The following is a 60,426-nucleotide window of genomic DNA, read 5'->3' as shown; positions in this document are numbered from 1 at the left end:
GTAGAGCACTAGACTCTGCTCAAGCTCTTGACAAGCTCAGGGAATTGACTCACCCCTGGCAGGCGGGGGGAATGGGAAAGTGAGGATACAGATTCCCTGAGGTTGCCTCCTCTCTGGCAGGGTCCCTGGGGTCCCAGCATCCCTGTAGCGGAGACAGAGACAGTAGGACCACAGCGAGGGAAGCCGGTGGGCAGGGAGTCAGGGAGGGATAAATAATCGCATTTGGGCTCAGTCAAGCCCCCGGCTCAGCTGGTGTGGCTGCTTGGTGCAGCCCACACCTGGTCAGCTCCCACCTGTGGAGAAACTCCAAACTAGAGCCTCCTACTGGGATGAAGCAGAAGCAGATGCCTGGAGTCCCAGGTGAGTCACCTCCCCTCTCAGCCACCTGACCAGGAGAGACCTGGGGAACCAGCACCTGCCAGGGACTCCAAGAAACCACCTGTTTATATTACTCCTTTAGCAATGTGAGTCTACAGGGCAGTGGGTGACAGGCAGAGGCCACTCACCACGTCTTAGTCAGTGTGCTGTTTGCTTAGCAGGACTTACCTTCTTCTATTTTTTTTTTTTTTTTTTTGAGACGGAATCTCGCTCTGTAGCCCAGGCTGGAGTGCAGTGGCGCAATCTCGGCTCACTGCAACCTCCGCCTGCCAGGTTCAAGCGATTCTTCTCCCTCAGCCTCCTGAGTAGCTGGGACTACAGGTGCGTGCCACCATGCCTGGCTAATTTTTTGTATTTTTAGTAGAGACAGGGGTTTCACCATGCTGGACAGGCTGGTCTTGAACTCCTGATCTCGTGATCCACCCGCCTCGGCTTCCCAAAGTACTGGGATTACAGGCATGAGCCATCGTGCCCAGCCAGGACTTGCCTTCTTTAGAGCTCCTGCTGCCTCATGAGGTAGGTCCCTTGGATGGGGGAGGTAACAGGTGCAGAGAGAAGACAGCCAATGCTCAATGTGACCCAAGGTGATGGTTTGATTTTAACCTCTCTTCTCGGTCTGTCCAGGCAAGAAGTCTACGGAAAAAGGATTGGGAAGAGGCGGAGAAAAGAGAGAAAGAGGATTCAGGGTTCAGAAGCTCCAGCCACCACCCCAGGGTGTAAAGAATCAGGGTGGGCCGGGTGCAGTGGCTCATGCCTGCAATCCCAGCACTTTGGGAGGCCAAGGTGGGAGGATCACTTGAGTCCAAGAGTTTGAGGCCAGCCTGGGCAGCATAGTGAGACCCTGTCTGTACAAAAAAATACAAAAATTGGCCAGGAATGGCAGGCACCTGTAGCTACTCCAGAGATTGAGGTGGGAGGATTGCTTGAGCCCAGGAAGTTAAGGCTGCAGTGAGCTGTGATTGTGCCTCTGCACTCCAGCCTGGGTGACAGAGGGATACCCTGTCTCTCTCTCTCTCTCTCTCTCTCTCTCTCTCTCTCTCTCTCTCTCTCTCTCTCACACACACACACACACACACACACACACACACACAAGGGAGGCGTCAATGGGAGCAGGTGGTGAGGGAATGGTTAGGAGCTGGGGATGAGAAGATGGAGAGAAAAGAGAGGGAAGTGGTGGCTTAAGTGGAAGAGAGGGGAGGCCAGACAGCTTCACTAAGAAGAGAGAGCCAGGATGGGTGAGAGTTAAGGCCAGATGGGGTCTCAGAGACAAGACAGGCCTGGCCCATGGAGTGATGCTGTCACCCAGGAGACACGTGACAACGTATAAGGACATTTCTGATTGTCGTGACTGGGGAGTGCTGCTGGTATCTATCTGGTGGGTGGAGACCAAGAATGCTGCTCAGTCTCCTGCAGTGCACAGGACACCCCTCTGAGAGAGAATGATTCGCCCCTAGCGTCCCTAATGCTGAAGGCAGGAAACCCTGCTCTAGGGATGTCTGTGGCAGGACTTGTCCACAGCCACGCTTAGCCCTAGAGTCTCTGAGTGGAGAACTGGCCCCACCGGGTGTTCCTGTCAGTGCTAGACAGTGGGCTTGCTTGCTCTCTCTCTTTCTTCTCACCTTTTTCTTCTCTTTCCCCTCTGTCCTCTCTTTCTCCCTACCTCTCTTTCCTCTCTCTGTTTCTCTTCCCACCTCCCTCTCTCTCCACTTCTCTCTCTCTCCCCACCCTTCTCTCTGTCTCTCTCTCTCTTTCCCCAACCCTCTCTCTCCCCACCTCCCACACTCTCTGTGTCTCTCTCCCCACTTCTCTCTCCCCACCTCTCTCTGTGTCTTTCTCCCTGTCCTTCTCTCTCTCTCTCCCCCCACCTCCCACTCTCTATCTCCCCACTTCTCTCTCTCCCTCCATCTCTCTCTCTCTCTGTGTGTGCTCTTTCCCCACATCTCTCTGTGTCTCCACCTCTCTGTCTCTCTCTTTCTCTCTCCCCACCTCTCTTTCTTTCTCTCCCCACCTCTCTCTCTCTGTTTCTCCCTCGCCTCCTCTCTCTCTCTCTCTCTCTCTCTCTTCCCCTGCCTCTCTCTCTATCCCCATCTCTCTCTTTCTCTTCCTACCTTTCTCTCTCTCTGTTTTACCTACAGAGGAACCCACTGGATGTTCTGCTGGTGAATCAATGCCCAGAAGCTCTAAATCCTCCTCGCTGCTATCCTAGTCCCACATCCACCATGGGTTTGGTTTTGTTTTACTTTTTAAAATTAATAGACTTTATTTTAAGAGCAGTTTCAGATTTACAGAACATAGAGCAGATAGATACTGCAGAGAATCTCCATATACCCTCTCTCCGCCTGCACACAATTTCCCCTATAATTAGCAACTGGGATTTTTTTTTTTTTTTACCATTAATCTGTTACAACTGATGAACCAGTGTTGACACATTGTCATTGACTGAAATCCACAGTTACATTAGAGTTCACTCTTGGGGCTGTACATTCTCTGGGTTTTGACAAATGCACAATGTCCTGTATCTACCATGACAGTATCACACAACATAGTTACACTGTCTTAAAAACCCTCTGTGCCCCACCCATTCATCCCTCCCTCTCACCCACTGGTCCCCTGGAAGCCACTGATCTTTTGCTGTCTCCATGGTTTTGATTTTTCCAGAATGACTGGACTACCCTTTTAGCTGCATTCTGCATCCCATCATTCCAGACGGTGTTACATGCAGCCCTCAGCTACCTCCTACAGACGTGATCGGCTCCTGTCCTCTCAAGGTTTCTCCCTCCCTCCCTTCCTTCCTCCCTCCATTCCTCCCTCCCTCGTTTCTTCCTATCTCACTCTCCTTCTTTCCTCCCTCACTCTCCTTCCTTCCTTCCTGCCTCCCTCCCTCCCTTTCTTCCTTCCTTCCTCACTCTCCTTCTTTCCTCCCTCACTCTCCTTCCTTCCTGCCTCCCTCCCTCCTTTCTTCCTTCCTCACTCTCCTCCTTTCCTCCCTCACTCTCCTTCCTTCCTTCCTTCGTTCCTTCCTTCCTCCTTCCCTCCCTCCCTCCTTCCTTCCTCCTGCAGTCCCCATCCTTCCTTCCTTTTATCCTTCTTTCCTTCCTCCCTCCCTCCCTCTCTTTCTTCCTCCCTTTTTTCTTTCTTTTCCTCCTCCTCCTCCTCCTCCTTTTCTCTCTCTCTCTCTCCCCCCACCTTGTTCACTCACTCGCTGTCGATTCTTGTGATCTGAATTGATATGAACAAGAGTGTGTAGACGGTCAGTCATGGGGAAGCAGCATCTCCTAGTGGCCTTTGAAACAGCCACCAGCAACTGGTGAGTATAACAAGAGGTTAGGAAAAGACAGGCTTTGAGATCAATCAGACCTAAGCTCAGACCCTGGGCCCCCACTTCAGACTCAAGGCACCTAAGGCAAGTGATGTGTCGTGGGTTTCAGTTTCCCTGTCTGTAAAATAGGGATCAGAGCAGATGACTTCTAATGTGGGGGTAAATATTCAATAAGAATAGCATGAGTGATGTGAGTGCAGTGCCTGGTCTGTAGGACATATCCAGTAAAGGGCAGCTGCTCTCATCGGTGTTGTTGTTGAGTACACAGCACTGGTGCTGTAGACACAACAGTCCTTGGCTTCAGGGATTCACAATCAGGTTCCAGGGATAGACACAGCTCCAACATGACATATCACGGCAAACATCATAACAAAGTCATGAGCAAGGAGCTTTAAAGTTACTTGTAGGAGGCACAGAGCGAGAATTGAACCAATGCCTGCTGTTACCATTAACTGGGAATCATTATTTTGAAAGCACCCAGGAATGGGTGGCTTAATATGCCTTGGGAAGAAATATCCAGGAGGACTGCATGGAAGAGGTGACATCTAAGCTGAATCTTAACAACAAACAGGGGTTTGCCAGGTGAAGAAGTGGAGGAATGGGGATCCCAGCAGAGGGAGGGTGTGAAGGAGTTGCGGCTGCACTCTCTGGATCAGCGGTTCTCAACTGGGGGTGACTTTGAGCCCCATGGAGACATGGGTGTTTTCTGGAGACATTTTTTGGTTGTCATGACTGAGCAATGGCTGCTGGCATTGAGTTGACAGAGACCAGGGATGCTACTAAACATGTTATGAGACACAGAACAGCTCCCCACAGAAAGAATGACCTGGCCCTAAATATCAACAGTCCCAAGGTTGAGAAACCCTGCCTTAGGCACTGGGGAGCCACAGAGGGTTTGTGAGCACCACCCCAGGGCACCAATCTCGCCCATTTGGCCTCTTCTTGGAGGTTCTTGTTTCCAAGTCATTTACTCCTCTAAGATCTCAGAGTGGCGGGACATGGTGGTGCTGTGGGGGCCACTATTCTGTGGAGCTACGGGCAAGTACTGACCCAGAAGTGGGGCAAAACGAGAGTGATTCCAGGAAGAGAGACCAAGAAACTCTGGAGACCAACGATGTTTGGAGAATGCAGCCTCTGCTCACCAAAGGAGCTGGTTCTTCCTTCATCTCTCACTATAAATCTGCCAGGGCTTGACTGAGGACCTGAGCCCACTTAAAGGGAAGTGAACTACCCTTTCTAAAATGATCTTTTTATTGTAATAACATACATACAACCTGAAATTTACCTATTTATTTATTTATTTTCTTTTCTTTATTTTTATTTTATTTTATTTCTTTATTTTTATTTTATTTTATTTTTGAGAAAGCCCACTGCATTTGCCTTTTATTACTGGATTTCCACATAAACACTTAAAAGTATACAATTCAGTGGCATCAAGAACATTTATGCTGTTGCACTAACACCACCTTTGCCTAGTTCCAGACAAAGGTAATAATTTTTTATTAGCCCAAAAGGAAACACCGTATCTATTAGCAGTCACTCCCCATTCTCCCCTCACCCCAGCCCCTGGAAACCACTGATAGGTTCCAAATGCTACAAGCATTTTCATTGCAGCATTGTTCACGAAGGCCAACAGGTGGGGCACAACCCTCATGTCCATGAAAAGATGACGCATATTCATAAAATGGAAAATCGTTCAGCCATAAACAGGAATAAAGCTCAGACGCATGCTGTGGTGTTTTAATACTGTTACAATTGCATGCTACAATGCAAATGAACCCTAAAACATTATGTTCAGTGAAAGAAATGAGACACAAAAGGCCCCATCTCGTATGATTCCATTTATGTAAAATGTTCAGAACAGACACATCCGTAGAAACAGAAAGCAGAGTGGTAGTTTACTCCTTTTTTTTTTTTTTTTTTTGAGAAGGAGTCTTGCTCTGTCACCCAGCCTGGAGTGCAGTGGTGTGATCTTGGCTCACTGCAACCTCCATCTCCCAGATCAAGCGATTCTCCTAACTCAGCCTCTTGAGTAGCTGGGACCACAGGCCTGTGCCACCATGCCTGGCTAATTTTTGTATTTTTAGTAGAGGCAGGGTTTCACCATGTTGCCCAGGCTGGTCTCGAACTCCTGATCTCAAGTGATCTGCCCACCTTGGCCTCCCAAAGTGCTGGGATTATAGGCGTGAGCCACTGCACCTGGTCACACATTGCCAAATTTTTTAAAAAAGAGATTAACTAAGCATGGTGGTGCATGCCTGTAGTCCCAGCTATTTAAGGGGGCTGAGAAGGGAAGATCGCTTAAGCCCAGGAGCCGAAGGCTGCAGTGAGCTATGATAATTGTGCCACTGCACTCCAGCCTGGGTGACAGAGCCAGACCCTGTCTTTTGAAAAAAAAAAAATTGAATATATTTAATTGTTTCATAAAGACACATAGAAATCTCATGAAATTAAAGTTACTGAGCAAAGACCATGTACAGTCACTCATTTACTGTATTAATTATCATATGTAGCATCTACTGCATGCCAGGTCACTTAAGAAAAGCTCATTTCCTTCCCACAACAACCCTTTGAGGTAGGGAGGTACAGAGAGATAAAGGAATCTGCTCAACTTTACAAAATATTGGCCAGATGCAGTGGCTCACTTCTGTAATTCCAGCACTTTGGGAATCCCAGGCAGGAGGATGACTTGAGGGGTGGAGTTCCAGACCAGCCTGGGCAACATAGCAAGATGCCATCTCTATAATAAAAAATAAAACATTAGCTGGGTGAGGTGGTGTGTGCCTGTAGTCCCAGCTACTTGGGAGGCTGAGGTAGGAAGATTGCTTGAATCCAGGAGTTTGAGGTTGCAGTGAACTATGATTGCACCATTGCACTCCAGTCTGGGGAACAGAATGAAACTCTGTCTCTACAAAAATAAATAAATAAATACATAAATAAATAAATAAATAAATAATCATTACACAACAGCCAGAGGAGGGATTTGAACTGAGCCCTGCTGATTCCCACGCCCTTCTTTCTGTCTGATGGCTACATTTCATTGCCTCAGAACATAGAGGCATACCTCATGGGAGCTGGAAAACAACCAAAGCATGATTTCTGGCTCCTTCCTTAGAGCAACACAGTCTCCTGCCTCTGCTTTCCTACATGGATAACCCCAGAGGAAGTCTGGTTGGTTCAGATTTAGAGACGCGCCCTGTTCCAAGGAGTTGCAGCCATGGGTGGGAACGTCTCATGATACCTGGAGCTGGGGGATGAACGTGATTTATCAGAAGGGAGTAGGAGGGCAGAGAAGGAATGAATGGAAGTTCCAGCAAAGGAATATGTTTTTCTTCTTCTTCTTTTTATTTATTTATTTTTTTTTTTTTTGAGACAGAGACTCGCTCTGTCGCCAGGGTGGAGTCCAGTGGCGCCATCTCGGCTTACTGCAACCTCCGCCTCCCAGGTTCAAGAGATTCTCCTGTCTCTGCCTCCCGAAGAGCTGGGACTACAGGTGCGTGCCACCATGCCCGACTAATTTTTATATTTTTAGTAGAGATGGGGTTTCACCATTTTGGCCAGGCTGGCCTCCATCTCTTGACCTCGTGATCCGCCTGCCTCAGCCTCCCAAAGTGTTGGGATTATAGGCGTGAGCCACCGTGCCCGGCCATTTTCTTCTTTCTTTAAGAGATAGAGTCTAGCTCTGTCACCCAGGCTGGAGTACAGTGGTGCCATCATAGCTTGCTGCAACCTCAAACTCTTGGGCTCAAGCCGTCCTTCCCCCTTAGCCTCCAAAGTGCTGGGATTACAGATGTGAACCACCATGCCAGCCTGGAGCATTTTCGTTTGGGGGCAGGGGGCAACATAGAGAAATAGTGAAGGGTACAGGTTTTAGAGCCAGCCCAGCTATGGGTTCCAGTCTCTGATCTACCGTTTCAACAGCTTGGCCTTGAGCAAGCTCTACATTTCAATATTCTCAATGACTATGCTCAAGGTACTTCAAAAGGGGGTTGAAAAAATAGTACCGTTCTCACTAGGTTGACGAGAGTATTAAATTATAGGAGGTACAGAGTGGGAATGGAACCAAACCATTTATCAAGAGCAGTCCCTTGGGCAAATCCAGGTATGGGGAAGGCTGAGAACTTTTCTTCATGCAGTAACTGACATCTCCCTGTCACATCTCACCCCAGGCACAGCCTCCATGCAGAGAGCCAATCACTCCACAGTGACCCAATTCATCCTCGTCGGCTTCTCTGTCTTCCCCCACCTCCAGCTGATGCTCTTCCTGCTGTTCCTGCTGATGTACCTGTTCACGCTGCTGGGCAACCTGCTCATCATGGCCACCGTCTGGAGCGAGCGCAGCCTCCACACGCCCATGTACCTCTTCCTGTGCGCCCTCTCCGTCTCCGAGATCCTCTACACCGTGGCCATCATCCCGCGCATGCTGGCCGACCTGCTGTCCACCCAGCGCTCCATCGCCTTCCTGGCCTGTGCCAGTCAGATGTTCTTCTCCTTCAGCTTCGGCTTCACCCACTCCTTCCTGCTCACCGTCATGGGCTACGACCGCTACGTGGCCATCTGCCACCCCCTGCGCTACAACGTGCTCATGAGCCCGCGGGGCTGCGCCTGCCTGGTGGGCTGCTCCTGGGCTGGTGGCTTGGTCATGGGGATGGTGGTGACCTCGGCCATTTTCCACCTCGCCTTCTGTGGACACAAGGAGATCCACCATTTTGCTTGCCATGTGCCACCTCTGTTGAAGTTGGCCTGTGGAGACGATGTGCTGGTGGTGGCCAAAGGCGTGGGCTTGGTGTGTATCACGGCCCTGCTGGGCTGTTTTCTCCTCATCCTCCTCTCCTATGCCTTCATCGTGGCCGCCATCTTGAAGATCCCTTCTGCTGAAGGTCGGAACAAGGCCTTCTCCACCTGTGCCTCTCACCTCACTGTGGTGGTCGTGCACTATGGCTTTGCCTCCGTCATTTACCTGAAGCCCAAAAGTCCCCAGTCTCTGGAAGGAGACACCTTGATGGGCATCACCTACACGGTCCTCACACCCTTCCTCAGCCCCATCATCTTCAGCCTCAGGAACAAGGAGCTGAAGGTCGCCATGAAGAAGACCTTCTTCAGTAAACTCTACCCAGAAAAAAATGTAATGATGTAGGAGAAATTCACTGGGAACAACTAAATTGGATTACCGAAGGCTATTGTTAAAAATTACGTTCCGTGGTGACTCATGCCTGTAATCCCAGCACTTTGGGAGGCCGAGGCAGGCGGATCACCTGAGGTCAGGAGTTTGAGACCAGCATGGCTAACATGGCGAAACCCCATCTCTACTAAAAATACAAAAATTAGCCAGGCATGTTGGCACATGCCTGTAACCCTAGCTACTTGGGAGGCTGAGGCATAAGAATCGCTTGACCCGGTAGGTGGAGGTTGCAGTGAGCTGAGATCACACCACTGCACTCCAGCCTGGGCGACAGAGTGAGACTGTCTCAAAGAAGAAAGAAAGAAAGAAAAAAAGAAAATTACGTTCCAGCCAAGCACTGTGGCTCACACTTATAATTCCAGCACCTTGGGATGCCAAGGCAGGAGGATTGCTTGAGGCCAGGAGTTCAAGACTAGACTTGACAACATAGCAAGACTGCATATCTACAAAAACTTAGAAAAAAATAGCTTGGCATGGTGGTACATGCCTGTAGTCCCAGCTACCTGGGAGACTGAACTGGGATTACTGCCTAAGTCCAGAAGTTTGAGCTTACAGTGAACTATGACTGTGCCACTGCAGTCTAGCATGGATGACAGAGTGAGACCCTATCCCTTCCCCCCTAAAAGAAAGACAATCCATGAACATATAGTAACCTCTATTTGTCATGCTTTAAGGTTTACAAGGGACCTTGTAGACGACATACAATTATAAACACAAAGGTTAATCAGCATCAGGGATGTATTTGGAGTGGAAGTGTGTGTGAGATACTAACACAGAGAAAACCAGGTTTGATTATTTCTATCTGCTGCAAGAAACTGTGTCAGTTAGCACCAAACCTCCATCTAGACTCCTCTTGCCAAAAGCCAGGGTCATCTAATACCCCCAATAATGCAAACCAGCAATGCAAAGAGAGAGGGAAGATTTCATGCCCCACTCTCTATGAGTGCCGCACCAGGTAGCTACAACTCAGATTTTGTAAGGCTACTCCAGATTATAGCAGAGGAGAGAAAAGTACCCTAAATTTCAGCATTGCACAGATCTATGCAATAGAAGTTAGAAATAGCAATAAACAGACTCTCTTTAAACATCAAGGAAACCTTAGAATTTCAAGTGTGAGTCTTGAATAGTTGTGGAGAGACTGAGATGTCTTCATGGTTGGATCAAGGAAAAAAGTCACACTGTGAGATACCGAATGCTGTGTTAGAAGTTGACACGGCTCATGGGCCAGCCAGGAGCTCTCTGTTGAATCTGGACATTGAGTGTAGACCCCAGGATGAGTTTATCTCATGGCCAGGCGCAGTGGCTCATGCCTGTAATCCCAGCACTTTGGGAGGCCAAGGTGGGTGGATCCCCTGAGGTCAGGAGTTCAAGAGCAGCCTGGGCAAATGGCTGAAACCCCATCTCTACTAAAAATATAAAAATTAGCCAGGCGTGGTGGCAGGTGCCTGTAATCCCAGCTACTCAGGAGGCTGAGACAGGAGAATAGCTTGAACCATGGAGGCAGAGGTTGCAGTGAGCTGAGATCACACCACTGCACTCCAGCCTGGGTGACAGACTGAGACTCCATCTCAAAAAAAAAAAAAAAAAAAAAAAAGAAAGTTTACCTCATGGTCTCTTCCCAATGGGCAGGGATTTAAGATTGACCCTACTGTATAGTATTTATATATTTATTGACAATAGGTCTTCCTGTGTTTGAGCTATGCATCATTTTTTTCTAAAGTGTGAATTCTCCATCATTCAAGCAGTCAAAACAACCCACAGTCAAAACATCCCATATTACAAAAGCCAAAATTGACAAATGGGATCTAATTAAACTAAAGAGCTTCTGCACAGCAAAAGAAACTACCATCAGAGTGAACAGGCAACCTACAGAATGGGAGAAAATTTTTGCAATCTACTCATCTGACAAAGGGCTAATATCCAGAATCTACAATGAACTCAAACAAATTTACAAGAAAAAAACAAACAATCCCATCAAAAAGTGGGCAAAGGATATGAACAGACACTTCTCAAAAGAAGACATTTATGCAGCCAAAAAACATATGAAAAAATGCTCGTCATCACTGGCCATCAGAGAAATGCAAATGGAAACCACAATGAGATATCATCTCACACCAGTTAGAATGGCAATCACTAAAAAGTCAGGAAACAACAGGTGCTGGAGAGGATGTGGAGAAATAGGAACACTTTTACACTGTTGGTGGGACTGTAAACTAGTTCCCCATTGTGGGAGTCAGTGTGGCGATTCCTCAGGGATCTAGAACTAGAAATATCATTTGACCCAGCCATCCCATTACTGGGTATATACCCAAAGGATTATAAATCATGCTGCTATAAAGACACATGCACACATGTTTACTGCAGCACTATTCACAGTAGCAAAGACTTGGAACCAACCCAAATGTCCAACAATGATAGACTGGATTAAGAAAATGTGGCACATATACACCATGGAATACTATGCAGCCATAAAAAATGATGAGTTCATGTCCTTTGTAGGGACATGGATGAAGCTGGAAACCATCATTCTCAGCAAACTATCGCAAGGACAAAAAACCAAACACCACATGTTCTCACTCATAGGTGGGAATTGAACAATGAGAACACATGGACACAGGAAGGGGAACATCACACACCAGGGACTGTTGTGGGGTGGGGGAATGGGGGGAGGGACAGCTTTAGGAGATATACCTAATGCTAAATGATGACTTAATGGGTGCAGCACACCAACATGGCACATGTATACATATGTAACAAACTTGCACGTTGTGCACATGTACCCTAAAACTTAAAGTATAATAATGATAAAATTTAAAAAAAAATCCCACATTAGCATGAAAAGTGAGGATGTGGGAAACGATTTCAATCAAAACTTGGAAACTCAGAGAAGCTCCCTTTGCAGAATATGTGCTACAGTTCATGCATCTTGTTACCCACCAGGCATGTTGTATCATTAGCGCCTCACAAGGTGGGAGTGAGAGCAGATATAATCACAGTCCCTCTGTTTGATAGAGGGGGAAACTGAGGCACAAAACATGCATGGCTCATCAGAGACCAACCAACTTGGAAGAGCCAAGCTTCAATGTCAGTCTTTTCTGATTCCAAGTCTTCTCCATTCAACACTTCAAGCATTGCCTTTTTACAGTGGGATCCTAATTTCTGGAGGACTGGTCCTTCTTCAAATGAAACATCTCAGCATCTTTAGAGTCTTTTGTGGCACAGGAAGACAGTTGCAACCCTCTGCAAACCCTGAAGCGTGCATCCTTGGAACACAGATGGAATATTTCTACAAATTCAACAGTCCTTCATGATTTTAAAATAAGTTTTAGTCTTGTAGAAATTCTTGAGTAACTTCTATGCACTGAGCTAAGATGCTCCCCTCTCCTGACAACAGAGCCATCTGGGCGGGAACATAAGTCAGGTCTTTTCTCTTTTCTTTTCTTTTTTTTCTTTTCTTTTCCCTTCCCTTCACCTTCCTTTCTCCTTCGCCTCTCCTTCCCTCCCCCTTCCCTCCCCCTTCCCTTCTCCTTCCCTCCCCCTTCCCTCCCCCTTCTCCCTCCCTCCCCCTTTCCTTTCCCTCCTCTTTCCCTTCCCTTCTCCTTCCCTCCCCCTTCCCTTCCCTTCCATTCCTTTCTTTTCTCCTTTCCTTTCCGTTCCCTTCCCTCCCCTCCCTTCCCTTCCCTTCCCTTCTTTTCTCTCTTTTTTTTCTTTTTTTCTTTTCTTTTCTTTATAAAAGACCCCACTGGCCTCTGATCCTGCTGGTATCCAAATGGATAGAGACCCTGGAAAGAGGCTGGATATCCACTATGAGTTGGGCACTGGATGTCTTATGCTAACTTATTGTGATCCTTTAAGCTGCCAGCTGCATGTGGTCATGAGGTTTGATCATCTCGTACATTATCACATCCAGCATCAGCATGGCACTTGGACGATATATCAATTCTTAACAAATATTCCTAAAGTGGACTAATTTAATCCTACAACACTGAACAATCCAGAATGTTGACTTATGTATTTCCTGTGAGAAAGAAACCTCATTACCCCCCAGGGCAGTGGGTAAGTGTGTGTGGGGAGTCGTGTTTGAGTGAGAAGGACCTGGGTTGAAATCCTGCCTCCTAATTTCCACCAATTTGATTGACATCTTATAGACATTCCATGTCAGTGTAAACAAAAGGATGTTTAGAGCAGTGACATTTATGATTGAAAAAGCACTTTGGGAGGCTGAGGCAGGTGGATCACTTGAGGTCAGGAGTTCAAGACCAGCCTGGCCACCATAGTGAAACCCTGTTTCTACTAAAAATACAAAAGTTAGCCAGGCGTGGTGGCGTGTGCCTGTAATCCCAGCTACTCCGGAGGCTGAGGCCTGAGAATTGCTTGAGCCTAGGAGGTGTACATTGTATTATATCTCCTCTACTAAGAACCTTCCAATGACTCCGTCTCACTTACAGGGAAATCCGAAGTTTTGTTTTTTTTTTTTTTGAGACGGAGTCTCGCTCTGTTGCCCAGGCTGGAGTGCAGTGGCGGGATCTCGGCTCACTGCAAGCTCCGCCTCCCGGGTTCACGCCATTCTCCTGCCTCAGCCTCCCAAGTAGCTGGGACTACAGGCGCCCGCCACTACGCCCGGCTAATTTTTTGTATTTTTAGTAGAGACGGGGTTTCACCGTTTTAGCCAGGATGGTCTCGATCTCCTGACCTCGTGATCCGCCCGCCTCGGCCTCCCAAAGTGCTGGGACTACAGAAATCCGAAGTTTTTACAGTGCCAACAAAGCCCTACACATCTGGGCCCTGCTGCTGCTTCTCTGACCTCACCTCCCTTTTCTCCTTCCCTCAGTCACTCTGCTCTAGCCTCCCCACTGTCCCTCAAACACACCAAATATGCTCCTACCTCAGGACCTTTGCACATGCTGTGCCCACTACCAGGAATTCCCTTCTCCCCACAAGATGTCCACATGGCTTCTCTCTCACTGCCTAAAGGTTTCTGCTTGAATATCAGAAAGTCATTAGATATACCCATTAATAAAGGACAGGCTTGGTGGGTTTTTTGTTGTCATTTGTTTTTGTTTTGTTTCGTTTTTTTTGAGACAGGGTCTTGCTCTGTTGCCCAGGCTGGAGTGCAGTGGTGCAATCATGGCTCACTGCAACCTCAAGCAATTCTCCCACCTCAGCTTCTTGAGAATCTAGGACCACAGGCATGTGCCACCACAGCTGGCTAATTTTTGAAATTTTTTGTAGAGACAGGGTTTCACCATGTTGCCAAGGTTGGTCTTGAAATCCCCAGCTCAAGCAGTCTGCCTGCCTTGACCTCCAAAAGTGCTGGGATTACAGGCATGAGCCACCACGCCCAACCAATAAAGGACAGGCGTAAGCCACCATACCTGGGCTAAGATTAGTTTAATAATTATTTGTGGCCTTCTTTGTCTCCAGACTTGTGCTAATTTTGGGGATATAGACAAGCGTTTGTTTCTGTTCCCAGCTTTTGAGGCATTTGCATGTTACCTGGTGCAGTGATACACAGAGAAATATCAGGGCTGTGACCAAGATACGGATTGTATTAGTCAGGGCTCTTCATAGAAACAGAACCAATAAGATATAGACAGATAGATAGATGATAAATAGGTAACGAATAGGTAGATAGATAAGGTAGATGGATATATATATATTATAAGGGCCGGGTGCAGTGGCTCACGCCTGTAATCCCAGCACTTTGGGAGGCCAAAGTGGGTGGATCACTTGAGGTCAGGAGTTTCAGACCAGTCTGGCCAACATGGCGAAACCCCATCTCCACTTAAAATACAAAAATTAGCGGGGCGTGGTGGCGGGTGCCTGTAATCCCAGCTGCTCAGGAGGCTGAGGCAGGAGAATCACTTGAACCGGGGAGATGGAGGTTGCAGTGAGCCAAGAGTATGCCACTGCACTGCAGCCTGGGTGACAGAGTGAGACTCCATCTAAAAAAAAAATTATATATATATGTATATATATGGTATTGGCTCACATAATTATGGAGGCTGAAAAGTCTCATGATATGCCATGTGCAAGGTGAGAACCAGGAAAGACAGTGTTGACTCGGCCAATAGCTGAAAACGAATGGTGTAGAGTCCAACCTGGGTCTGAAGGCCTGAGAACCAGGAGCAGTAAGAGCAAGAAGATTGCCAGGCAAAGGGAATGTGAGTCCAACCTCCTCTGCTGTTTTCTTCTATTCGGACCCTCCACAGATTAGAGGATGCCCTCTCACACTGGGAAGGCCCACCTGTTTTACTCAGTTCACCAATCCAAATGTTCATCTCTTCCAGAAACACCTTCATAAACATACCCAGAAATAATATCCAATCAGATCTCTGAGCATCCCTTTGACCCAGTCAAGGTGACACATAAAACGAACCATCCCATGAGCAAAGTTCTAAGGGAGCCAAGAGGGGTAAGACGCAGCTGGAGCTCTATTAGCCCAGTCTCTGCATTCCCATGCTTCTCTGCCAATGGTGATTTTGCTCCCCTTCCCAGGGCACATTTGGAAATTTCTAGAGACAATTTTTGGTCTTTGAAACGAGGCAGAGGATATGTATGTTACAGCACCTAGTATGTCAAAGTCAGTGACGCTGCTCAACATCCTACAATGCACAGAACAGCCCCCACCACTGTCCCCAAATGTCAGCCGGGCGCAGAATGACAAACCCTGCTGTATTCACTCAAAAAGCATTTATTGAGCACCTACTGTGTACCAGGCATTTTTCTAGGCACCACTGGGAAGACAGGGTTGAACCAATTAGATAAGACATCCCGATCTCAATGTCTGCCCTAGAAAGAGGAAGACATAAATAAACAAATAATTGCACCAATTAATATATATGGGAACTTGTGATAAAAGCTCTGAGGGACCTAAGTGAGTTGCTATGAGGGCTTGTAATAGGGGTGGTGACCGAGTGTGGAGAAGTCAGGAAAGAGCTTTCTGAGGAGGTGACCCTCAGGAAGACCGAAGGGAGTGTGCGAGCAGGTGGGGGAAGGGTATTACAGGCAAAAGCAAGAGTAGATGCAAGGGGCCAGGCGTGGTGGCTCATGCCTGTAACCCCAGAACTTTGGGAGGCCAAGGTGGGCAGGTCACTTGAGGCCAGGAGTTTGAAACCATCCTGGGCAACATGGCGAAACCCTGTCTGTACTAAAAACACAAAAAAAATTTAGCCAGGCATGGTGGCACGCCTGTAATTCCAGGGAGTCTGACACAGGAGAATTGTTTGAACCTGGGAGGTGAAGGTTGCAGTGAGCTGAGATCATGCCACTGCACTCCAGCATGGGTGACAGAGTGAGATCTTATTTCTCTCTCTCTCTCTCTCTCAAAAAAAAAAAAAGACATTCAATGAACATATAGTAACCTCTATTTGTCATACTTTTAAGGTTTACCTTGTAGACAACATACAATTATATACATAACGTTTCATCAGCATCAGGGATGTATTTGGAGTGGAATTGTGTGTGAGATACTAACACAGAGAAAACACAGATGTGGCTGTGTTTTCACTGAACTTTTGGCACTTAATCCTGTTTTAAATTAATGATGGCTTCCATTTTTTAGTCTTTCGAGGGAAAAAATGCAAGAAAACTGATTATTTCTACCTGCCGCAAGATACTTTGTCAGTTAGCACCAAACCTGGAATCTAGACTCCTCTTGCCAAAAGCCAGTGTCTTCTAATACCCCCAATAATGCAAACCAGCAATGCAAAGAGGAATGGAAGATTTCATGCCCCAATCTCTGAAGAAAAAAAAAAGAGTAGATGCAAGGTTCCTGGGGTCCGGGTGTGCTTGGTTTACTGCCGGGACAGCAGGGAGCCCATTGGGCTATAGGGTCAAAGAATGAATTTGGGGATGAAGTATAGACCTGGCCACGCAGCCCTGATGATCACACTAGAGTCTATACTGTATCCTAAGAGAAACAGAAGGTTTAAGTAGAGGGATGATTTTTCAGAGTTTCCCTTTAGAAAGATCCTTCTGGCTGGATGTGGTGGCTCACACCTGTAATCCCGGCACCTTGGGAGGCCGAGGTGGTAGTATCACCTGAAATCAGGAGTCCGAGACCAGTCTGGCTAACATGGCGAAACCCCGTCTCTACTAAAAATACAAAAAATAGTTGGGTGTGGTGGCATGTGCCTGCAATCCCAGCTACTTGGGAAGCTGAGGCAGAAAAATCGCTTGAACCCGGGAGGCAGAGGCTGCAGTGAGCCGAGATAGCACCACTGCACTCCAGGCTGGGAGACAGAGCTAGATTCCATCTCAAAAAAAAAAAAAAAAAAAAAAAGCTCCTTCTAGCTGCTTGGCAGACAGAAACTGGAGGATTTTGGGGGTGAAACAAGAGGGACAACCTCCATGAGGAGGGGATTGAATTTTTATCCACATGCAAGGAGGTTAGGCCAGCACCGGGGAAGAAAAGAACAAAAGAAGTGAAGGACACAGATCACATCTTTCAAGCTGGCCTTGGTCTCTAGCAATTAGGACTACAACACTGGGCTCCAAGGAACTCAGGGAGCAGGTCCCTGAAGCCTGGGATCTCCTGCCCCTTAATCACCTCTCTGGGCTCTGGTCCTGCCTTGGGGATACCAATCACAGAGGGGACCATTATCAAGGCTTGGCAAACAGTGAGGAATGCAGGAGGTGTGAGACTTCAGAAAGTGAAGGCTGATTAATGGGGGGAGATGAGGACAGGGTCCCGGGGGAGGGGGCTGGCCAAAGCTAGCAGGCAGAGGGGGACTGTTTCCACACCTGGGGCATGGAGAGTTGACACCCCCAGACCTGCTGTGTTCTCACTGAACTTTTGGCACTTAATCCTATTTTAAATTAATGATGGCTTCTATTTTTTAGTCTTTTGAGGGAAAAATGCAAGCGTTTTGTTTTTCCTTTGTGGGGAGATAAGGCAGTCACTTTGAGCACCCAATGTAAGGGGCCATCAAAAAATTCAGCAATCAAGATAAATTACGTTTATGCTTTTTTTTTTTTTTTTTTTTTTTTAGATGGAGTGTCACTCTTGTCGCCCAGGCTGGAGTGCAGTGGCACGATCTTGACTCACTGCAACATCTGTCTCCCCGGTTAAAGCAATTATCCTGCCTCAGCCTCTCGAGTAGCTGGGACCACACACGCACACCACACCCAGCTAATTTTTGTATTTTTAGTAGACACAGGGTTTCACCATGTTGGCCAGGCTGGTGTCGAACTCCTGACTTCAAATGATCCACCTGCCTCGGCTTCCCAAAGTGCTGGGATTACAGGAGTGAGCCACCACACCCGGCCTAATGCAATATTTTAAAAAACCAAAATGAATGCAAAAAAAATCCACGGTGAACAAAATGTCAACATTTTAAATAATGTTTAAAGGAGGTGAGGTGTCTCCCTCACCTCACCCTGACCTGGCCCTCAGGGTCTAGAATATGCCATGTATAAAAACAACACTAAGCCCAACTTCTCCGGTTGTTTCAAATTTACACAATGACTACTACTAAATAAAGTGAAGGAGTAATCACAAAGCTTATTTTAATTTCAGAATGCATGGACATTGGTCAACCAAACTACAGCAAGCTGGCTCGCTTTTCTGATCACCACGGGGAACCACAATGACACATCTTGGATATAACCCAGAAGCCACCTTTCCTGCACTCTTTCAAACTCACACAGTCTGATTTTTACCTGTTTCCCAGCCTATTCCAAGGTATCTTCAGAATCATGATCAGCTAGAAAGCACTAGCTACACCCCAGGACACGTGGGGTATAAACAGGGTATAACATTCTCTTTTCCATGACAACTCGAGGTGATGGGGGTGGAAGTTTAACATTTGGGATCCCTTTACATTTTATAGGGGAGGCAAAGAATGCCCCCCCAGATATTAGTAGTTAAGTGCCCTAGAACTTCTTCTTCTTTTTTTTATTGTTTTTTTGAGACAGAGTCTCGCTCTGTCACCCAGGCTAGAGTGCCATGGCCCAATCTCGGCTCACTGCAACCTTCGCCTCCTGGATTCAAGCAATTCTCCTGCCTCAGCCTCCTGAGTAGCTGGGATTACAGGCATGTGCCACCACGCCCGGGTAATTTTTTGTATTTTTAGTAGAGACGGGGTTTCACTATGTTGGTCAGGCTGGTCTCAAACTCCTGACCTCGTGATCCACCCACCTCAGCCTCCCAAAGTGCTGGGATTATAGGCATGAGCCACTGCACCCGGCCGGAACTTCTAATATAACCCAGGAACCCGGATTTAATGGGTAGTTTTTTTTTTTTGCAAAGCGTTTAATTTAATTTAATTTAATTTTTTGGGACAAGGTCTCACTCTGTCACTCAGGCTGGAGGGCAGTGGCACAATTACTGCTCACTGCAGCCTCAACCTCCTGGGCTCAAGTGATCCTCCCACCTCAGCCTCTTGAGTAGCTGGTACTACAGGCACATGCAGCCATGTCTAGCTAATTTTTTAATTTTTTTGTAGAGATAAGGTTTCACTTTGTTGCCCAGGCTGGTCTTGAACTCCTGGACTCCAGTGATCCTCCTGTCACGGCCTCCCCAAATTTTGGAATTACAGGTGTGAGGCACTGTGCCTGGCCCAATTTAATATTTGAATGTGACACACTCTTTCGTATTAACACGTCTACTAAAAAACACAGAAATACTACAGCCAGTTTGGCCAAACTCATAAGGTGTATCCCTAATTCTCTGACACTGGGTGATTCCTCCTAAACCCATAGAGACAGCATATTTCTAGTTCTGGGCTCACTCCATTGGTGCTAGCTAGAATGTGTCTCTTGTTTTCAATCCAGCTCTTCCTCCCTTTCTGGAACAGACTGACTTCCCCTCTTCACAGGCCCTGAGAAATGTGTACTTCTTATCCCCAGCTCTAATTTAAAGAATAGGTTCAATTCTAGCTTTTCCATGTCAGTGACAAGACCTTTGGCTAATTAACTTAATCTCTTCATAACTTAGCTTCCTCATCTTCAGAATAGAACTTGGCCGGTGTCACGGCTCATGCCTGTAATCCCAGCATTTGGGGAGGCCGAGATGGCAGGATTGCTTGAGGCCAGGAGTTCAAGACTAGCCTGGGCAACATCGTGAGATCCTGTCGCTACAAAAAATACAAAGTTACCCTTGTGGTGGCATGCATCTGCAGTGCTAGCTTCTCTGGAGGCTGAGGTGGGAGAATTGCTTGAGCCCAGAAGTTGACGCTGCACTTAGCCATGATTGGACTACTGCACTCCAGCCTGGGCAACAGAGCAAGACCGTGTATAAAACCAACCAACTAACGAACAAACAAAATGGAGTTAGTAATCCTATCTTCCCTGTGAAGTAAAATAACTCACATGTGTTAAGCACCTAAAGCCTGTCATTAGTCATTGGGGAAATGCAAATCAAAACCCCAATAAGAAACCACTGGGATGTCTACAGTAAAAAAGTCAGGGCTGGGTGTGGTGACTCACGCCTGTGATCCCAGCACTTTGGGAGGCTGAGGTGGGCATAATGCCTGAGGTCAGGAGTTCGAGACCAGCCTGGCCAACATGGTGAAACCCCGTCTCTACTACAAATACAAAAATTAGCCAGGCATGGTGGTGTGTGCCTGTAATCCCAGCTAGTCGGGAGGCTGAGGCAGGAGAATCGCTTGAACCCAGGAGGTGGAGGTTGCAGTGAGCCGAGATTGTGCCAACGCACTCCAACCTGGGTGACAGAACGAGACTCAGTCAAAACAAAAACAAAAACAAAAACAAAAGAACAAGGAGGGAGAAAGAGAGTGACAGAGACAGAGAGGTATAGAAACAGAAAGAGACAGAGAGAAGGGAAAGAGGGAAGTAGGCAGAGAAGAAGGAAGGGGGAGGGAGGGAGGGAGGAAGGATGGAAGGAAGGCAAGGAGGAGGGGGGAGGGAGGGTGGACTGTAGGTCAGAGAAGGAGGGAGGAAAGGAGGGAGGGAGGAAGGAAAGAAGGAAGGAAGGGAGGGAGGGAGGAAAGGAGGGAGGGAGGAAAGGAAAAGAAATAAAGGAGGAAGACTAAAGTGTTCCCATTCGCTACATCTCTTGAGAGAAAGTCAGCCATTTCAGCAGTTCTGTGGAAAGAGTTTGGTGAAGCAAGTCTTCTTCATGGCGACCTTCAGCTCCTTGTTCCTGAGGCTGAAGATGATGGGGCTGAGGAAGGGTGTGAGGACCGTGTAGGTGATGCCCATCAAGGTGTCTCCTTCCGGAGACTGGGGACCTTTGGGCTTCAGGTAAATGACGGAGGCAAAGCCATAGTGCACGACCACCACAGTGAGGTGAGAGGCACAGGTGGAGAAGGCCTTGTTCCGACCTTCAGCAGAAGGGATCTTCAAGATGGCGGCCACGATGAAGGCATAGGAGAGGAGGATGAGGAGAAAACAGCCCAGCAGGGCCGTGATACACACCAAGCCCACGCCTTTGGCCACCACCAGCACATCATCTCCACAGGCCAACTTCAACAGAGGTGGCACGTGGCAGAAGAAATGGTGGATCTCCTTGTGTCCACAGAAGGCGAGGTGGAAAATGGCCGAGGTCACCACCATCCCCATGACCAAGCCACCAGCCCAGGAGCAGCCCACCCGGCAGGTGCAGCCCCGCAGGCTCATGAGCACGTTGTAACGCAGGGGGTGGCAGATGGCCACGTAGCGGTCGTAGCCCATGACAGTGAGCAGGAAGGAGTGGGTGAAGCCGAAGCTGAAGGAGAAGAACATCTGACTGGCACAGGCCAGGAAGGCGATGGAGCGCTGGGTGGACAGCAGGTCGGCCAGCATGCGCGGGATGATGGCCACGGTGTAGAGGATCTCGGTGATGGAGAGGGCACACAGGAAGAGGTACATGGGCATGTGGAGGCTGCGCTCGCTCCAGACAGTGGCCATGATGAGCAGGTTGCCCAGCAGCGTGAACAGGTACATCAGCAGGAACAGCAGGAAGAGCATCAGCTGGAGGTGGGGGAAGGCAGAGAAGCCAACGAGGATGAATTCAGACACGGAGGTGTGGTTTAGCCCCTGCATGGCGGCCACCCCTAGTTGGTGGAGAGAGGAAAGAAGACCCAGTGGTTAGGAGCACAGGGGTGTCTAGTGACTCCCACCTGGGAGGACATCTGAGAGCGCCTTCTTCATCTGTCCAAGCCATGGTTACTCCATGTGCAAAAATATGTTATTTATTTTTAGTTTTAGTTTTTGAGATGGGGTCTCGCTCTGTCACCCAGGCTGGAGTGCAGTGGTGTGATCTCAGCTCACTGCAACCTCTGCCTCCTGGGTTCAAGTGATTCTCCTGCCTCAGCCTCCAGAGTAGCTGGGATTACAGGCATGTGCTACCACGCCAGCTGATTTTTGTATTTTTAGTAGAGATGGGTTTCAGCATGTTGGCCAGGCTGGTCTCGAACTCCTGACCTCAGGTGATCCACCTTCCTCAGCCTTCCAAAGTGTTGGGATTACAGTCTTGAGCCACCACGCCTGGCCAAAAATATGTTAATAATAATGTGCTGAAGTTTAGCCTGGGAATGATGGCTCACACCTGTCATCTCAGCACTTTGGGAGGCGGAGGCAGAGGGGGGTCACCTGAGGCCAGGAGTTTGAGACCACCCTGAGTAACATAGTGAAACTCCATCTCTACAAAATAAAAATTTAAAAAAAAATTAGCCAGGCATGGTGGTGCATGCCTGTGGTCCCAGCTACGTCAGAGGCTGAAGCAGAAGGATCACTTGAGCCCAGGAGCTTGAGACCAGTCTGGGCAAAATAGCAAGACCCCCATGTCTACGAAGTATAAGAAAATGTGCCACACATTGTGGTGCATGTCTGTGGTCCTGGCTAGTTGAGAGGCTGAGGTGGGAGGATCGATTGAGCCTGGGAGGTCAAGGCTGCAGTGAGCTATGACTGAGCCACTGCACTTCAGCCTGGGTGATAGAGCGAGATGCTATCTCATAAAACAAAAACAAAAACAAAAACAAACTGTGTAAAGGTTTAAATAAGATCATGCATCTTACTTGCTTTGCACAAGTCTTGGCCCGTAGTAAGAACCTCACAAATAGTAATACTGATAAAAATAATAATTATTATTCCTATTTTTAAATCTCGGTGGTCTCTATTCAGCCACACCTGGGTTGGATCCCCACTTCAGAGCTAGGGGACCGTGGGTTGGTCCCTTGATTGTTGTGAGCCTTAGTTTTCTCATCCCTAAAAGAAATGGATAATAATCCCAAATTGACAGGGTTGTTATGAGGATTTAATAAGATTATGCTCATAATGTACCTGCCACAGGGCCTGGAATAAACACTTAAGAATTTAAGGTTAAGGGCCGGGCACAGTAGCTCACTCCTGTAATCCCAGCACTTTGGGAGGCCGAGGTGGGTGGATCACTTGAGGTCAGGAGTTCAAAACCAGCCTGGCCAACATGGTGAAACCCCGTCCCTACTAAAAGCACAAAAATTACCTGGGCATGGTGACATGCACCTGTAATCCCAGCTACCTGAGAGGCTGAGGTGGGAGAATTGCTTGAGCCAAGGAGAGAGAGGTTGCAGTGACCTGAGATCACGCCACTGCACTCCAGCCTGGGCGACACAGTGAGACCCTGTCTCAAAAATAAACAAACAAACAAAGAATTTAAGATTGAGGGCCGGCATGGATGGTCAGACTAAAGTTCTCTTAATTTGTAGCAAGTGCTAATAAAAGAAAGACCCAGGTTTTCTGAGCATTCTGAAATAAAATTGGAAATTACTAAGATGAGGACCCTTAAAACTACCTATATATTTAGAACATAAATATCAGGTTGAGTTACGTGATATTGCCACAGTAACATATCACATAATAATCTTTAGAATAAAAGGAAAATTAAAAAATGCGAATAAAAAAATGATAATGAAAAATAGAAATAACAACTAAATGAAATGAATTGTGCCCTAGAACATAAAGAGGGAATTAGCTGACAAACTGGCAAAATTCCAGTAAGATCTGCAGCACTGGTGGGTGAATATGGCTAATTGTAACTTATTGCATATTTTCAAAAAAGCTAAAAGAGAGGATTTTTTTTTTTTTGAGACCAAGTGTCACTCTGTCACCTAGGCTGGAGAATTTAATAATAATTCATGCACCTGTAATCCCAGCACTTTGGGAGGCTGAGACGGGCAGATCATGAAGTTAGGAGATCAAGACCATCCTGGCTAACATGGTGAAAACCCGTTTCTACTAAAAATACAAAAAAATTAGCTGGGCGTGGTGGCGGGGGCCTGTAGTCCCAGCTACTCGGGAGGCTGAGGCAGGAGAATGGCATGAACCCAGGAGGCAGAGCTTGCAGTGAGCCGAGATGGCGCCACTGCACTCCAGCCTGGGCCACAGAGCGAGACTCCGTCTCAAAAAAAAAAAAAAATAATAATAATTCATGCAAACAAAGGGATACACTTTGAACAAAATGGAACAGCTGTCTGTGGTGGGGGCAGGGAAGGGAAGTAGAAGTGAGACATGATGATAAATGGGAATAAATAAAATGAGATCACCCCTGTTGTTCATATCAATGATGATCAAATAAGGATGATAAAATATCACTGAGGAGTTGCGGAGTACATCTGTAGTTTAAGTCCAACAAAAATGTGTGTGTGTGTGTGTGTGTGTGTGTGTGTGTGTATGGTATCTATATAACTATATAGATATCTTTGATTAACTGAAGACTACTGTTTTTAAATTTTATTTGTATTTACTTATTTTTGTTTGTTTGTTTTGAGATGGAGTTTTGCTCTCATTGCCCAGGCTGGAGTGCAGTGGCATGATCTCGGCTCACTGCAACCTCTGCCTCCCGGGTTCAAGTGATTCTCCTGCCTCAGCCTCCCGAGTAGCTCGGATTACAGGTGCCCGCCACCACACCTGGCTAATTTTTGTATTTTTAGTAGAGACAGGGTTTTGCCATGTTGGCCAGGCTGGTCTCGAACTCCTGTCCTCAAGTGATCTGCCTGCCTCGGCCACCTGAATTGTTGGGATTACAGGCGTGAGTCACCATCCCTGGCCTCTATTTGTAATTTTGTATCTTTTAGCCAATTTCTCCCTATCTCTCCCTTCTGCCTACCCTTCCCAGCCTCTAGTATCCTCTGTCCTACTTTTTACTTCTATGAGAAAGCTACTGTTGTGATAGCACGTTTTCGAATACTTACCTGGGACCTGGTTCACCCCAATATTACACTTCCTCCTAGCCCTACCTAGAAGATTGTCACTAACTATCTCTCAGAGCCAAGGTTAGCCCAATGCTTGGAGGACTCAGAATACCACCTGGAAAATGGACAGTTTGGCTCAAGTTAGGAATGATCATTCCACACAGAAAAGTAGCATGTGTGGGCTGGAGGGGACCCAGCCAGCCAAGCCAACAACTGCAGCATAGCCTCAACTCCCTCCTCTTCTTCATCCCTCCTCTCCCTCATCTGTCATCTCTGAGCCTCACTCCCTCCCCCTCTATAGCAGGGACACAACCCCAGCTCTGGCCTCACGCCCTCTCTCTCAGCCCACGGTGCTTACCAATCTCCCCTCCTCTGCCCCATCCCTCTTCTGACAGCCAGAGACAATTCTCTAAGACATATCCAGGCCGTGGAGTCACGCAGACCCATGGTTCAAATCCCAGGTTCTCACTGTATGCTGGGATAACCAGAGACCTGCCCTGGGGGTTCCCTGGGCGACGGGATGCCAAGTGCTTAGCACACAGTTCTCAAGGCTGCCAGCTGACGTTGTCGTGATCATCTCTGTCATCATTGCTGTTTGCTGTCTGCTGAGCTGGTTGCCACTCATCCTTGCCTGCCAGGTGACTCACATTGGCACTGTGACAGTCAGGGACTTCAACCCCATTCCAGATGAACCTTCTTCTGTCACTGTAAATGCCTCCTACCCTCCAGCACTCCCTCCCTTGTGCAGCTCACCTCTTCCTCTCTCCTGGCTACCAACAGGCTCCAAGGTCCCTGCTCCTAAATGCACAAATGTTACTAAAAATTACAGAAAGGGGCCATGCCCAGTGGCTCACACCTATAATCCCAGCACTTTTGGAGGCTGAGGCAGGAGGATCACTTGAGGCCAGGAGTTTGAGACCAGCCTGGGCAACATAGTGAGATCCCATCTTTACCAAAAAAATTGTTTTTAAATTAGCCAGGCGTGGTGATGTGCACCTGTAGTTCCAGCTACTCAGGAGGCTGAGGTGAGAGGATTGCTTGAGTACAGGAATTCGAGGCTGCAGTGAGCCATGTTCATGCCACTACATTCCAGCCTGGGTGACAGAGCGAGACCCTGTCTCAAAAAAAAAAAAAGAAAAGAAAAGAAAAAAAAGAAAAGAGAAATACAGAAAGGGCTCTCTCAGCTCTCTGGCACATTCTGTCCCACTCTTTCCCAGAACAGCACCTTAGCAGAAATCTCCAAGGGGGCTCTCCAACTCCCCTGCACAAGTCTAGACCTAGGGAAGGACAAAGGTCAGGGTCCTTCTCCCAGCTGAGGGCTCCCAGGCAGAACCCCAGACTGGTGCACACGCAGAACCTCAGGCTTCTGCACACACAGAACTCCAGAATGATGCACACGCAGAACCCTAGGCTGGTGCACACACAGAATCCCAGGCTGGTGCAAATGCAGAATCCCAGGCTGGCACACACGCAGGCTCCCAGACCCTGCTCCAGTGCCCTCTCTCCTCAAAGGAGACACAATTCAACTCATCCAGCTCTTTCTGCTTATGCACTTTATCATACAACTGAACACACAGATGCAAAGGCAGACAGATCTGAGCAATGCCACACAGTCGCACTGGCTCTGAAATGCACACTGGCGGTGACACCCCCAGCCAGAACCAGAGACACCACCACTCATTCTGCACACACCTATGGAGCCCTTGCCAAATGCCTGGTGCTCATCTGGGGCTGGAATAAACTGGAGACACACAGCCATTCCATGTGTGAGGGCACTGTGTGTGTTGAATCATGTCCCTCCAAAACTCATGTTCATTCAGAACCTCAGAATGTGACCTTTGGACACAGGGAGGGGAACAACACACACTGGGGCCTGTTGGGGTAGGGCAGGGGTGGGGAGAGCCTCAGAAAAATAGCTAATGTATGCCAGGCTTAATACCTAGGTGATAGGTTGATAGGTGCAGCAAAGCACCATGGCACACATTTGCCTGTGTGACAAACCTGCACATCCTGAGCATGTACCCTGAAACCAAACTAAACTAAACTAAAATAAAATAATGTGACCTTAGGTGGCAATAGAGTCTTTTACAGATGTCATTAAGGTAAGGATCCAAAAATGAGATCAGCTGGGTGTGGTGGCTCACACCTATAATCCCAGCACTGTGGGAGACCAAGGTGGGTGGGGCGGGGGATTGCTTGAATCCAGGAGTTCGAGACCAGCCTGAGCAACATGGCAAAACCCCATCTCTACAAAAATTAGCTGGGCGTGGTGCTGTGTGCCTGCGCTAACAGCTGCTTAGGAGGCCAAGTGGGAGGATCAGTTGAGCCTGGGAGGTCGAGGCTGCAGTGAGCTGTGATCGTGCCACTGCACTCCAGCCTGGGTGACAGAGCGAGACCCTGTCCAAAAAATAATAATAATAAAAATAAAAATGAGATTATTCTGAATTAGGTTGTTTACTAAATCCAACAACTGGTGCCCCTCAAAGACGAGGGGAGGACACACAGAGGAAAAGGTCGCGTGAAGAGAGAGGCAGAGATTGGAGCGATGCAGCTACAAATCAATCAATGCCTAGAGCACCCAGAAGCTGGAAGAGGCAAGGCATCTTCTCCCTTAGAATCTTCAGAGGGAGAGTAGCTTTGTAGACGTCTTGCTTTAAGACGTCTAGCCTCCAGAACCCTGCAAGAATGCATTTATCTTGTTTTAAGCCACAAGGTTTGCGGCACTTTGAAATGGCAGCTACAATAATCTCATACAAGCGCACACAACTGCACACACACACACACAGTGAAGGCAGGAGTACACATGGGTGATGCCTAAGTACACCCACATGCATGGTGACACACTCAATGTCACCCGCTTGGCTCAGAACCACCCTCCTCCACAACTTAGTATAGAGACCACTCCCCACCCCAGCATGGACCCTGGTGGCCACGACTGCTGTGGAAAGGGGGCTGCTCTAGGCAGTAGGTGGACTCTATGGGGGACTTGGAGTGAGGACAGGCTGATCCAGCCTGGAGTCAGGTGGCTGAGGCTATAGAACCCCTACTCCATATCATCCCATGCTCCCTCTCGTTTCTTTTCCCAAACCTGTGCCTCCCTCTGTTCCAATTTTCCCTGCTTCTCTTGCCTTCTCCCTTCCACCTCCCAGTACTCTTGCCACTTCATCCTGGAAAGCAGGTTTGGAAATAGACGACTCCACTTACCTTCATCAGAGACCTTTAGGGACGCCTTGCAGCCAGGCCTGTAATGGCCCTGGGCACAGTGCACCCAGGGTGAGAGCTTCATCTCTGCAGGCGTCTTCCCCAGTGGCACGTTCCCAGAGGTGTCTTGAGGAGCCTGCCTGGGATGCAGGATGCAGGGTAATCGAAGTCCAAGGAGGGAGGCGGGGGACCTTGGGATTGCCCTCTCCATTCCTGCCTCCCTCCTTCCTTTGCTGCTTCCCTCCCTCTTTTCTTCCTTCTCTTCCTTCCTTCCTCTCTTCTTCCCTTCTTCCATCTTTCCTCCCTTCCTCCTGCCTGGGACCCCTTCCACCACTACTCACTCTCACTTATCTCAGTCCTGTTCTCATTTGAGGTTTCAGTTTTTACATCACCTCCTCCCTAAAGATCTCACCATCAAACCCTGACACCACCATCAAACCCTGACACCACCACCACCACCACCCCCTGCGGCTAGCGAGGCTGGGCTGGGCTGCCCCAATTCCAAGCATTTTGGAAAAATGGGACTGGATTCTGGGTGATGTTTCCCAGGATGGTGTCTCTTCTCAACAGATATCAGGAAAGGGATCTGGAGAGACACAGAGGTGTGATTCTCAGAAGAAGCATCCTCTATGGTTGCCTCTGGGAACACAAAGCCCACAGAGGGCAGGGAACAAGGCCAAGGTCACACGGTAGGTTCCTGCAGCAAGCCCAGATGGAGTGGAGGGGCCAAGAGCTCCAGCTCTGCCTCTTCCTCCCCATAAACTTGACAGGGTGCATCATGACCCAGGTATCAACACCTTCAGAATCTCCCAGTTCCCCATAACTCCAGAAACAGTCCAACAAAGATTTCAGATACTGGAATTATCAGGCAAGGACTATGAAACAATATTGCTTACGAAGTTTAAATAACGAAATGTAATTTTGGAAATATCTTCAAGGATAAAGCATTGTAAAGAGCGGCAGGGTTGATTTGAAAAAAAAGATATATAATTTTTAGAACCAAAGCTACAATATTAATATCCCAGGAGAAGTTTAATGCATGTCAGACACAATTGAAGAGAGAATTAGTGAGTTGGGGGCCGGGCGCGGTGGCTCATGCCTGTAATCCCAGCACTCTGGGAGGCTGAGGCAGGTGGATCACTTGAGTTCAGGAGCTCAAGACCAGCCTGGCCAACATGGCGAAACCCCATCTCTACTCAAAATACAAAAATTAGTCAGATGTAGATTCTGGATATTAGCCCTTTGTCAGATGAGTAGATTGCAAAAATTTTCTCCCATTCTGTAGGTTGACTGTTCACTCTGATGGTAGTTTCTTTTGCTGTGCAGAAGCTCTTTAGTTTAATTATATCCCATTTGTCAATTTTGGCTTTTGTTGCCGTTGCTTTTGGTGTTTTAGACATGAAGTCCTTGCCCATGCCTATGTACTGAAAGGTATTGCCTAGGTTTTCTTCTAGGGTTTTTATGGTTTTAGGTCTAACATTTAAGTCTTTAGTCCATCTTGAATTAATTTTTGTGTAAGGTGTAAGGAAGGGATCCAGTTTCAGCTTTCTACATATGGCTAGCCAGTTTTCCCAGCACCATTTATTAAATAGGGAATCCTTTCCCCATTTCTTGTTTTTGTCATGTTGTCAAAGATCAGATAGAAGGACCTCTTCAAGGAGAACTACAAACCACTGCTCGATGAAATAAAAGAGGATACAAACAAATGGAAGAACATTCCATGCTCATGGGTAGGAAGAATCAATATTGTGAAAATGGCCATACTGCCCAAGGTAATTTATAGATTCAATGCCATCCCCATCAAGCTACCAATGACTTTCTTCACAGAATTGGAAAAAACTACTTTAAAGTTCATATGGAACCAAAAAAGAGCCCACATTGCCAAGTCAATCCTAAGCCAAAAGAACAAAGCTCAGAATCTACAATGAACTCCAACATATTTACAAGAAAAAACAAACAACCCCATCAAAAAGTGGGTGAAGGATATGAACAGACACTTCTCAAAAGAAGACATTTATGCAGCCAAAAGACACATGAAAAAATGCTCGTCATCACTGGCCATCAGAGAAATGCAAATCAAAACCACAATGAGATACCATCTCACACCAGTTAGAATGGCGATTATTAAAAAGTCAGGAAACAACAGGTGCTAGAGAGGATGTGGAGAAATAGGAACACTTTTACACTGTTGGTGGGACTGTAAACTAGTTCAACCATTGTGGAAGCCAGTGTGGCAATTCCTCAGGGATCTAGAACTAGAAATATCATTTGACCCAACAATCCCATTACTGGGTATATACCCAGAGGATTATAAAACATGCTGCTATGAAGACACATGCACACGTATGTTTATTGCGGCACTATTCACAATAGCAAAGACTTGGAACCAACCCAAATGTCCAACAATGATAGACTGGATTAAGAAAATGTGGCACATATACACCATGGAATACTATGCAGCCATAAAAAATGACGAGTTCATGTCCTTTGTAGGGACATGGATGAAGCTGGAAACCATCATTCTCAGCAAACTATCGCAAGAACAAAAAACCAAACACCGCATGTTCTTACTCATAGGTGAGAACTGAACAATGAGAACACATGGACACAGGAAGGAGAACATCACACACCAGGGACTGTTGTGGGGTGGGTGGAGGGATAGCATTAGGAGATATATCTAATGTTAAATGACGAGTTAATGGGTGCAGCACACCAACATGGCACATGTATACATATGTAACAAACCTGCATGTTGTGCATATGTACCCTAAAACTTAAAGTATAATAAAAAAAATTAGTCAGATGTGGTGGTGAACACCTGTAATCCCAGCTACTTGGGAGGCTGAGGCAGGAGAATCGTGTGAGCTCGAGAGGTGAAGGTTGCAGTGAGCGGGATGGTGCCACTGCACGCCAACCTGGGCAACAGGGTGAGACTCTGTCTCAAAACAAACAAACAAACAAACAAATAAATAAAAATAAAAGAGAGGGAAGAAAACATTAGGGTCAGAATGAGAAAGTGTAACCTTTGTTTAATTAGAATTTCAGAAGTAAAATAAAAAATAGGGCACAGGCATTGTTTGAAGAAATTGTGGCCAAGATTTTTCTAAAACTGATTGAAAACAGTTTAGATTCGAGAACCTCAATGAACCCCAAGCAACCATAAAGAGAAATCCACACCGTAACACATTGTGTTAAAACTTCAGAAAAAAAAAGAGAGAAAAAAATAACAGTAGTTAAGAAGAGGGGAGTAAAGAGAGAGATTAATTCTAAGGAGATGGACAGCTAACTTTTCAATGCCAAAAGTAAAATCTGGAAGACTATAGATGTCCTTTTCCATGTGCTTAAAGAAAGTAATTGCAATCTAGATTTTTTTTTTTTTTTTTTTTTTGAGACAGTGTCTCACTCTGTCACCCAGGCTGGAATGCAGTGGTGAAATCTCGGCTCACAGCACCTCTGCCTTATGGGTTCAAGCGATTCTCCAGCCTCAGCCTCCTGAGTAGCTGGGACCACAGGCACATGCCACCATGCCTGGCTAGTTTAGTTTTTGTTTAGTTCAGTTTTGTTTTTTGTGAGATGGAGTCTTGCTTTGTCCCCAAGGCTGGAGTGCAGTGGTGCGATCTCGGCTCAGTGCAAGCTCGGCCTCCCAGGTTCACGCCATTCTCCTGCCTCAGCCTCCCAAGTAGCTGGGACTACAGGCACCCGCCACCAGGCCCAGCTAATTTTTTTGTATTTTTAGTAGAGATGGGGTTTCACAGTGTTAGCCAGGATGGTCTCGATCTCCTGACCTCGTGATCCGCCTGCCTTGGCTTCCCAAAGTGCTGGGATTACAGGTGTGAGCCACTGCGCCCGGCCAGTTTTTGTTTTTGTTTTTTGTTTGTTTGTTTGTTTGTTTGTTTGAGACCAGTTTTTGTATTTTTTATAGAGACACGGTTTTGCCTTGTGGATCAGGCTGGTCTCCAACTCCTGGGCTCAAAGCAATCTGCCCACCTGTTCATGAAACTCTGGCCTTGCTCCCTGAGTCTGACAGGAATGGAACTGCCAGCAGGTGAGGTCTGTCCTTGCAGAGGGGGTGGGTATATTGGGTGATGCACCCCACTTACTGGGGGCTGTAAGTCCAGCTGCCTGATGTGGGGAAAAGAAAGAGAGATCAGACTGTTACTGTGTCTATGTAGAAAAAGGAAGACATAAGAAACTCCATTTTGATCTGTACAAAGAAAAATTGTTCTGCTTTGAGATACTGTTGTTAATCTGTAACTTTAGCCCCAACCCTGTGCTCACAGAAACATGTGCTGTATTGAATCAAGTTTTAAGGTATTTAGGGCTGTGCGGCATGTGCCTTGTTAACAATATGTTTGCAGACAGTATGCTTGATAAAAGTCATCGCCATTCTCCATTCTCTATTAACCAGGGACACGGAAAGCCACAGGGACCTCTGCCCAAGAAAGCCTGGGTATTGTCCAAGGTTTCCCCGCACCGAGACAGCCTGAGATATGGCCTCGTGGGAAGGGAAAGACTTTACTGTCCCCAGCCCGACACCCGTAAAGGGTCTGTGCTGAGGAGGAGTAGTGAAAGAGGAAAGCCTCTTTGTGGTTGAGATAAGAGGAAGGCCTCTGTTTCCCACATGTCCCTGGGAAGGGAATGTCTCAGTATAAATCTGACTGTTCATTCTATTCTGAGATAGGAGAAAACCGCCCTGTGGCTGGAGGCGAGATATGCTGGTGGCAATACTGCTCTGTTACTCTTTGCTACACTGAGATGTTTGGGTAAAGAGAAACATAAATGTAGCCCATGTGCACATCCAGGCACAGTACCTTCCCTTGAACTTATTCATGACACAGATTCTGTTACTCACACGTTTCCCTGCTGACCTTCTCCCCATCATCACCCTGTTCACCCTCTTCTCCCTCGCACTCCCCTTGCTGAGACAGTGAAAATAGTAATCAATAAATATTGAGGGAACTCAGAGACCGGCACCGGTACAGGTCCTCGCATGCTGAGTGTGCCAGTCCCCTGGGTCCACTGTTCTTTCTCTATACTTTATCTCTGTGTCTTATTTCTTTTCTCAGTCTCTCGTACCACCTGACGAGAAATACCCACAGGGGTGGAGGGGCTGGCCCCCTTCAGCCTGAATCCCCTGGCTGATTGAGCTGGCAGTGGTGGTGGGGTGGGGGAGGTCTAGGGGCTCCCCAACACCCAGCTAGTGTCAGGAGCACTGTCTTCCCCACCCTCCTGCTCAGCAGCTCTGCTAGGAGCCCCATCCTTCAAGACCCCCTTCTCCCGAGTCTACCCCATAGGGCAATTCTGGACAGGATCCAGGGAGGGCCAGGAGGAGAGCCCTGGATCTGTTGGGTGGAGCATCCTGGGTGTGGGAGGAGGAGCCAGGTGCTGATTCAACAGCCTCCAGATAGCTCCCCTCTGGGCCACCACGCTGCCTGAAATTCCTCCATTATAAATGTCCCTGTATTAATATGGCATTGACCCTAATGAATGGGGGTGGAGCAGCACGGCAGAAGGAAAGGATTTGGACTTGAGGGTCTCATAGACCTGAGTTCCTGTGAGCTCTGCAACTTGGGCTAGAGGCCTGGCCTCTCTGAGCCTCAGTTTGCTTTTATGTTAAATGGACATCTTCCCTCCTCTGGATGCCATCATTTGGGTCTCTCCAACAATCCCCGGGACTCTGGCCTAGAGAGCTGATGGGAGGGTAGTGGGACAGCTTTGGGCGTTGTCATCCAGCTGGGCATCTGATACAAGCAGGTGTGGTTTACGTAGAGCACCTGACACACAGTAGGTGCACTTTATGTAGAGCACCTGGCACACAGTAGGTGTACTTTACGTGGAGTACCTAACACATAGTAGGCACACTTTATGTGGCATACCTGGCACACAGTAGGTGGTCTTTATGTAGTGTACCTGGCACATAGTATGTGTGCTTTATGTCAAGTATGTTGCACAGAGCAGTTTTATTTTATGTACGGGGCCCAACATACAGGAGGAACATTTTATGTAGGACATCTGGCACACAATAGGTGTGCTTTATTTAGAACACCTGGCACACAGCAGGCATGGTTTATATAAAGGACCAGGGACTCAAGATACAGGATTTGTGAAGGGCGCCCAGCATACAGTAGACACTCTTTATGTGGAGCACCTGGCACACAGTAGGTATGCTTTATATATGGCATGTGGCACAGAGTAGGCACGCTTTGTATAAAGTACTCTGCACAAAGTAAGCTTACATTATGTAGAGCATGCTGCACACAGTAGGTGAGGTTTATGTGGTGTACCTGGCACATAGTAGACAGAATTTATGTAGAGTACCTGATACACAGTAGGTGCACTTTATATAGTGAGACTGGCACGCAGTAGGTACACACAGTAGTGTTTTCCATACAGTCTTTCGCATGGAGTAGAGACAGGCACACAGCAGCTCAAGTGCTAGTTGTCATCCCCTTCCCTTCAGTCCCTCTTTTTGGAGCTCTCTCTTCTTAGGAGCCTTCCTCTGTCGCCCTCTAAGGCCTCATCTGACATCCCATTTCCCAGATGGGAAGCCTGAGCCCAGGATGGCCACATTGCCCACAGTCAGAGAAAGGACAGGTCAGAACAAGGACTACACTCGGGGTCCCCTCGCTCTGCCCTCCCCTGCCTGGACCCCGTCTGCTCACAGCCCCTCTCAGCCTCATCCCCTATGCCTCTGCTCTGTCCTCTAAGCTGAGCCCAGCCTCTAGATTTGCTCCTCCAGCTGGGCTCTTTATCCCCAGACTCTGACCCAGGTAATCCTCAGCAGGGTTGGGACTGGATTCTTTCTTCCTGCTTCAAGCAGTCAGGTCTCAGCTCAGGCCCTGGGCTGCCTGGAGGCAGGACTTGAACTCTTGCCAGGCTGTGAAGCCAGAGATGAGAGGCTTCTGTCTCTGAATCTCCTAAGTCTGTACCAAGATGCAGCACCTGACATCCTCCCCGCCCATGTTTGGAGAGGAGCCCAGATGATCTGGGACAAGGGTTGGCCTGGCCCAGCTCAGGTGGCTGTGAACTCTCAAGTTCATGCTTTTACCTGCCACATCCTTGCCTTGAAAGGGCAGGGTGGCTGTAAACTTGGGGCTCAGAGTCCCCTTTAACCACTCCCCAACTTCCCCTCTAAACTGTGAGGGAGATGCTGAGACCTGAGGATCCAGTCCCCATACTGGGGCACCCTGAGCTGGTTCCTCTGCACCCAGCTGGCCAAACCCCAGGTTTTGGCCGGCATCTCCCAGGCAAGGGAGATGCACCCAGGCTGTGGAGATTGACTGGCCCAGCCCAGCGCAGCCCAGCCTCCCACGACCTTTCCCTAAATCAGGGGCCAGAGGCAAAGAACTCCCAGCAGAAGAGGAGAGGAGGTTGTGTGGTACAAGCTGCTCCTGACAGAAGGTGCCAGGCTGGGGGTGGTCAGACTGGAGCCTCCTGGCCTGGGATGGGGAGGGGCACTGCCCAAGGCTGGGGTGTCTCCAGGCTGCTGGCCTGGGAGACTGGTGGTTTCCTGGTAACCGGACCCCTGGCAACCTCCCAGTGATTCAGGCTGGGCCTTTCTGGACTCTAATCAGTCTCTCTCTCTCTTCTCCTTTCTGGGTGGTTACTAGGCAACTAGAGGCCACTTGGCTATTGGATTTGGCTGGGGCTTTCTGGAATTTAGCTCTCAGTCCTTGTTTATTCATCCCAGAGCCCTCCCTTTCCTGCCTCCACCCACCCCTTCCCTGCTTCTCTCCACTGTCCCTGGAGCTCCCTGAGACTTTCCCTGGGCCTCAGGATCTCACCCTCCATCCTGTCTGCCCTGCAGGATGCCGCAGCTGAGCCTGTCCTGGCTGGGCCTCGGGCAGGTGGCAGCATTCCCGTGGCTGCTCCTGCTGCTGGCTGGGGCCTCCCGGCTCCTGGCCGGCTTCCTGGCCTGGACCTATGCCTTCTATGACAACTGCCGCCGCCTTCAGTACTTTCCACAACCCCCAAAACAGAAATGGTTTTGGGGTCAACCAGGACCTCGTGAGTGTGGCAGCAGGATGACTCTGGGATCTCAGGGTGGATGGAATTCCCAAAGGGCAGGAAGGGGGATCAAGGAGCTGGGTTTAGAGGGTGGCTGAGGTGTGGGCCGGCAGAGAAGCGAGGGAGGCGGCTCATTCACTCACTCCTCTACCCATGCACTCACTCCTCTCCTCACTCACTCACTCCTCTACCCATGCACTCACTCCCCTCCTCACTCACTCACTCCCCTCCTCACTCACTCACTCCCCTCCTCACTCACTCACTCCCCTCCTCACTCACTCCCCTCCTCACTCACTCACTCCCCTCCTCACTCACTCACTCCTCTCCTCACTCACTCACTCCTCTCCTCACTCACTCACTCCTCTACCCATGCACTCACTCACTCCTCTACCCATGCACTCACTCACTCCTCTACCCATGCACTCACTCACTCCTCTCCTCACTCACGCACTCCTCTCCTCACTCACTCACTCCTCTCCTCACTCACTCACTCCTCTCCTCACTCACTCACTCCTCTCCTCACTCACTCACTCCTCTCCTCACTCACTCACTCCTCTACCCATGCACTCACTCACTCCTCTCCTCACTCACGCACTCCCCTCCTCACTCACTCACTCACTCCCCTCCTCACTCACTCACTCCCCTCCTCACTCACTCACTCCCCTCCTCACTCACTCACTCCCCTCCTCACTCACTCACTCCTCTCCTCACTCACTCCTCTACCCATGCACTCACTCACTCCTCTACCCATGCACTCACTCACTCCCCTCCTCACTCACGCACTCCTCTCCTCACTCACTCACTCCTCTCCTCACTCACTCACTCCTCTCCTCACTCACTCACTCCTCTACCCATGCACTCACTCACTCCTCTACCCATGCACTCACTCACTCCTCTCCTCACTCACGCACTCCTCTACCCATGCACTCACTCACTCCTCTCCTCACTCACTCACTCCTCTACCCATGCACTCACTCACTCCTCTACCCATGCACTCACTCACTCCCCTCCTCACTCACGCACTCCCCTCCTCACTCACGTACTCCCCTCCTCACTCACTCACTCCCCTCCTCACTCACTCACTCCCCTCCTCACTCACTCACTCCCCTCCTCACTCACTCCCCTCCTCACTCACTCCCTCCCCTCCTCACTCACTCACTCCCCTCCTCACTCACTCACTCCCCTCCTCACTCACTCCCCTCCTCACTCACTCCCTCCCCTCCTCACTCACTCCCTCCCCTCCTCACTCACTCCCTCCCCTCCTCACTCACTCCCTCCCCTCCTCACTCACTCCCCTCCTCACTCACTCCCCTCCTCACTCACTCCCCTCCTCACTCACTCCCGTCCTCACTCACTGACTCCCCTCCTCACTCACTGACTCCCCTCCTCACTCACTGACTCCCCTCCTCACTCACTCACTCCCCTCCTCACTCACTCACTCCCCTCCTCACTCACTCACTCCCCTCCTCACTCACTCACTCCCCTCCTCACTCACTCACTCCCCTCCTCACTCACTCACTCCCCTCCTCACTCACTCACTCCTCTCCTCACTCACTCACTCCTCTCCTCACTCACTCATTCCTCTGTAGTTCCATCCCAAGCCTTTCTCACCTACCTGTCCTCCCACCCCAGCCTGTCTGGATCCTTTTGCTGCCTGTCTTTCCTACAATAGTGCACCTCCAAGGGGCTCCTGCAGTACTGTGGGGCACAGAGCAGGGCTCTCCTGGCATCCCCACCTTCTCCACTCTGGACTTGAGGCCTCCTGAGCCCACTATCCAGGGGCTGCTCCCTGCCTGACCCATTTCCTTGTGTCTGCTCATCTCTGGGCTGCTGCTTTCCCACAGGAATTAGCTCTGACTTCCTTCCCCTATGGAGGGACACTGCTGGGCCAGAAGAGAAGTGCAGGCAGTCTCCCACACCTTCCCCTTCCAGGGGTGACGTGCTCTTCCCCACTCAGATGTCCCAATGAGCCCTGTAGCTCAACCGGGATATAATTTGGCCACTCTCTTCCCCTTTCAGAAGCCGTCCTTGACACTCCCAAACCTTGCCCTCCTACTTGGACTTGCCCTCCCCTTTGGGGGACGTGGCCTCCGTCTGCTCACTCATAAATGGCAGGATTGATGGGCATGTCCACAGGTGCACAGGAGGCACTAGCACAGAGCCTGGCATAAGGGGGGGTTCTCCCAGGTGGGAGCTGCCATCCTGAGGGACATTAGAGTCACCTCTGCTTCCCTGGGGGCTGCTGAGAATGGGGGGGTCCTCAGTGTGCAGACCCTTTATCTGTGGGGGGAACCAGAGCCCATGTGGACCAGCCAGGACACAAAAGGATGTGGGAATCTGCCCTAGGGATATGTCCTGAGGCCACACTGCCGTCCCAAACCACCTCCCATGGGGACCTTTCCCTATAAAGCAATCCCCAGACTGAAATCATTCCAGGATGAGAAAACACATCCTCTTGAGCAGACAGCTTGTCTTCCCTCTCTGCTTTGGTATTTACCTTCGGATCCTGGGACAGCCCCAAGAGAGAAGGAGCAGAGGTCAGCAGAAACCCCCTGCAGCTGTTGAGAATCCAGACACGCTGCTCACTGCAGAGGCTGCACCACATCTGGTGGCTGCAGGGGGACTTGCCGTGGCTCCTTCTAGGGAGGTGCATTAGTCAGGGTTCTCCCTAGAAATGGAATCTCCTTAGATGGGAATTTCTTCTTACCTCTAATGCATGTATGTATGGAGACAGAAAGAGACAGAGAGAATTTATTATGGGAATTGGATAATGTGATGATGGAGGCCAGGAATTCCCATGATATACCATCTGCAAGCCAGAAACCAGGGACGCTGGTGGTGTAAATTCAGCCTGAGTCCAAAACGGCCTGAGAACCTGGAGTTCTGAGGGCAGGAGAAGACGGATGTCCCAGCTGCAGAAGAGAGAGCAAATTCCCCCTTTCCTCTGCCTTTTTGTCCTGTTCATGCCCTCAATGGATTTGATGACACCCACCCACATAAGGAAGGGCAGGTCTTCCTTCCTCAGTTTACCTTCAAATGCTAATCTCTCCTGAAACACAGACGCACACAGAAATAATGTTAGACCAGATATCTGGGCATCCCTTAGCCCTGTCAAGTGGACACCTAGAATTAACCATCACAAGGGGTGATGGCCCCTGACTTGCTTTCAGATCATTGCTACAGAGGAAGGCTTGAAGAACTTGACCCAGATGTCAGCCACCTATCCCCAGGGCTTTAGGATATGGCTGGGTCCCATCTTCCCCTTCATCGTTTTATGCCACCCTGACATCGTCCGGTCTATCACCAATGCCTCAGGTACCCATGCAGAGCTTGTGGTGGTGGGTGCTGGGGCTTCCATCCAAGGGCTTCCAGCTCCTTCTCCCCTAGGCTTCTGTGAAGCCCCTGCAGTTCCCAGGCCCCTCTTTCTCTCTTCTCCCTCCATTGAAAGAAGAAGAGGCATCTTCTGCTTTCCTTCATGTATTTGCCAAATTTCATCTCAATGTCTTCCAACTCCTTTGCCATCTGACCCCCTGCTCTGGTGTTCTGGGAACCACCAGGGCCCCAGGAAGCCTCAATCCAGAACCCTGTCCTGAAGGAACCTCCACACTTGAGGAGATGGATCTGGACAGAGACAACCCCAAATTCATGGGGTCAGGAATGGGCAAGAGAGAGATGGGTGTGAAAACCCACAGGAGAACTAGGGTTCTGCTGCGGCAGGCTGGAAGGCTTCCTGGAGGAGGAATTGTTGGAGCTGGGTCTGGACCTATGAGTAGGAATTTTTTTAAGTGTGGGGTAGGATGATGTAATGAGCATCATTGGTATTTGGGGGCCCAGCCAGTCCTGGCACCAACCTTGTCCATCCTTCAGCCTAGAGCGGTAGGAGGACTTGTCGCTGGTGGTGATTCTGGGCTGCTATTTATGTGACATCCATCTATGATGGGTCAGTTCCTTCTACCTTATCCTGTCACTCATCCACCCTACGCTCACTGCTGTCCTCCTGTAGGCCTCAAGAATCTCCAGTAGAGATCCCACACCAGCTTGTTGATCTTCCCTTATTCTCTGCTCTTCCCATCCTTGGACAGACCAGGCTGAGAAGGGAAGGAGCAACGTCCCACAGAAACTATGGCTCTGACCCCAAAATGCTTAGTGACTCTGTGCAGGTCACCTGCTCTCTCTGGCTGCTGAGGTCTCTTTCACCTGTGAGTGATGGAAGCTCAACTTTGTGCACTATAAGCAAATAAAGGGAATCAACGGAGTGTAAAGTCCAGAGAAAGTGGTCTTCAGGCATGGCTGGATCCAGGTGTCAATGTACAGCATCAGGAATTTGTCTCCTTTTAATTTCACCATTTCTCTGCATCACCTTTTCTTTTTTTTTTTCTTTTCTTTTATTATTATACTTTCAACCATTGTGGAAGTCACTTTTTCTTTTAAGGCAGCCCTTCTCTTATGGTGTCAACCATGGGTCTTGGAAGCTCAGCTCTTGTCAGAAAGCTCACCTTTCCCCAAGGGGTCCCATAAATAGCCTACGATTTCTATATTATACCTGATTATATCTCGTATGTTTTACCTGGGATCATATGGAGAAGTCATCATGTGTGTGGCTCAGCTGTGGCCAAGGACACTTGGGGCATGTCCCAGCCTTTCTGGTTCTTCTCTGACATGTGGTTTGAAATTGTCTTTTCTCCTTCTTGTCATCTCTTGGCCATGTTTGTGGCTTGTCCAAGATCTGGGACCCAGGGTCCCTTTGAGAATTGTCAGAGTTATTATTTTAGTCTTCCTGAGCCAGGTCTCAGAATCCATTCCAATCATGCTTGAAGAGAAGTCTTGGTTACACCTGGGACATGTCCAGGACATTTAATAAATCATATTTAAATCCTATCTGGGGCCTGTCAGGTACACAGAAGTCATGCAAGACTATCTTAGGTCCATGTCAGACGATGTGTCATTTAGGGCTCATCATGTATGCTGTGGCCATGTCAGGCATGTTAACATTGGAGACATGCCCCAGGTCCCAGGTCCATTTCAGGAGATGACAGAGAGTGCTGGGGCAGACAGGGTGTCCTAGGCTCCTTTAAAGATATTTTGTAGAGTGTGGAGCTGTGCTCAGTTGTTGCAGAACATGTTGGGATATATAGGAGCCATGTCAAGGCGTGCTGGGGAGTGCTGTGCCCTGTTAGGTTGTGTCATTGCTCTACTGTGCTGTTGCAGCCTGGGCTGGTCCTTCTTCCTCTATCCTCCCTTCGTCCTTTGCCCTTGGCCCCCTTCCTGCTATGCTGGGCATGGAGTAGGGAAAGTGCTGGTAGGGAGCCTTGCCTTATACCTGAAGTTCCTCTCTTGCCCTCTACATGGCCCCTGATGGTCCTCATTCATGCCAGCTGCTATTGCGCCCAAGGATGATCTCTCCATCAGGTTCCTGAAGCCCTGGCTGGGTGAGTACCTGCAGGTGAAAGGGGCTGGGGACAACCTTGAGCAGGGGTGGGGAAGGTGCTGCTCTTGCCCACTGTCCTTGGCTGCCCTACTAGGAGAAGGGATACTGCTGAGTGGCGGTGACAAGTGGAGCCGCCACCGTCGGATGCTGACGCCCGCCTTCCATTTCAACATCCTGAAACCCTATATAAAGATCTTCAACAGGAGTGTGAACATCATGCACGTGAGTTCCTTGAACTCTGGGTCCCAGCAGGAGTCTTGGGGTGGAGGGACCATGGACAGATCTGGTCTGGAATTTTGGCTCTGCTGGGTAGCATTAGGCCATTGCTGTTCCTCTCTGAGCCTTGAGTTCCTCATCTGTAAAATGGGGATGATAATCCCTACTTAAAAGGTGGTAAGATAATGCAAACGAATCATGTCCCTAGCACATAGTAGATACTCAGAAGGTGTCAGATTCCATGTTCCTTTCACAGAAGCCAGGTAAATGCAAAAGTAAAGACAAAGATTGCATAGTAGCCATTACCAATTACAAACCACTTCAATACCCATTGGTTTAGATCAATAAAGGTTTATGATTGCTAATGAGTCTGTGAGACATTTAGCTGGTTCTTCCGGATGTAGATGCGATCAACTTTGGTACATGAGCAGCTGTGGGGCATGTAGGCAGCTTTGCTGATCCTGGTCCAGTTCATTCACATGTTTAGGGCTTCACTAGCTTCAGGCTGATCTGGGATGGCCTCAGCTGTGACACCTGGACTTTCCCCCATGTGATTCTCTGCCTCCAGAAGGCACCCTGTTGTTCACATGGCAGAGACTGGGTTCCGAGAAACTGAGAGGAGGCTGCAATATTTCTGGACATTGTCTCTGCAATCTTCAAAGTTCAACCAGCCTTGGGGCTATTCGAGTTATTACATCATCATGTTCACCACACTGTATTGGCCAAAGAAAATCAAATGTCCAGCACAGACTAAAAGGGATGTAAAATAGAATCCATCTATTAATGGAAGCTGCTGAAAAATTACTGCGCAAAGGGTGTAAATACAAAGAGAAGTGAAGAACTGGGGGTCAGGATTTTGTGATATGCCTAGGATGTTTCTTTTACTTGCAAGCTGATAAGTTAGCTTGTTACTGTTTCATGCATTCTAATAGAAGACACAAGACCCCTGGGTCAGAGACAAAGGGTAGTTGATTACTCAGGCACAGCAAGCAACATGTATGTCTTGTTGGTTTGTATCCTTTTTCGGAGTCAACCTAAATTCCATGGGGGTGACACAGTGGGCCTTGCTAGTTGCCTGCTCATGCAGTACATTGCATGACAGACAATGGGCATTAGGCTTAAGGAATCTGCTTTAATAGTAGCAGAAACAAGCCTGATATTGGTCCAGGGGGATTCATTGCCTTATCTCTCCAGGTTGTTCCCTGCAAACACAACTCTGAAAAATGGCTGAAGTAAGAACATCATGGCCTTGCATTCTTGGCATGCCCAGCAAGGATGCTCAGGGCTGATGAAGAAGTGCCTCTTCCAACACAGGGATATTTTTGAAATGACTTTGTAACAATGGAGAAGAGTGAAGAGAACATTTACTGAGCACTCACCATAGGCCTAAAACAATGTCATGTCCCCGTTCCATGACATATGTGTCTAATTTAATTTTAATAACCCTGTGAGTTATGGTTATTTTTGCCCAATTGCAGATGATGAAACTGAGGGCCAGAGAGGTTAGCGAGCTGGAAACAGTTCAACCAGTCTCCAGCTAGGAGACTGATCTAGGGGTGGTGGAGCAGAGATTCTGTCCTGGTTTATCTGGCCCAAAGCAGATCATCTTGACCATTATTGAATATTTGACATGTGGGACCTAGAGGAGGGCAATAGATTGACCAAGGGCACACAGAACATAGGAGACAAGGCTGAGACTTGAATGCAGGTCTCTTGACTCCAAGCCATGGGTCTTCATCTCCTATACTAACAGCTTCTGCTCGCATCCAAGTCTGGTCCTCACTGGCAATGGGTTCCTGGGGCAGAGGACCAGGAGGCTGGTTGTGGGGGAGTCCATCCTGATGTTTGGGACTGGGGAGGGGCACAAAGGAGGCAGGGCCCAGCTCTAGCCGTCTTCATTTCTCTGGCCAGGACAAGTGGCAGCACCTGGCCTCAGAGGGCAGCAGTCGTCTGGACATGTTTGAGCACATCAGCCTCATGACCTTGGACAGTCTGCAGAAATGCATCTTCAGCTTTGACAGCCATTGTCAGGAGTGAGTTCCTTCCCAGGGCCTGGGATGTGAATCCATGGACCAAAGGGAGAAAGTTGGGGAGGGAGGAATGAGCAAAGTAACCAGAAGTACCTTTCGGGAGGATTTGTATCATAGCTGGGCTTTTAAGGTCAAGGAAGGGGAGAAAGTGTTGTCTTTCCAGGTAGGTAGAAATATTTGAGTAACAGTAATAAGGTTAGGATGAGCCAAGCATATGCAACAGACAGTAGAAATGTGGTTGTGGAAATAGGATTAGATATTAGGGACACTGAAAATCAGGAAAAGTGGTATGAAGTTTATCAAGATGGTCCCAGGGAGCTTTTGAAGGAGTTTCAGCTGATGATGGCTGTGGTAAGAGCTGAGCTGTGTGGGAATCTGACAGTAGTGTAGACACTACATGGAGCTGACATTGGGTACAAATTGGTTATGGTGGGGGCTGGAGTCGGGCTGAAGTGGAAGAGGATGAAGTCTGAGTTGTGTGGACAGTTTTGGTAAGGAATATGATCAGTACTGGATACTGGATGGGAGATGAGAGAAACATGGTGTCCAAGCTACACTCCGGGTACCTAGGTGCATGGAGACAGCTCTCAGAGATAGGATGCAGGGAGGGAATAGAGTCTAGAGAGTCAATCTCAGGACAGATACCCATCATGTATCTCTAGGACCATCTGTTTCTAGATACTCAGTTTCCTGATGGGAGGTAGCTCCTGGCTGCTGGTGGGAGGTGTTCCTGGGCTTTGCATATGTTACATTGTTGCCTCCCTTTCTGCCCTTGGCCTGCAGGAGGCCCAGTGAATATATTGCTACCATCTTGGAGCTCAGTGCCCTTGTAGAAAAAAGAAACCAGCATATCCTCCAGCACATGGACTTTCTGTATTACCTCTCCCATGACGGGTGGCGCTTCCGCAGGGCCTGCCGCCTGGTGCACGACTTCACAGATGCCGTCATCCAGGAGCGGCGCCATACCCTTCCCACTCAGGGTATTGTGATTTCCTCAAGAACAAAGCCAAGTCCTAGACTTTGGATTTCATTGATGTGCTTCTGCTGAGCAAGGTGGGTTTCTCTACGATCTGAATTACAGTGATAGAATGGAGCTTTATGTCAAATGTCAGATGAAATAAATTGGACTTCATCCAGAGGGCACTGGGAGCCATGGAAGATGCTTGAGAAAGGGAAGGTCACAGATAGGTTTTAGAGATGATTCTGTTGAATGCAGCCCGCAGGGGACTGCTAATTCTGAAACTGTGAAGAACGTGCGATTTTACTCAACTTACAAGTTAGTAAGTTAGTCTTTCACATTTTTATTTATGTCTATGTCTTCGTCTATGTCTATATCTATGATGACAGATGCACCAAACCCCTGGATTACAGCAGCCCATTAATTATTTACAGCAGTAACAGTGGGAGGAGTAGGATTGTTGTGCTGGCTCCCCATTTCTAGGGCAACACAATGTTTTTACCTGTAAATGTACAAGAATTTGCACCATAGGAGAGGGGCCCCCACATTATGAGTCTTATATCTTATATAGGACAGTTAGTTCATATGCTCCTTCTTTTTTACAGGGTGAAAGAGAGAGAGAGAGAGAGAATGCTTTGTTCAGGAGTATAAACTACTACTCTCCAGTGAGATGGCAATTTCTATAGGTTTATAATCCAAATATCTTCTGGAAAGATAAGATTCTCTGAGTTTACCACTCTAGAATGTGAGCAAATATCTTTAAAGCAATATGTAATTTTTAACCTCCAAGGCAAATTGCCATTTAAACTTCCTGTACCCCAAGTTGCCAGTATCTTTTTCTCTTAAAGTCTTCATTATACAGAAATATGAAAATATTCGAGTCATTGATTCCTCCCACCAGGGACCAAAGACAAGGCAAAGGAGCTGGGGGGAAGACCTTGGAATGGGGGCTCTGGTGATGGTGAACAAGAGAGATCTAGACATTCAGAGTGGGTTTGAGTTTCTGGAAGAAGATCGGACCTTCAGAGATTGTCTCAGGTGAGACTCGGGAGTCTCAGAGATAGTAAATTTGGGGGAGGGTTTGTCTTGCTTTCCCTTCAGGATGAAGATGGGAAGGTGTTGTCAGATGAGGATGTAAGAGCAGAGGCTGACACCTTCATGTTTGCAGGTGAGGCTGCCAGTGTGGGACTACAGTGAGGACAGGGGTCCTTTCATCTCAGGAACATGGTGGGTGGGCCCTGGATCACTCAATTCTGCCTATCTTCCCCCTCCCTCCATCCTCCCTGAGGGCCTCAATGCATGGACGCTGTCCACCCTCTGGTGCTGAAGCAGCCCAGAGACCCAAGCCTGCCTGCTTCCCCTTCAGGCCATGACACCACAGCCAGTGGTCTCTCCTGGGTCCTGTACAACCTCGCGAGGCACCCAGAATACCAGGAGCACTGCCGGCAGGAGGTGCAAGAGCTTCTGAAGGACCGCGATCCTAAAGAGATTGAATGGTGAGTGCAGGTTCTTCTGGCCTGTTCCTGAGCCCGTCATTGGCTCTGCTCCCCAAGTGGGAAGGGAGAAAGTTGTTTTTGTCAATTCTTCCATTATTGCTTAGTAGTATTAGGAGCAGAGCCCAGAGGCAGAACTTGATATCCAGCCTGGCTAGCAGGGGAAAGTTTTCAGGCTTTTAGGACAGAGAGTCCTAGCCTGCTGAGAGAGCTGGTGACAATATGTGAAGGCAGATGATGACACCTAGACATGTTCAGTCAATGAATTTTCCCTTCACTCACTTCTTATTTTCTCTGAATTATCATTTTTTTCAAACATCTTCACTTCCTGGATGTTTGCTCTTCTGTTCCCTAATTCCTACCCTCCAGTCCAGTCCAGGGAGTTGTAAAGGAGACCTGGGGGTAAAAGTCATCTATCTCTTTCTAGAATACCTGCATCATTCATCCATTCAGTCTTCATTCAGCAAACTCTTCCACATGTCTTACCAATGCCAGTTCTGTTCCCAGCACCTTTCTGTTCCCTGGATACCTGGAAAGAACACTGTCCAGGGATGTGTCTTTCAGGTACTCCCAGCCTAGTGGGAAGAGTCTCAGGTAGGACTTCTCTGTCCACATGGACAAGGATGGTATTGAGAACAAGAGAAGCAGACTGAGAATATAGTAAGTGTTTCACGCCAGATGTGGTGGCTGGCGCCCATGATACCAAGTACTAAGGAGGTTGAGGTGGGAGGATCACTTGAGGTCAGGTTTAAGATGAGCCTGGGCAATACAGAAAGAATCCATCTCTAAAACAGTAAAAATAAATAAATAAAAGTATTCTAACTGAGATCCTGAATGATGATCAGTAGACGTTTGCATGCAGTAGTGGTCTAAGTCAAAAAGACAGCCTTGGCAAAGATGCAGAAAGAAGCAGGGGTGGGAGAGAGGGAGAAGAGGGAAAAAGAGAAGGAGTTGTTTGTGTAAGGGGGAAGGAGAAGGTTATAAAGGGAGAAAGAAGGAAGAGGGAGGGAAAGTGAGGGACAGAGAGAGATAAAGAGAGGAGGGAAGAGAAAACGAGACAGAGAATGAGAGAGGGAGAAACTGAGTCATGATGAGATAATAATAATGGAGGTGGCAGCAGAGCCTGGCTGTGGAAGACATGGAAAAAATGTTAATGACTTCCATTTTAACCCAAAGGCAATTAGGAGCCATAGGAAGTGGGTGAGCAGGGGAGGGGTAGGCCAGATCTGGGCAGAAGGAAGATCCTTTCAGGACTACTGTGGAGAGCATATTAGAGAGGATCAGCTGTAGAATGAAGTCCCAGTGAGGACATTCTGGGACCTGAGCCAGGCCAGGGGCTGGGGATGGAGAGGAGGCAATGGACTGGACAGGTGTTTTGAAGGCAGTGTCCTCCCGTCCAAGACTTTGCTCAGCCCAGCAGTCCTGTGAAGTGGCAACACATTTCTATGCTTTTAAAAACCTAGCTTTCAAGCAAAATTGTGCACTCTGTCAAAAAAAATCCATAAATTTATGATAAAAAATGAGCTTCCTTCTTAAGTCTCACACTAGCGGTTTCTACCATCAATGGTTTTCTGTGTGTCCTTCCAGTAAAATGGTTATCTTGATGCCCACTTTATATGAACACAGACTTTTTCTATACAAATAGGAGTATATAAAATAGACACAACATTTCTTTTCCAAGATGATGAATTGGAGGCAATGTCAGTGTGTCTCTCCCCTGTGGAAGGACAAAAAAGTATGTAGAGATTCACACTGTGAACTTTCTTTCCCCAAAAAACAACACAGAGGCTTAACAGGAAACCCAAAAGAATCCATAGACCCTTCAAAAGAAGCTGCAGGCTGCATCCTACTCTGTGAGACAGGTGAAAAACTGTGAATCCCCAGAGTGTGAGAGGGGGAGAGACTGCCTCCAGGGTACACATCTTCACTGGGGAGTCTGAAAAGCCAGACCACAGGGGGAGGCCTTAACTCTACCCAGAGCTGGAACTGATTTAGGGAGTGGTAAGAAATATAAAAATAGAAGCAGCAGCAGAAAGTGCCTTGCAGGCATTCCCAATCTCCAGCATGGACTGAGGGAAGCCATTCCTTATTATATCTCACAGGAGACCTTGCAGAAGCCAGCCAACTAGCTCAGGCAGGGGTCACAGGTTGAAATGCCCAACTGAATTTCTTGATATAACCTCAAGTGGGGATGAACTCCCTTGACCAGAACCCAGGGGGCAAGCGGGAAGTGTACTGCAGACAGGAGTGCAGGAGCTGGGTGCCTGGCCTTGGACAGGGACAAAAAGGGGCATGGCCTAAAAGTATTGCTATCTCTGGGGGAAAAGCTTATGGCCTGGGGCAGGTCTGAGTTCTGTGCATAGACTACTTGGATCTAAATCCAGTGCTATGGGTGGAGCACTGCAGGAGTGAGATCAGTCTTGCCAACTGCATGGGAGCCGGATGAGGCTTACTGCCACCTGCTACTCTCCACTCCCTTTGCAAGCTCTTTTGCAAGGCAGAGGCAGTTATACTCACCTCTGGAACATTACCCCAGTGACCTAAGAACTGCCCTCTGACTCACACAGCTGCCAAAAAAATAGTTCCAAAGATAAAATACCTAGGAATATATTTAACTAAGGTGGTGAAAGATCTCTACAAGGAGTACTACAAAACACTGTTGAAAGAAATCGTAGATGACACAAACAAATGGAAACACATCCTATGCTCATGAATTGGAAGAATCAATATTGTGAAAATGACCATACCATGCAAAGCAACCTACATATTTTAATGCAATGCCCATTAAACCACCATCATCATTTTCACAGAACTGGATAAACAATTCTAAAATTCATATGGAACCAAAAAAGAGCCTGTGCAGCCAAAGCAATAACAAACAAAAAGAATAAATCTGGAGGCATCACATTACTGGACTTCAAATTATACTACAAGGCTATAGTTACCAAAACAACATGGCACTGGTATAAAAGTAGGTACTTAGACCAACGGAACAGAATAGAGGACCCAGAAATAAAGCCAAATACTTACAGCCAACAGATCTTTCACAAAGCATACAAAAACATAAATTGGGAAAGGGACACCCTATTCAATAAGTCATGCTGGGAAAACTGGATAGCCACATGTAGAAAAATTAAACTGGATCCCCATCTCTCACCTTATACAAAAATCAACTCAGGATGGATCAAAGACTTAAATCTAAAACCTGAAACCATAAAAATTCTAGAAGATAACCTTGGAAAAACTCTTCTGGACATTGGCCTAGGCAAAGGATTCATAACTAAGACCCCAAAAGTAAATGCAACAAAAACAGAAACAAATCAGTGGGACCTAACTGAATTAAAAAGCTTCTGCACAGCAAAAGAAACAATCATCAGAGTAAACAGATAACTTACAGAGTGGAAGAAAGTATTTGCAAACTGTGCATCTGACAAAGGACTAGTATCCAGAATCTACAAGAAACTTAAATCAGCCAGAATAAGACAAATAATTCCATCAAAAAGTGGGCAGAGGACATGAATAGACAATTCTCAAAAGAAGATACACAAATAGCCAAGAAACATATAAAAAATGCTCAACATCACTAATCATCAGGGATATGCAAATGAAAAAACCACAATGAGATACCACCTTATTTCTACAAGAATGGCCATAATTAAAAAGTCAAAAAACAATAGATGTTGGTGTGCGTGTGGTGAAAAGGGAACACTTTTACACTGCTGGTGGGAATGTAAATTAGCACAACCTCTATGGAAAACAGTAAGGAGATTCCTTAGAGAACTAAAAGTAGATCTACCATTCCATCCAGTAATCCAACTACTAAGTATCCACCCAAAGGAAAATAAGTCATTATATGAAAAAGATACGGGCACATGTATGCTTATAGTAGCACAATTCACAATTGTAAAGATATGGAACCAACCTAAGTGTCCATCGACCAACGAGTGGATAAAGAAAATGTGACATATATATATATACCATGGAATACTACTCGTCCGTAAAAAGGAATGAAATAATGTCTTTTGCTGCAACTTGGATGGAGCTGGAGGCCATTATTCTAAGTGAAGTAACTCAGGAATGGAAAACCAAACACTGTATGTTTTCACCTCTAAGTGGGAGCTAAGTTGTGAGGACACAAATACATACAGAATGATATAATCAGCTTTGGAGACTTAGGGAGCGAGGTTGGGAGGTGGATAAGGGAGAAAAGACAACATATTGGGAATAGTATACACTGCTCAGGTGATGGGTGCACTAAAACCTCAGAATTCACCGCTGTAGAATTCATCCATGTAACCAAACCACTTGTACCCCAAATGCTGTTGAAATAAAAAGAAATAAAGTGTCACAGATCTGCACATTAACACTATATCTTTTGAGATCTTTCCTTTTTTTTTTTTTAATTTTTTGAGACAGTTTTGCTCTGTCGCCCAGGCTAGAGTGAGTGCAATGGCGCGATCTCGGCTCACTGCAACCTCCACCTCCCAGGTTCAAGCAATTCTCCTGCCTCAGCCTCCTGAGTAGCTGGTATTACAGGCACCCGCCGCCATGTCTAGCTAATTTTTGTATTTTTAGTAGAGGCGGGGTTTCACTGTGTTGGCCAGGCTGGTCTCGAACTCCTGACCTTGTGATCCACCTGCCTCGGTGTCCTAAAGTGCTGGGATTATAAGCGTGAGCCACTGTACCCAGCAAGATGTTTTCTTTTCTTTTCTTTTTCTCAAAATATGAGTTTTGGAAAATAAGTTTATTTTTATTTATTATGTTTATTAATATTATATATATTTATGGGGTACAATGTGACGTTATAATATATGTATACAATGTGGAATGATTAAGTCAATCTGATAAACATAACCACCATTTCATATACTCATCATATTTATGGTGAGAACATTTGAAATTTACTCTCTTAGGAATTTTGAAAAATATATTATTATTAACTGTAGTCACCATGCATGTAATAGGTCTCAAAACTTATTCCTCCTGTCTAACAGAAACTTGTACCCTTTGACCGTCTTTCCACTCTTTCTTCCTCCCTCCTCTGGTAACCACCATTCTCTTCTCAGTTTCTCTGATTTCTATGTTAACTATTTCAGATCTCACAGGTAATTAAGGTCGCGTGCTATTTGTCTTCTTGTGCCTGGCTTATTTCACTTAGCATAATGTCCTCCAGGTTCTTCCATGCTATCACAAATGAAATAATTTTCTTCTGTTTTAAGGCTGAATAGCACTCCATTTTGTATATATACCACATGGAAAATGAGTTTATAATGAGAATTACAAAAAAATGAGTTTGAATTACAAAAGAACAGGTTCTTCTTGCACTCAATGAGACATTACAGATAAGACAAGGGTTATCCTTGACATTCCTGCTACCCCACCTAATATCCTCCCTTTCTCCAAAGGGGCCTGTAGAGATACTGATTTGTCATCTGTCTGTCTGTTTGTTTATCCATCTATCTACATAACTTTCTATCATCTATCTCCTTATATATTCCATATATATTTTGCACTATGAGATATATATATAGACATTTTGGAACACTTTTTTTTCCACTCAACAGTGTGTCTGATAGCTATTTTTTTGACTGCTGAATAGCATTCCATACTTTATTTGGCCTGTCCCTTTCTTGAAGTCACTTGTGTAAACATTTTCAATTATTGTGGAATTGTCAATCTGCCTTTCAGAGTCTCTGTACTGATTCACCTTCTAGCCTGCATTGTGTGACAGGACTAGTGATCCTTATTTCCTCCTTTTGTGTAGCTGTATACTATTCCATTGTGTGGATGTTTATCTAAATATCTTCCTATCCATGTATATTTGGCTCATTTTAGCCTTTTGCTAAATTAAACCTGTTGCAATTGGCATGTGTGTACAGTGACCACTGTTTATATGTGTGGGCATCTCTGTAGGACACACTCCCAAAGGTGGAATTGCTGAATCAAAGACCATTTGCATTCTACAATTGTAAAAATGAGTGCAAATCCATTCCTATATTAGCTGAGTTTGATGGCATAAGCTTAAACTTCCCCATAAATTCACCAATAGCATTACTGTATTATTAAATTTTAAGTTTTTGTCAATTTTAATATTTCATCTTTTAATGAACATTTTCTTAAATAAGAGGGAGAAGAACATCTTTTGCCCAAGTTGATACGCCATTTGTTTTCTTTCTATGGGATTGGTCATCTTACATTTTTTTTCTTTTTTTTGCTGTTTTTCTTCGGGTTGTTTTTTCATACTTACTTAAAAGGATGTGTATTACAATAATCTTTTTTTCTGTCTTTTGTTGCAAAAGATTGCCTTTTGACTTGTTTGAGGGTACTTTTGGTTAATTTTTATGAAGTCAAATTCGTCTACATTTTCTTTTGCAGCCATAGTACCCATCTATTTCCCAGAGTTTCGTTCGTCTACATTTTCTTTTGCAGCCATAGTACCCATCTATTTCCCAGAGTTTCGTAGAGCTTCCTTCAGCAGATGGGAAGTTTTCATTTATTCACTTGTCTGTCTCTGAGCTTTCTAGTCTTTTGAATAGGTCTGTTTTTCTGTTCTTACAGCATTGCCAGACTATTGCTATTACTGCAACTTCTTAATAGGTTTTAATAGCTGGTAGAGTGACTTTTTTTTAAATCACCCCTTACATACATTTGTTGCCATGGTAAAGTGTATCTTTTATTTGGATTGAGAGAAATTTATAATAAAATACAGAGATTTCATGTTTCTTTTTAAGTTTAATCCAGGTATTTTATATTATTATGACTAGCATCTTTTATTATCATCTTTTCAGTTGGTGGTTATTTCTACATGAAAAACTAATGATTTATACATATAAATTCTGTGCCCAATGAACACAGTACATGCTAAAGATGATGCTGTGTATCAAGAGAAAAAATAAGTAAAAGCTCTTGGGACAACTGGAAAGCCTTCTGGAAAAAAGGCAACAAGCTGGTTCTCATGTCTTATGACAAGATAATGTCCAGATTAATAAAATTTTTTTAAAAGAGTCTTAAAAGCCCTAGATGAAACCATGAGAAAATTATTTCATAGCTCCAGAGTAGGGATAACCTTATTTTGACGTAAGTTCCAGGGGCTAAGAAAAAGTGATAAACTGTTAAATGAGAAAAAGATATAGGCCAGGCACGGTGGGTCATGGCTATAATCCCAGAACTTCGGAAGGCTGAGGTGGGCTGTGGTGGGCAGATCATCTGAGGTCAGGGGTTCAAGACCAGCCTGGCCAACGTGGTGGAATCCCATCTCTACTAAAAATCAAAAAAATTAGCCAGGCATGGTGGTGCAGGCCTGAAGCCCCAACTACTCAGGAGATTGAGGCAGGAGAATCACCTGAACCTGGGAGGTGGAGATTACAGTGAGCGGAGATTGCACCACTGCACTCCAGCCTGGGCAACAGAGTAAGATTCTGTCTCAAAAAAAAAAAAGATGCAGAATACTAGTGTATAGTAGATGGTGTGCTCCTATATAATTTTTTTAATATACTAAATATTAGCACAGGAAGGACACATTAAAAAAATAATAACCTGGGCAACATGTGGGGAGAAGTAGATGGCATTGGGCCATAGGAGTGGATTATATTTTACAGTTTTCAAATTCTGAATCAGATAGGTTTAGATGGTATTAAAATTTTAAATAGCCAAGGCAAAAGAAGAAAGATTAAGCAGATAATTCAGCTCCTTTACTGGATCTTAAACGTTTATAAACGTTTTCCAGTGGAGCTTCCTGTGTTTTCTAAGTATAACATCACTATCTGCCAAAATGATACATTTACTCCCACATTTCAAATTGCATGACTCTCTTGTTTTTCCCTTGCCTAATTGCACTTGCTGGTATCTCTAGTTCCATGCGAAATAAGAGCAAAACATTGGATCTGGGTATTTTGTTTCTTATTCATTTGCATTTGAGTTTGCTTTCTTGCCATAGACAATATTTATTTTTATGCAAATTTGTTAACTTTTTTCAGCTGGCTTCTGGGTGTGTTTTCCTCAGAGTATATATTTTTAACTACTTGGCTAAATTTTCTCTGGTACTTCTAATTCTCTGTTTTTCTAATTTTTTCTGTTTTTCTAATTCTCAAACTTTTGATCCATGTGGAGTTTATTTTGTTACAGGGAGAAAAGGTCTCACTTGGAAATAGAGAAGCTGGAGAAGTGTGTCTTTGCTCCCTTGATAATGATTGGGGCTGGGGTGTTGCCTTAGGTACGACCTGGCCCAGCTGCCCTTCCTGACCATGTGCGTGAAGGAGAGCCTGCGGTTGCATCCCCCTGTTCCGTACACCTCCCGCCACCGCATCTGGGACATTGTGCTCCCAGATGGTAGGGTCATCCCCAAAGATGCTCACAGCCTCATGGGGAGGAGCCCCCCGGGTAGGAAGAGGGGTCCTTCAGGGGGATCCTTGTCCTGACTGCCACCTTCTCTCCCACAGGCATTATCTGCATCATCAACATTATAGGAATCCATCACAACCCAACTGTGTGACCGGATCCTGAGGTGCTGCCTTTCCCATCCACCCCCGACCCCCTGCCCTCTTTGTCAATTCCAAGGTTCCTAGAGGAGGAGGCAGGGTTTTGATCAGGAAAATCCAACATCACCTCGCCCCAACACACACACAACTGTCTTTCCAAGGCTGCTGGACCTGGGAGACCCCACCCAGCAGCCCTCTTGGTCTTACCTCCAGGTCTACAACCCCTTCCGCTTCAACTCAGAGAACAGCAAGGAGAGGTCACCTCTGGCTTTTATTCCCTTCTCTGCGGGACCCAGGTAAGGGCCACCTGTGTCTGGTATGGGGATGGGGTGATAGGTGCGAGGGTCGAAAAAGGGGGAAGTTTGCAGATGGTCCCAGTTCCAGTTCTCTTTCCCTCCATTCCTTCACAGTTTATGGGAAAATGTCCATAGAATGGGGGTGAGTAGGTCCTAGAGGGTCCGCAGAGTGCTCAGAATCCCCTCCTCCATCTGCTGGTCTGAGCTGGGAGCTGGAGTCTGGCCCAGGCTCTGGGGGACATGCAAACCCACAGGGGGGTCCCACGCATGCTCAGCCCCTCTCTATCTCTCAGGCTGATCTGGGTGCGGTTGAGGATCCCGGGCCAGGTTTCCGGCGTGATGGGGCCCAAATGCGGATCCTGGGCGCAGTCACAGTCCCCACTCCCACCCGCAGGAACTGCATCGGGCAGGCGTTCGCCATGGCGAAGATGAAGGTGGTCCTGGCGCTGACGCTGCTGCGCTTCCGCTTCCTGCTGGACCACACGGAGCCCCGCAGGAAGCCGGAGCTGATCATGCGCGCTGAAGGAGGACTTTGGCTGCGAGTGGAGCCCCTGAACGCGGGCTTGCAGTGACCCTCTGACCCATCCACCTGCCTTTCCAGATTCTCCGGAATAAAACTGTGCCTGGGCCTCTACTGACAGCCAGCAGGGGGCTCTTGAGGACTGGGAGGCGTCAGGGAAGGGGCATAACCTGGGCGGGTTAGGTGGGGTGTTGTCACTGAACCCAAGAACCTGACTGCCTCTTTGGCTGATCATAGGGCCTCCATGCTTTGGGAGTGTCCCAAGACCGAGGTCCTTAGCCAGCTCAGAACACAGGGATAGAAGGGTGCAGCTTCTATCCTGGTAGGCTTTTAGGAATTCTTAGCTCCCTTTCTTGCCAGCATCCCACCCTACGTCTCCCCCTTCAAGTTGATCGCTTTTGTGAACCCCCTTCCCCTACCTTCAGACAGCTCCATTTTTTTTCCTCTTTTGAACCCTCTGACTCTGCCCAGGCAGCCTGGCCAACAGATACTACCTGAATCCTCCCCCTACTCTCCTCTGCTATGTGCCAGGCACCCTCACACATGTCAGGGGTTCAGCACATCCCCACCCTTTCACCTCTAGGTTCCTCCTTCATTCCCATCACCTGCCCATGTTGGGGTGGGGTGCAGTCAGGGCCATCCTGTTTGACCCTTGAGATCCAAAGCCAGATGACTGGAAGCAAAACACCATCCCAAAGGCATGACATCTGGAACCAGACTACTTGGGCTCAAGTCTCAGCTTTGCTGTGTGGCTTGGGCAAGTTAATTCTCCTCTCTTTTCTTCAGTTTTCTCAAGCATATAATGGGGACAACAATGCTACCTTTGTCAGGGTTTTCCTGAGGACAAAATATGAGAGACTCAGAACTGTGCCTGGTGCACATTGAATGCTCAATAAATACGGCCATTATTACCTGCTCTCTGAGAAAGTCTGGTTAATAAAGCATGTTGCCTTTCAAGATAGTTTTTTTCTACCATGACTTTAAATACTGTTTTGGAACTCATAGGCAAAAATTCCAATATCTGTGCTTCTTGAATAATCTCTTCATTTTTAGAGGACTGTACATTTAGGAGACAATTTTTTCCAAGAGTGGTAAAAGCACCTAAAATGTGGCAGGGTGGTAGGAGAAGGAGAGAATCCTCAGTTAATGTCTTAAAATAATGTCCCACTAGTAAAGCTGACCTCTGTTCATAGCTTAAGGAATTCTGCATCTCTGCACCCTGCTGACTTGTCAAATCTCTCCAGCCGATATCCCTCCCTTGTTACACTCAGTCGCCTTGTCCTTGATTCTGATCTCCAAATACATTATATTTTCTTGTACAGGACCATTGCATTTTCTTTGTACCTTTGTCAAAGATCAGTGGTGCCAAGAATATTCAATGGGGAAAAGACAATCTCTTCAGTAAATGGTGGTGAGAAAACTGGATGTCCATATGCAGAATAATGAAACTGAACTCTTATCTCTTATTGTATTCAAAAATCAAATCAAAATGGATTAAAGACTTAAATGCAAGACCTGAAGCTATGAATTACTTGAAGAAAACATTGGGGAAATTCTTCAGGCCATTGATATGGGCAAGAACTTTTTTGATAAGAACTCAACAGCACAGACAACAAAGGTGAAATAGACAAACGAGATTACAAAAGACAAGCACAAATCCCACTGCTACCACTGCAGCTAGTGCTCTTTTGCAAGCTTCACATCCTGGCTGTAGGCCAATTGACAGAGTCCATTATAACCTCTGCAGGCACATAACAGCAACCAGGAAGGAGAAAACTTGTGTGTGACCTCGGTTATCACCATTGCCTGCATCAACTTGGTTAATCAGGAGGTTCTCAGTCTGTCCACATGACCAGTTCATTACTACTACAACTGGCATTTGAGAAAGCCAAATTAAGCCTATTTATAACCAAACAATATCACAGAATCTACGTCACCCCTCTGCCACCCCCATCAGAGCTGGTGCTGTTACCCACTGCTGGGAGTCTTGAGGATAGATCACATCATTGGACCCCTGAAAGCACCCAGAGCCATAGGTTAAAATAAACTATAAACATTAAAGTCACATCCTCAAGGAGAAAAAGGAAATAAGAAAAATCACAGTTGAATAAAAAATAAATTCAAAAATAATTAGAAGAAATAGTTTAACCAGATTAGAGGAAATCAGAAAAATAATTCTGTCAATATGACAAAACAGGGTTCTATAACATCCATTAGCTCTCCAGCAATAGATCCAAACCAAGGTGAAATCTTTGAAATACCAGATAAGGAAATCAAAAGGCTAATTATTAAGTTATTCAGGAAGATACAAGAGAGAAGTGAAAATCAACATAAAGAAATTTAAAAATTAGTTCAAGATATAAATAAAAATTTTCTAAAGAGAGAGATGTGTTAAAGAAAAATCAAACAGAACTTCCGGAAATGAAAGACACATTTAGAGACTTACAAAATGCAGTGGAAAGTTTTAAAGTAGTCTAGACCAATTAGAAGAAAGAATTTCAGAGCTTAAAGACAAGGCTTTTGAGCTAACCCAACTGGACAAAAATAAAGAAAAAAGAACTATAAGAAATCGACAGGGTATCCAAGAAATATAAGATTATGTACAATGGCCAAGTATAAGAATCATTGATGTTCCTGAGGGAGAAGAGAAAGCCAAAAATTTGGAAAACTTATTTGAGGGAATAATTGAGGAAAACTTTCCTGACCTCACTAGAGATTTAGACATCTAAATATAAGAAGCTCAAAGAACTCCTGGGAAATTCTTTGCAAAAAGGACATGGCCAAGGCACATAGTCATCAGGGTATCTAAAGTCAACATGAAGGAAAAAAATGCTAAGGGCAGTGAGACAAAAGCATCCGGTAACCTATAAAGGAAAACCTATCAGACTAACAGCAGACTTCTCAGCAGAAACCTTACAAGCCAAAGGGATTGAGGTCCTATCTTTAGCCACCTTTTACAGAAAAAAACTGTCAGCCAGGAATTTTGTATCCAACAAAACTAAGTTTCAAAAATGAAGGAGAAATAAAGTATTTTTCTGATGAGAAAATGCTAAGAGAATTTGTCTCTAACAGACCAGCCCTACAAGAGATGCTAAAACAATTTCTAAATCTTGCAACAAAAGGTTGATGTGCACCAGAATGGAACCTCCTGAAAACATGAAACTCACAGGGCCTGTAAAATAATAATGCAACAAAGAAAACAAAGTGTCCAAGTAACAACATGATGACTGGAACAGTACCTCACATCTCAGTATTAATGTTGAATGTAAATCATCTAAATACTCCAGTTAAAATATATAGATGGTCAGAATGGATAAAAAAAATTACAAACCGAACATCTGCTGTCTTCAAGAGACTTACCTAACATGTAAATATTCTTAAAGACTCATGGTAAAGGGGATTGAAAAAGATATTCCACTCAAATAGAAACCAAAAGCAAGCAAGAGTAATTGTTCTTATATCAGATAAAACAGACTTTAAAGCAACAATGTAAAAAAAGACAAATAAGGACCCTATATAATGATAAAATGATGAATCAACAAGATTGATCTTCAAAGAGGAGATATTACAACCCTAAATATATATGCACCTGACTATGGAACTCCCAGATTCATATAACAATTACTACTGGAACTACGAAAAGAGATAAACAGCAGCACAATAATACTGGGGGATTTTAACACTCATGGACAGATCATCAAGGCAGAAAGTTAGCAAAGAAACACTGGACTTAAACTGCACTCCATAACAAAGGACTTAACAGATATTCACAGAATATTCTATGCAAGAACTGCAGAATATACATTTTTTCATCAACACATGGAATATTCTCCAAGATAGACCATATGATAAACCACAATAAGTTTTTAAAAATCCAAGTCATATCAAGTATCTTCTCAGACTACAGTGAAATGAAACTAGAAATCAACTCCACAAGGAACTCTCAAAGCTATACAAATACACGAAAATTAAACAATCTGCTCCTGAATGATGTTTGAGTTAACAATGAAATCAAGATGAAAATTTTAAAAATTCTTTGAAATGAGTGATAATAGTGACACAGGTTATCCAAACCTCTGGGATACTGCAAAACAGTGCTAAGAGGAAGGGTTATCATGCTAAATGCCTATATCAAAAAGTCTGAAAGATCAGAAGTTGGCAATTAAAGGTCACACCTGAAGAAACTAGAGAAACAAGAACAAACCAAACCCAAAGCTAGCAGAAGAAAAGAAATGGCAAAAAGCAGAGCAGAACTAAATGAAATTGAATTAAAATACACAAAAGATTAGTGAAACAAAAAGTTTGTTCTTTGAAAAGATAAATAAAATTGATAGATCATTAGCTAGATTAACCAAGAAAAGAAGAGAGAAGATTCAAATTAGCTTGATTAGAAATAAAAATGGAGGCATTGCAACTGACACCACAGAAATATAAGATTACTCAAAACTAATATGAACTCCTCTATGCATACAAACTAGAAAAGTTAGAGGAAATGGGTAAATTCCTGGAAACAAAACTCCCCTAGCTTGAAATAGGAAGAAATAGAAATCCCAAACAAACCAATAACAAGCCGTGAGATTGAGTCAGTAACTAACGAATTGCCAAAAACAACTAAAAACCCCAAAGCCAGATGAATTCACAGTCAAATTCTACCAGACACTCAAAAAAGAATTAGTACCAATCCTACTGAAACTAGTCCAAAAGATTAATAAAGAGGGAATATTTTCTAACTTATTTTATTAATTCAGTGTCACTCTGATAACAAAACCAGGAAAGGACATAACAAAATAAGAAAACTACAGACCA

At 46.6% G+C, this 60,426-nt stretch overlaps 2 protein-coding genes and 1 pseudogene across 3 annotated transcripts; 2 read left to right on the top strand and 1 right to left on the bottom strand.

Annotated features, from left to right (window-relative positions):
* The first annotated feature begins 250 nt into the window (after positions 1–250).
* On the top strand, positions 251–11,366 carry OR10H1 (olfactory receptor family 10 subfamily H member 1). Its single transcript, NM_013940.4, has 4 exons — positions 251–360; positions 3,037–3,685; positions 7,074–7,190; positions 7,867–11,366. Exon 4 carries the CDS (start codon positions 7,878–7,880, stop codon positions 8,832–8,834), a length of 957 nt encoding a protein of 318 aa, NP_039228.1. The 5' UTR covers positions 251–360; positions 3,037–3,685; positions 7,074–7,190; positions 7,867–7,877; the 3' UTR covers positions 8,835–11,366.
* Positions 11,367–15,557: 4,191 nt separating this feature from the next.
* Positions 15,558–28,254, bottom strand: OR10H5 (olfactory receptor family 10 subfamily H member 5). The gene is made up of 2 exons (NM_001004466.2): positions 28,199–28,254; positions 15,558–21,877 (listed from the first exon to the last, which is right to left on the bottom strand). Exon 2 carries the CDS (start codon positions 21,864–21,866, stop codon positions 20,919–20,921), a length of 948 nt encoding a protein of 315 aa, NP_001004466.1. The 5' UTR covers positions 21,867–21,877; positions 28,199–28,254; the 3' UTR covers positions 15,558–20,918.
* A 7,672-nt stretch (positions 28,255–35,926) lies between these two features.
* CYP4F24P (cytochrome P450 family 4 subfamily F member 24, pseudogene) lies at positions 35,927–56,581 on the top strand (annotated as a pseudogene). The gene is made up of 10 exons (NR_033864.1): positions 35,927–36,202; positions 41,578–41,631; positions 41,725–41,852; positions 43,041–43,293; positions 43,758–43,879; positions 44,660–44,929; positions 45,936–46,002; positions 46,201–46,330; positions 55,018–55,100; positions 55,495–56,581. The product of NR_033864.1 is annotated as a cytochrome P450 family 4 subfamily F member 24, pseudogene (transcript).
* The last annotated feature ends 3,845 nt before the right edge of the window (positions 56,582–60,426 follow it).

This window comes from Homo sapiens, chromosome 19 (genome assembly GCF_000001405.40).
Source record: "Homo sapiens chromosome 19, GRCh38.p14 Primary Assembly".
In the NCBI taxonomy this organism is placed as follows: domain Eukaryota; kingdom Metazoa; phylum Chordata; class Mammalia; order Primates; family Hominidae; genus Homo; species Homo sapiens.
The sequence above is the reverse complement of the archived record's forward strand: the minus strand, read 5'-3'. Positions and strand labels throughout refer to the sequence as shown.

Bases quoted from the DNA above. Each gene is read 5' to 3' on its own strand.
- OR10H1 (NM_013940.4), top strand. From the start codon at position 7,878: ATGCAGAGAGCCAATCACTCCACAGTGACCCAATTCATCCTCGTCGGC.
- OR10H5 (NM_001004466.2), bottom strand. From the start codon at position 21,866: ATGCAGGGGCTAAACCACACCTCCGTGTCTGAATTCATCCTCGTTGGC.